Raw genomic sequence first — 72,089 nt, forward strand, 5'->3', positions numbered from 1 at the left:
AGTGTGACTGAAGAAATTTTAGAGAGGAACTGAATTACCTTGACTTTTTGCATTCTATTTTGAAGAAAACAGGTGAACCAGTTTAGGACGGACCCTGAGATCCCCATCCAGTGCTCTAGTAAGCCAAGTAGAAAGTCTTGCTTAACCATGTAAAATGCTGAAGATTGGTCCAGGAGGATTAATAGGCATGATTCCTTTTGATCCAACAGTTTTAGAGCATTGTCCACTATATGTGTACAGGCAGATTCCGTGCTATCCCCGGAGCGGAAGATCAAATAGATGGAATTGCTCAATGTGGTTACAGGGTTGGACACAAACACATTTTTCAAGAAGCTTTGCCAGAGGCGGAATGTTGGAAATGGGACAATAGTTGTTAAGGATGGTTGAATAAGCCTTGGGGTTTTCTAGGGCGAGCAGACCTAAAAAGCATGCGAAGCATGCTTTGTCTGCGAAGACATCTTTTGTTGGCGTGTTCCGATGAATGTGAGACAGGGGATGTGCACGAGATTTCCATCGGCGATTTCACCTCGTGGGCGCGCTCGCCCAGCCGGCGCCGTGCACATCCCCTGCCTCTGATTCTCACCTAAACACGCAGTCAGGCACACACGCAGGCAGGCACACACACAGACGCAGGCACATACAAGCGCACGCACACACAGCCGCACACGCACAAGCACCCCCCCACCCCCACACAGCCACGCACGCACCCACGCCACTCACGGGCGCGCACACACACACACACACAGATACAACCCCCCCTCCCACTCACCGTGCTCTTTCTGCCTCGTCCGTGCCCTTCTCTCCCTCGGCAGCCATTGTGTGTGTCTCGGCGTGGGAGCTCCACAGCGCTGGTGGTCACTCGGGACGGGACCCGGGACTTCAGCTGTCTTAGGGCCGGGGCTCCCTCTCCAGCAAAGAGCGCGCATGCGCGGGCAGCCCCCGCCCTCAGTCGCAGCCCAGTCCTGAGAGCTGCTTTCGGTTTCCTCTGTAATAAAAGCATGCCAACTTGTGACCAATAAACACAGACCTGCCGACTGGTTTATTCAAGCGCATGAGATTAGGTTAGATTCTCCAAATGAGGGTGTATAAAGAGTCTCTAGTCCCGACATTAATTTACTATCAGCATTTCAAATTCTCACTGTGGTTAATTTGATGATGAAAAATGTGTTTTTCCTTCGCCAGCCCACTGACTTGCGTTGAAGTCAGTCAAGACAGTGAATGAGAGAAGGATGCAAAACGTATCAGTCGTTGCAGAGTGCGTTTGGTTTCGTCCTCGTAGCTGGAGTGTTCCTCTCAAATAGGCAGAGTTAGCATGTGTGCCTCATAGTTTTCTTTGCAGTCCCCTCGTGTGTTGTGCTCCATCATGGCATGCTTCTCGTTTCTATATTTCTCAGTGCCATAGTCTTGTCTTGAACCCTTCCCACAACTCCAGTTTCAGCTATTTAACCCTGAACTGAGGCAGAGCCTGTATGCGTGTCCGCTGTTTTCCATCCTGAAGCTTCTTGAATTAAAACAGCAATTTCAATCGGAACTAGTTTAAGTATTATTTTGCAAAGTAGACTGACATAGCTCAACGATGTTCATCAATCACAGACACGATTTCGCCAAGTTCGCCCAGATCAGTATGCATACCATCAGCCATTCGAGCCCATCACACTCGACCTTTTTGGTTTCTTGGGCCATTTGGGTTTTATCCTTCCTTATAGGAATACTTGTGTATGCACAAACCATTTTATAAACAGTAGGTGTCAGGGCTGTCCACTCTCCCCGTTTCAGTTAATCCTTTATGACATTCTCATTCTTGCCCAACAGACACCAATGCCATAAACTGCTAACCATCTGAAAATGTATCCTATGTATACAAATTCATAACTTTTTTACATTACTTATATATAACACCATACTTACCTACTTTGTCAAAATGCCAATGCATATATTAAAAATACTTTTACAACGCAAACCACTTTCTATTGCAATATTATTGACTACACCAACTCTCAAACTTATCTACTGCGAGACCTATTGCATTGCAAATGCTTGTTTTAGGAAAGGGATGACCTGCCCCGATTTTAGGCAATCGGGGATTTTTTCCTGTATAAGTGATGCTTATACAATGTTACTCCAGAGTGGGAGTATAGACATTTTGATCTTGTTGAAGAGGATGGGGAAAGTGGATTGATGACGCGGTTTGAGGGTTTCAAATCTGCTAGAATTTTGAGAATTGCATTTTGGTCAATTGCTTTGAAAAAGAGCTCCAGGAAGTATTGTTTTGGAGGATGTGCTCCGGAAAGTATGTGGGCCCATGTATATGTGTGGGCAGGACTTTAGTGTGTATTGAGTGAGGACAGTGCTCCCGTACTATCGGCAAATAAGTTTTCATGTTGTTTGTCTTTTCAATGAAGAAAGCAGCAAATTCTTCACAGTTGGGTAGTAGATTCGATCCAGCTGGAGAGAGGTTGGGTAGGCCACTAGATTAAAGTTTGATCAACTCAAAACATTTTTTAGGGCAACGTTTGGCTAGGTCCACTTGGTTTCTGAAGAAACTTGCGTTGGCATTTCTAATGCTTTTGTAATAAGTATTCCTATGAGAGCTTAGTTGTTTGAGGCATTTAAGAGATGGAGAGGATCTCCATATTCGTTTGGATAGTCTCAGGGTACGTCTTTCAGTGTTCAGGCTATCATTGTACCAAGGTTGCAAATGTTTGGTGGATAGTCCTATTAGTTGTAGGAGTGCAGTTGTGCCAAGAATATTCTTCAAGAAACTGGTATAGTGGTTAGTGAGATCTTGTACATCTAGCATGTCGTCTAGAGATAGTAGGATGGTATTGCGGAGAGATATCAGTTTAGTGAGAATTATATTTCTTGTATTTCTTTTCCCAAAATTATGGTTTGAGTACTTGTGTGGTAGTAGTTCTCAGGGGTATAGTGATAAGGCATGTGATGCAGTGATGGTCTGACCAGTCACAGGGGAGGATAGATTCCATTTGAATAGAGTTGTCTTTTGCGATGATGAGATCTAAAATCACCCCCTTGTTATATATGGGACTTTCACAGATTTTTATAAAGTTGAGGTCAGTAAGAAATGTTTTTAGGCTGTTAAATATAGGGTCGTTCAGATCATTCCAGTGGAGGTTGAAATCCCCAAGGAAGATTTGAGTGCCATGGTAACTGGTGTTCGTTGTGATGATATCCATAATTTGCTCTACGAAAGAAAAGTTATCACCAGGTGGACGATAGAACGTGTGAAGTTTACAAAGAGGTTTTTTGTTGCAGGCAATGTCCATACATAGATATTCACATAATGATAGAGAAGCGGACTGTGACTGTAAAGCTGTTACAGTGAATACATGCAATGCCTCCACCTGGTCTAGTGGGTCTGTCAAGTCTGAGGATGTAGTAATTAGGAGGGACTAGTAAGTCAAGGATAGGTGCTGAGGAATCATTTAGCCAAGTTTATGTCAGGATAAGGAGGTTACGTTCATAGACTAGGATGAGATCAGCAATGTCCACGGTATATATCTTGTAGCTCATCTACAATTGAGAAGAATACATTTCAGAAAGGAGTTGGAGATACCCGTGGAAGTCTCTTGAGGTTGTGTTTGTTTATAGCTCTATGATTGTGTTTAGATTTTCTGAATGGGTTTGTAGAGATGGATTGGATTTGACCCTGATTGTCTATGCTCTCATGGGGCAGAGACATTCCATTTGGTAAAAGCTGTGGCATTCTATTTGGCGCAAGTAATAAACTGTTTTTAATCAGAGAATAATCTCTGACTGCCTACGGCTCGATTATGCTTATAGAATTCTGTGACTGAGGTTTGTATGTTCAAGAACAATTCATTATGTTAGGGAGGACAGAATGTTTTCATAACCTACAGGACACTGCTGCTGTGGCCAAAAGGCATTCAAAAAAAGAATTACTCACTATGTGGGGAATGAGAAAAGAATCTCAAGAGTTCAATAAGAAGAGAGTGACTGCCTATCACAAGTTAGGTACAACAGACCATACGGAGCCCTACCTTTATTCTTTATCTCATTACCACCAGAGATTTTAAATGCTTCTGTTTAGATTTAATATAGCTCATCTTCTGGTCTCCTATCTAAGAGACACCTACAGTAAATAAGGTCTTAAGCAATGTCCCTGTGATTCCGGGTCAGACCAATCCATGTCAGATTTTTTCTTTTTTTGTAAACTGTATGCTGTGCCAAGGAAACAGTTTTTAATTCCATTGCTCAGATTGTTACACATCAGGAAGTGCAGACCATCTTTACTTTATTTACAACTGTTATAAACTGAATATGTCTGCACTATGGTATATAAATGTACATCAGCGGCAGTACGCCTGAGAAATATGGTGGGAAAGTAATGTTTTAATGGTGATCTATTATTGATTTTGCCTAGTTTTCATATTGTTATTTTCCCTTCCCTTTCATGCATGAGTTACTTTATGTGTCCAATTCTTATAGTAGAGTACGAGTCTGTTACTGGCACATAACCTATTTATTGCACATGCCACGTTATGCATTATCTTATGTACCAGTTTTAACTTTATTTACTCTGATACAATGACTGTATACTGATGGTTTTTATGCTGTGCACTCTTTTATGGTTTTATAAGCTGAATAAAGATAATTGAATTGAGATGGGGATAATAAGGGAATCATAAAGAGTAGGAAATGGATACCAAGATTAACCTTTTGTTGCACATATCACTGTGGCTGAAATCCAGGTGTGAACTCTGGCCATTCAACATGTACTATGTTGTGGGTCTATCAACTTTGGAGTCTTTCTGGTTGTGATGGACGGCCATTCAAGAGGAAAGACGAAAAGGAAAAATGTGTACACTTAAAAAAAAAACAAATCACCAAGCTAAAACTTCAAAGACTCAGACCCTTAATCATATTTGGTGTCTGTAAAAGGACTATAAGACCGGGAGGTTGAGACCCTAAAGTTTGTCATTTGCCAAGCAGCCAGTTGGGCTGTGTGACAAGGGGAAGCACTGCAAGACTTCTGCCTATGACCAGATCTAGGGCAAAGGCCTGCTAGACTCCCTGCTGAGTGAGAGGACATCACCTGCCCTGGAGTCTGGAGCACAAAATCCTGCCTTTTTGCCAAGACCATTGTGCCCTGTGAGGAAGAGGAGAGCATTGGAGAAAGTGAGGTCAAGTGGGGAGCCCTACCGAGCCTGAGCAAGATGTGAGGGAACAGCTGTGCACTGATCGGTTCGTTGCCCATGTGCAGAAGTAGTTGCTGAACCATGTATGCCAGAGAGTGCCTTCATGACCTGAGCTGTTGTAAGTGCCGTGCAAGAAGCGTCAAGCTCATACCACTTCGCTAGGGTGACCCCGTATGCTAGATGGGGATACCATTGAATTATTTGGTACCGGAAGCATCAAGACTTGTTACCACCTTAATCGGCGATCACATATGCCAGGAGGGGCAGCCATTGTAAAGGAGAGCATAGCAGAGAAGTCTGAGACTTAGGGGACTGTATCACAGCAATTCTGTATGCCAGAAGGGGCTGTCAGTACTCACATTTCCAAGAGTTCGGATTGTTACCCGGACGAAAGACTGCAGCTGTGAACGACGAGTCTAGTCTACCCACGAAGGCCTTTACCTGACTGAGTGCCTAAGTACAGTGAAGGACACGCCTGAGATGGCACACCCTCGTTGGGCTCCAGTCGGAAGCTGGAGGAACAAATCTCCCCCTACCATCCCTGCCAAGGGACGGGAAGAGCGACTTACCTCGTCTTCGAGGAGCAGGAGCAACTAAGATCACTGGGACAAGCCAGTAGAGCTGCTCGAGGGGCAGAGCTTGCACCTGCCATTTGCTGCTGCGTGCACTGCAGGAGCCTGACTTCACCGAACAGGACCTGCACTTTTATGTGCTCATGGAGAAGGCACTCGCTGCGCCCCTGAACGCTTCCATACCGCCGGAATGGGTAAGACTAGAATTGGGCCCACTGGGCTCTGGGGAACTCGCTGGTAACTGTGCTGCGGCACCATAGACACTTTTGACTATTTTCTGAAGAGTCAAAGGGGATCTCTTGAGTACGGCCTATTTGTGAGCATTACCTGGATTCAGTCAATAGTGAATTGGGAATAACCTCAACCACGTTATAAAAAAAGACGGTGGAAAAGAGATTTGCCTAACAACTACTATAGCCTGGACCTCAAGGGGATTGTGTTGTTGCTCATGAATGGTGTTATTCCTTTGCATGAGTAGAGTTAGAAATAAAATCTTTTTTTTTCTTGCAAAAGTAAGTAGTGGACTGGATATTGAAGACAAACCGGGAATATGCTGGGAAATAATGTTCCCCTATATTCACCTAGATGGTCGACGTGTTTCTTACCTAATTAGACTAAACAGATCTATGGCAGTTCTTGAGGACGAGATCGACCTAATGACTGGTGGGGTCCTATGGGAAATTCATAAAGTGTCCCCAAACATCGAATCACCCTGATAAGTGAGCACTCAGGTATAGAAATATACCTCTTTAATGTTGTAGGAAAGTTTCATACACTTAACCTGACCTAAAGTATAAACATATAGACAAAATGTCAATAAAAACATCCTTGATACATCTCAATGTCATAATTCTGGAATTCCATATATAAACCAAGTTCTAATGATCAGTGTCAACAACAGTGTAAAAACCAATAAACAGGTAGGACATACACACATATAGACAAAACACCTCTGTGAGCCAAAACAACTGCAGGAACACTCTGTGGATATTGGATATTTGGAGTTAAAAAAACAAGAGATTGGACGAAGGTAACCCCGCTGTTTACCCAATCCCTACTCAAATCGGGTCCCTTGGGACTCATAGGATCTTCAACCACACGTAGATATTTCTAAATATTTAGTCAGTAATTGTAATTCTAAGTCTCCACCATATCCAGTAATTGAAACAGGGCCAATTACTCACCATTTCTAGTTACATCGATTATCTATGGGATTTGCCCGTGACTTATCCCGTTTCCATGGTGCTGGAGTTAACTGCGTAGATCGGGAAACCAGTATTTAAACCAGACTTCTCCGGTCACAAGTCCATGGATCAACGTTGCCACGTGACCACGTCACGATGCTGAGGTCCTATCGAGCACTTTCACAAAACGTTTGGTTCCTTGTTGACGCCTCACATGACCAAAGTCTACAACTCGTTCTCACTAACTAAAGCACTTCCTCCAACAATAAACACACCTATAACTAACTTAATACAAAAGCAGGAAAATGCACTTCTTATCCCCTTTTGCATTATTAAACGAAGATACTAGCGACCCGCCTTGAGAAATCCTTCTGGGCCTTGCACATCTCGGTCAATCCATCTTCATTAAAAACTGCCAGATGCATGATAATCTAAGGAGAGTTGTCCACCTGTTTGAAAAAGCAATACCAGCTTTTCATGGCTACATTAGATGCAAAGAAAGCTTTTGACCAAGTGGACTGGTGTTTTCTTACTAAGGTCCTTGAGACAGCCAGTTTTGGCTCATAATTTTATGACCATGGCCCTGCATTATATCTAAGCATGGGCTGAAAATCCGTTCCGCTCGTGGAATTTGCAAATTTTTGGCAATTTTGCGGTCCGCAAATCACGCAAAATTGTCAAAGAATTCGCAATTCGCGAGTTGGCGGATTTGTTTTGCTTGGTTGTGCTTCAAAAATACAATCTCGCGCGCGCGATGTTGACTTACCATGATTCTGAGTGCCCCGAGTTGTTTTCCTCCCGGTTTGCGTGCGCTGTGCCATTTTCTTTTTTTTAAAACAGATTTTATTGACAGATCACATAGAAATCGCAGAGTTCTGTACCCCAGAGGTATCCGCCAGGCAAAGAGACACATGTGTGGCATCACAGTCCATCATGACTTTTTGCATATATAAGAAGAGAACATAATCAATGCAATGAACAGCCCTCCCCGCTCCCCTTCCCCCGAAATGCCCGCCCCTCACCCCTCCCGGATCCCTCCCCCCCCCCCACGCACGGTTACAAACTTTTCGGCAACCGGTATACACATATCCAACAACACAGCACTCTCACATGTCCAGTATTGGGTCTTGTTCTGGCGGAGGTTCGAGCCACATATCCCTGAAGTCGGCACACCGTTTCCAAATTTTATATTGCTTAGGAGGACATCCCCGGGCAAGAAATATGGGCTTCTCCATCCCCATGCAAAAATCTAGTCCCCTCTTCCACGCTATTAGTGACGGGGTCCTCGGGTCCTTCCACACCCTGGCTATATCTCTTTTGGCCACTGTGAGCCCTAGCAGCAGTAAGGGTCTCTTGTAGAGGTTACCCCCCACCCCATCCATCACATGCAGAAGGTCCAGGCGTGGCGTACGTGGGATCACCCACCAAAGTGGCTCATCCAATCCATTCCATACCCCATTCCAGAACCTGTCTATTTGGCTTCAGCTCCACACTGTGTGCAGGAAGGTTCCCCCCTCCCGACCACATCTGGTACAATCCGGAGATATAATGAGGCCCGCCTGCCACAGCCTCCGCCTAGTGAAGTAAACCCTATGCAGGTATTTAAATTGGATAAGCCTAAGGCGGACAGATATGGCTGCAGCCCTGGGGCTTGCCAGAGCCTCATTCCAATCCTCCTCCTCCATTGTCCCAACATCTTCTTCCCAGGTCTCCCTCAACTTCTGCAATGTGGAGGAGCAGTGTATGATCAGGGACTGGTAGATGCATGATATTTTTGTGTCTCAATATGGCCCATGAAAACCCTAGCTTAGGCTTGAGGGCTAAACTCAGGAAGGGAGGTCAACCCCTCCAGGTGTGGGGCCAGAGCATGGTGGAACTGTAGGTAGCGGAAGAATTGAGTGTGGGGCATATTATATTCTGTACTCAGCTCCGGGAACGTCTTGAGTGGCGTCCCTGACATGACATCTCCCAATTTAGATATCCCAATATCGTCCCACCCCGTAAATCCCTTTAGTGCTGCCAGGCCAGGTAGACGGCCGTTTCGCCATAGGGGAATTTCTTCGGCCAGGGTTTGCCACCACCCCATCCGACGCAGACCTTGCCTCCAAATGCCAAACACTACCTGTGTTACTGGTGGCCACACCTTATGCTTCTGCGCCGCGTATAAAAGAATGTGTAAGGTATGAGGCTCCATCAGAAACCACTCCAGGGCGTAGGATGGGTCACCCCTGTCCCCATACCACCATTCATTCAATACTAAGAGATGCGAAGCTTGGTAGTAGGAGAGTACATCAGAGGTCGCCATGCCCCCACCATACTTTGACCGAAAGCATGTGCCACCCAGACCGAGCCGCCCACCCAAAGAAATTGTCCTAAAATGGAGTCCACTTGTTTGAACCAAGGAGGTGAAATAGGATAGGGATGGTTTTGCAGCTGGTAAAGCAGTCGAGGCAGGGCCACCATTTTTAAAATGGACGATCTGCCATATATGGTCAGGGGCATGCGGGACCATATTTTAATATCCGCCCGGGTCCCTTCCCAGACTGGCACCACGTTTCGCTCCCAGGAGACAGCGGGGATCAAGGATAAAAACACCCCCAGATATTTAATGCCACGACCGCAATCTGAAGTGCTGAGGCCCAGTCCCCCACTGCCGGGCCACTCCCCAACACCCAAAGTGTAGACTTACGTGGGTTCATATATAGTCCCGAGGTCTTGCCAAAGGTTTGCAGGATGCGCAGGAGACGGGGCCCGACCTATTGAGGTCCGTTAAAAAGAACAGGCATCGTCTGCATATAACGCAATTCTATCCGACAGACCGTGCTCCCACTCAAACCCCCTCATATGCGCATCTATACGTACCCATGCAGCCAATGGCTCCATAGCCAAGGTGAACAGGTAAGGCGAGAAGGGGCAGCCCTGCCTGGTACCCCTCCTGATAGCAAAGCTCGAGGATGAGACCCCCGCCACCCTGACCAAAGCCGTCAAGTCTGTGTATAGCAACCTCAAATAGGACATAAAGTGGGGTCCAATATTTAGTCGGGCAGGAGTGAGAACAAGTATGTCCAGCTGAGCAAATCGAACGCCCTGTCCATGTCGGCCAGGAAAAGCGCCGCCTGTACCCCCATAGACCGAACCACCGCTACGTGAGCCTGCCTGATATTATGCTGTGTCGCCCGTTGAGGCATAAAGTGAGTCTGGTCAGGGTGTATGAGATCTGTAATATACGGCAATAACCTATTAGCCAACGCCTTGGCCAATACCTTGGCCTCCACGATTAATAGGGAAATCGGGCGGTACGAGGCATGCTGCTCCGGGGGCCGACCAGGCTTGTGAAACACCACTATCTCAGCATGTCTCCAGTCCGGGGGCAGGCAGCCTCACTCCCTAGCCTCCTCTACCACTGATCTGTAGTGGGCCCCGAATTGCAGGTGACATTTTTTAAAGAATTTGCTGGGGAAGCCATTGGGGCCGGGAGCCTTGCCAGTGTTCAGCTCACCCAGAGCCACCCCCAGCTCTTCCTCCGTCAACGGGAGTTCAAGGTGGTCACGGGCTTCATCTGAAACTGCTCGCGGCGGTAGATCCGCTATGAACTTAACAACTAAATCTGCGGCAATGCATTCATTTGGGGCATATAGGTCAGCGTAGATGGCCGCGAAGCCCTCAGCTAGCTTCTTGGGATCTGTGACTGGGGACCCAGTGTGATCTTGAATCCTCGGGGGGGTCTGAGCCTGAGAGAGGCCCTGACACAGTCTATGGAGCATCGTCCCTGATTTGTCGCCCCATTGGTATACTCTACTACGGGTCGCCAGTTCAACTGCCGCGCCTCATCCAACAATAGTGAGGCATATGACTGCTGTGCCAGCAATAACTGCCCAACTATCTGGTCCTCCCCCTCAACTCTGCTGTGATGCTCAAGGTCCCTGATCTCCACCTCAGCTTGGTCTAAGGCCTCCCTGCACCTCCTCCGAACTGCAGCAAACCAAGCTATATCTATGCCCCGGAGAGTGGGTTTCATTGCCTCCCACAATGTCGTCTTATCCGCCACTGTCTCCACCTTTTCAGACAAATAGCGGGCTATGGCCTCCCTCATGTGCTTTTGATAGTCCACCAGTTGTAGATGCCAGACAGAGAGACGCCAGCGAAATGGCTGTCTCCGCCTATCCAGACATATGGCTACCGCCGTGGGAGAATGATCACGCGGCAGTATGTCTGCGGCCTCCACTCTACCCAGAACCGCCCTAGGAACAAATATGTAATCTAGTCTGGAAAAAGATTTGTGGACTGCGGAGAAAAAGGTATATTCTCGCTGTGTGCCATGCATGTGCCTCCAGGTATCCACCCAATACAGGTTCCTGACCATATCACTCAATTTGGTGGAACTAACTGCCACACTCCCTCCCCCAGGCTGGTACCTATCTCGTGCACTGTCTATGACGTCATTCCAGTCTGCCCATACTGCAAAAATCTTTTCCACGAGTGACCACTGTAAGGGGGTGGAGCATATACACAACCTAGCACAATGGGCTCTTCCCCTAGTGTACCCTGGACAAATATACAGCGGCCCTGCGTATCTACCCAATGAGTGGAATGGATATAAGGGACCCTACGGTGCACCAAGATGGCCACCCCTCTGGAACCTTTGGTAAAACCAGCGTGGAAGACCTTATGATAGCCATATCGTTGGAGGCACAGTGTTTTGACACCAAGGAGGTGTGTTTCCTGCAACATCACTATATCCGTCCCTGCCCTCTTTGCCTGCCTTAAGACCAGCCCCCGTTTTATCTTATCCAGCACTCCCCTCATAGTCCAACTGAGGACACGGACCGAGCCCCCGGGCCCACTGGCCCTACTATCCGAGCATGACATCAAGGACCCCCTGGATCGAAGAGCCACAACACGCGCCATGAAGGTGCACACTCGACCACCTTTGCTACATTGCCAGAACCGTGCATCCCCCCCCAAACCGACATCAAACAACCCACCCCATCCCCAACCCCCTTCCCCACCCCATACCTCAAGAAACAATGAAGTACCTGTCGCGGTGTAGAAGGGTCTCCACCCCCAACACGAGGTCGATGACCCTCCACACCAATGGATCCCCATAGAACTACCCTACCCACCAAAAAACTTTTCAACCACCAAACCGCAACTGGGGGACAACCCCACCAGTGAGTATCCCTCCCCCCACCCCGGCCACCCTTGAAGCACCTACTGAGATATCTAATCACTTCAGCCACATTCCACACCCATTTTATTGGGAGCCCACTATACCCAAGGGCACGACACATCATCATAAAGGGCAATCACAATATACCAACAGTATGTCCCTCGAAACATTCAGGTGCCCTTCATCTGATTCCCGGCAGCTCCTCTCTCCTTCTCAGAGGCAGTGCCCGACGTAGACCGATGCCTGGACCTGACCTCCATTTGTCCTTCCGCCACGCCTCCCGGGGGGGCCGCGCCTGCTTCCCACTATGAGAGGAGTCAGAGTCCAGCCCCGGAGGTGTATGCACTCTCACTGGCACTGTTTCGTCTGTCCAAGCGAACACCTCCTCTGGGGATTCAAAGAAGTGAGTGCGGGACTGAAACACGACCCGGAGGCGGGCTGGATAAAGTAGGGCATATGGTATTTTCAGGCCACGCAGCCGAGCCTTGGCCGCTGTAAAAGACTGCCGTTGTTGTTGTACCATGCGGGTATAATCTGGGAAGATCAGGACACGCTGATTTTCATACATCAATGGTTCCTTCGCTCTGGCCTGTTTTAGGATTATGTCCCTATTGTGGTAGTTTAATAGCCTAGCGATCATTGGCCGCGGATGTGCCCCCACCGGCGTTTTTTGCATTAGGGCCCGATGCGCTCGCTCAATTACAAAGCATAGAGATAAGCTGTCAGGTGGAAGCCAGCTCTCAAGCCACTGTGACAGGAAGCCCTCCATGTTGCCCTTTTCGCAGCCTTTCGGCAGGCCGACAATGCGAGGATGTTGCACCTGGCCCGCCCCTCTGCATCCTCCACGCGGAGCGCCAGGCCCTTCTGAACGGATTCCATGCTGGCCACCTTGCGCTTGAGGGTCGCAATATCATCTTCCGCCCCAGAGATGCGTGTATCGGCCTCCGTAATGCGGGAGACCGCGTTCCGTAGATCCTGGCTTAGTAGTGCGACATTCAATCCCACCGCCCCAATCTTTGCCTCCAACATGTCCCGGGACTGAGTGATGGCTGCCATAAGGGCCGCATTGTCCTGCCCAGCATCATGATGTCCACCCGAGGCCCCCGCACCTCCACTGGGCCCCGTAAACTTATCAATTGGGCCATGCTTGGGGGGCTCCCCTCCACCTGCACTGCGTGTCATGACTGCCTGGATGTTGCCACACAAAGACCTGCCGTCAAGACCCTCAGGAGCATAGCCGGCAACACCACCCCGGGTCCCACCGTGGCCAGGCCCGGCTCCCGAAGCGCCGATCAGGGATCCCCCTCTGCTGTCGCTACGACCAATAGTGTCCCCAGTCTGCTCCTCCCGATCCTAGAGCTTCACACTCTCTACGGGCTGCAGATATGGACCACTCCAAACCGTAGCTCCGCCACCGGCCACCGATGCAAGCGGGGCCAGGGCCACAGCAGCCGGCCCCCGACGACAGCAGCCCCCCCTCCGGTAGTGATTTGGCTCGGGCTGGATCTAATGGCACCAGGGCACCCCACACCGCCACCACACTCTCCGCGGCCCGACCCGGCCGCCGCTCGACTGGTCCCAGGCCCCTTCAAGGACTACTGACCACAGGGTCATCCCACCTCCCCACGTCCTGGGGGCACCGCACACCTCCTTACTGTCTGGGTCGTCTGGCCGACGTCATCCGGGAAGGTCCACCCCCAGGTCTGTAGTCGGATGCCACACCGGGGGAGCGCCCCAATCTCGAGCCCCCACCTCGCTGTCCAGGCCAGGTTGCCCTGCCCTCTCCTCTCACCGGGGCCCGGGCCCGCCGGCCACTCCAAGATCCTAGCTGACTGTGGGGTCCCAGATGTTGTAGCGATGGACGCTCGTGTCCAGCATCGGCCCCTATCAAGTTGGGCACGCCCTGCCCGGGACGAGTCCCCAGCACCGCCCTGCCTCACGATAATCAAGGTCCCCGGCTGCCGGCGGCGGCACAGGCTGCACTCTCTACCGCTGCCTCCATCCAGTCCTCAGAGCACCAAGGCGACAGGGGCCCCACCCGTGATAGGCCCCGCCACCCTCTCTCCTCACCGAGGCCAAGGGCCCGCCTGTCTCCCCAGGGCAGTCGCAGCCAGCGGGGGCCCCAGTCACCACCACCAGGATCATCGGGTCAAGCACGGACTCCCGCCGATGCGGGCCCGCTGCACACTGTCCGTGCCTCCGAGGCCTCCGCTCTCCTCCAGCCGGGACCCACGAAACTCAAGCTCCCAGGCTGCAGCAGGCCGCCCAGGCCGCTCTGCTCGCGTCCGCCGCTGCCAGGCCCCCGGTGCTCCAAAGCAGCCGGAATTTCACCGGTGGGGAGCCGTTAGCGTCTGATACAGGATGCCACCCTCAGGGTCGCTCTAGAGTGGGGAAGGCAGGATCAGTTGACAGATTTCTGGCTGGCGGGCACGGATCTCAGCTAAGCTGCGTCCGCCATGCTGGCTGTCCAAGTCACGCCCCCCCGCTGCGCCATTTTTGATCTTGCTGCGTGATCACGCATAACTTTTCGACCGCGACTACCTCATAGCGTCCCACAATCTTGCACTGCGAGACTTGTTGAACGCGAATACGTCATAAGGGCCCGCGATCACGCACCGCGATAGAAAACAATTGCGAAAGACGTAGATGCGACATGCAGCTGACACCTGGCGGGAGATTTGAACAGCTCCCTTTCCCGAAATTGCACAAATTGCAATTCTGCACAAGAAATCTATCGCTGGCAGCATAAACCTCCAGAAAATGATGATTTGGATCAGAATAACTCCTCAGATTGACATTTGGCAGAATTTTTTTGTGCAAGGAGTCCATTTTTGGGGGGGTGGGAGGGAGGAAGTGCCCCACAGTCTCCAACTTCCTGTTCCTGTCCAACAGGCTCCTCCCAGTGCTTTGTCCATGTCCTGGTCACTTTTCATTTGGATCTGGAGCTGGAAGGATTACTCTTTGTGGCTGCTGCTGGATATTTGTATTTGAGGACTTTTTTGGGTGATCACTTTTGGATTTGAGATTTTACAAGTAAGCTGGTGTTGTTTGTTTGGGGCATTGCAGTTGCTGCAACTACAATTTATAAACTTTTTCACAACTTAAAAAAAATATATTGTGGGTACCCACAGTATCCAGTAGGCCCAGGGTTAGTCATGGGTGCATGACAAACTGTTTCTGTGAGTTTTGTTGAACTTAAATATCATTTATGGCTTGTTATTAAGTAGCTCACTGTTATATGTGGAAGTTTTTTTTTAAGTTTTGGGGTGCGTGTTAAAGCCACACTAGCCAGTTGGCCCAGGGGTAGTCAGTGGTGCATGGGCCAAGTCTATCTAGGGGTCTCTTGAATTTAAACATCATTTAGGGCATGCATGGCATTGGATTGGGGGGATTTTTCTGTGTATTTCGATTTTTGGGGTGTTGTTGGGGCCTGGTCCAGGGCCTGGCCATGTGGGTGGGGACTATTTTGAGGCCTGGTCCAGGACCTGGCCATGCGGGTGGGTGTCTAGGGGCCATTTTGAAGCCAGGCAGTGTGCTTTGTTTCTGCCATAGGCCTGCACCCAGTCTGCCTTGCTTTCATCCATTATGCCCAAGGGTACTCAGTGGTGCATGGCCCATGTCTTTCTGTAGGGTCTCTTGAATTTAAACATCATTTAGGGCATACATTACATTGGATTGGGGTGATTTTTGTCTGTATTTCGATTATTTGGGTGTTGTTGGGGCCTGGTCCAGGGCCTGGCCATGTGGGTGGGGGCCATTTTGATACCTGGTCCAGGGTCTGGCCATGTGGGTGGGGGTCTAGGGGCCATTTTGAAGCCAGGCAGTGTGCTTTGTTTGTGCCATAGGCCTGCACCCAGTCTGCCTTGCTTTCATTCATTATGCCCAGGGCTACTCATTGGTGCATGGGCCATGTCTTTCTGTGGGGTCTCTTGAATGTAAACATCATTTATGGCATAGATGGCATTGGATTGGGGTGATTTTTGTGTGTATTTCGATTTATTGGGTGTTGTTGGGGCCTGGCCCAGGGCCTGGCCATGTGGGTGGGGGCCATTTTGAGGCCTGGTCCAGGGACTGGCCATGCGGGTGGGGGTCTAGGGGCCATTTTGAAGCCAGGCAGTGTGCTTTGTTTGTGCCATAGGCCTGCACCCAGTCTGCCTTGCTTTCATCCATTATGCCCAGGGGTGCTCAGTGGTGCATGGGCCATGTCTTTCTGTGGGGTCTCTTGAATTTAAACATCATTTAGGGCATGAATTACATTGGATTGGGGTGATTTTTGTCTGTATTTTGATTTTTTGGGTGTTGTTGGGGCCTGGTCCAGGGCCTGGCCATGTGGGTAGGGGCCATTTTGAAACCTGGTCCAGGGTCTGGCCATGTGGGTGGGGGTCTAGGGGCCATTTTGAAGCCAGGCAGTGTGCTTTGTTTGTGCCATAGGCCTGCACCCAGTCTGCCTTGCTTTCATTCATTATGCCCAGGGGTACTCATTGGTGCATGGGCCATGTCTTTCTGTGGGGTCTCTTGAATGTAAACATCATTTATGCCATGGATGGCATTGGATTGGGGTGATTTTTGTGTGTATTTAGATGTATTGGTTGTTGTTGGGGCCTGGTCCAGGGCCTGGCCATGTGGGTGGGGGCCATTTTGAGGCCTGATCGAGGGCCTGAGCATGTAGGTGGGGGTCTAGGGGCCATTTTGAAGCCATGCAGTGTGCTTTGTTTGTGCCATAGGCCTGCACCCAGTCTGCCTTGCTTTCATCCATTATACCCAGGGGTGCATGGGCCATGTCTTTCTGTGGGGTCTCTTGAATTTAAACATCATTTAGGGCATGCATGGCATTGGATTGGGGGGATTTTTCTGTGTATTTCGATTTTTGGGGTGTTGTTGGGGCCTGGTCCAGGGCCTGGCCATGTGGGTGGGGACTATTTTGAGGCCTGGTCCAGGACCTGGCCATGCGGGTGGGTGTCTAGGGGCCATTTTGAAGCCAGGCAGTGTGCTTTGTTTGTGCCATAGGCCTGTACCCAGTTTGCCTTGCTTTCATCCATTATGCCCAGGGGTACTTATTGGTGCATGGGCCATGTCTTTCTGTTGGGGCCTGGTCCAGGGCCTGGCCATGTGGGTGGGGGCCATTTTGAGGCCTGGTCCAGGGCCTGGCCATGTGGGTGGGGGTCTAGGGGTCATTTTGACCCAGGTAGTGTGCTTTGTGCCTTAGACCTGCACCCAATCTGCCTTGCTTTCATCTATTATGCCCAGGGGTACTCAGTGGTGCATGAAACAACTCTCTCTGTGTGGTCTCTCTTCTACTAATTTAAACATCCATTTTGGATTAGAATTGCAATTTTTTATTTTGGGTCTTTACGTTTTTGGGTGTGTTGTGTTAATAATAATAAATGCCTAGTTGCAAATATTAATTGAAGCACAACATATGCAACATTTATTTAACTGATGTTCCTCTGGCTTCCTTTTCTTTTAAGTGCACAAAGACTGAGAAGAACCAGGAATCATCCTCATCATCATCACTTGTTGTAGTGCCAGGAAGAAGTCCAGCTGCGGTGTGTGCACAACGTCACGTGTGGCCACAGACAACTCTGCAACTCGTGCAACTGCGTCCTGCTGTTCGGATAATCTGAAGAAGATGGGCCCAAAGAAAGGTGGTTGTAGCTCCTCTACCAAGAAAGTTGCCAGGGCCACTGCCGGTAAGAAGGAGCAGAAGAAGCAAGTGATGCCACTTACCAAGGAGACTGGTGTGCCAACAGACACTTTTTTGGGGAGAAAAAAAACTATGCCTGCAGCAGAGGTGTCCGCCAGGGACCAAGCTGGGAGCAGCACCTCCGCTTCATTGGTCTCAGTGACACCACGCCAATTTAGGCCCAAGCCCATGAGTGTCGCAGAGGCAGCCACTCTAATTGCTCTTTCACCATCGACCAGTGATGTTAGCGTTGACTGATCGCAAAGTAGCATCCAATCAACGCAGGGTGTAACTCATCTGATGAGTGTTCAACCACGGCCGCAATGACAACCACAGGTGCAAAAAGGAGAGGCGCAAGGAGAGGCGCATGGGGAGGCGCAAGTAGAGGCGCAAGTAGATGCGCAAGTAGAGTCGCAAGTAGAGGAGCATGGAGAGGCGCATGGAGAGGCACAACTGCCCACAATGCTTGTTCCTCTAGAAGTAGTGGCACATGGCGAAATCGAGATTCATGCAGAGGTATCAGCCGAGCAAGCCACTCTGAGTCCTGATGATCCATTGTCTTCCAGATCCCCAGCAAGGAAAAGGAGGGCTAGTACAAGTTCTTCTTCAAGCCCCCTTCCTTCTGATGATCTAGATCTTGATTGGCAGCCACCAATTCAGTCTGAGAGGGAGGCACGCCATGAGCAGACAAAGCTAGGTAAAAGGAAGGTTCCTGCAAGGCTTCCACTTATAGGTGATGACGAAGAAGCAGTAGAAGTGGTGTATTCGGCTGCTGATGAAGAGTCTGACGATGACGACCCAGTCATCACAGTCGTCACTCCGGCCCCAGCGGGCATGCAGCAGACAGACATTTTTACCCTATCCCGAAATGCTGCTGTGCTGGATGTGGGCGGCGTGGCACTGGTACCACCACCAACACAGGTAACTACTACACCAACACGACCTACAGCTGCCATATTTTCTTTTCAGAAGGGCCGGCAGGGACTTCCATCCAGCTCGACCTCCGTTACCTCAAGCAGTGGTGCTGTAACTGTAAGTGCACAACAGACTCAAATTCAGCCATGCCCATCCCCCACTTCATCTGGCATTGAAAGTAGCACCTCCACCTCCACCACCACAAGAAATCTCAACTCCCCAGTTTGGGACTTCTTTAGTATTAGCAAAAAGGCGGAAAACCTAGTTATTTGTTTGATTTGTAAACAAGTAGTTAGTCGGGGTAATCTTGGTACCAACTATGGTACCGGAGGCCAGAGAGGTCATCTAAAAAAACACCACATTATCCAGTGGGAGGCACACCTAGGTAAGATCCGGGAAGCCAAAAGTACAACTAATCCAAATGTATCCATTGATATTGCATCTGATGATGACGAGGGGCTAATCGTGCAGGGGGGAGGTGAAGAAGCGACATACATTTTTTCTGGTACACACAGTACCCCTGGCAGCAGCACTGCAGTGGTAGCCCCCACACCCTCTACCCCAGCAACATCTGCTGGGGCTACCACTGCAGTGCTGCTGCCAGGGGTACTGTGTGTACCAGAAAAAATGTATGTCGCTTCTTCACCTCCCCCTGCACGATTAGCCCCTCGTCATCATCAGATGCAATATCAATGGATACATTTGGAGGCACAGTAAGAGTCTGGTAGAGACACCAATGCGAAAAAGTACATCAATGAGCCTAACTGGGTTGAAGAAGTCTGGATCATCATCATCACATATGAAAACGGTCCAGACCACCATTAAAAGAATGTTTTGGTCGGAGGCGTCATTTGAACACAACCACCCAACGGCACATCTGTATAATGCAATGCTGGCTAAAAAGGTAGCGCTGGACCTTCTCCCTTTTTCTTTCGTCAAAGGGGTGGGTTTTCTAGAATTTGTGTCAACAGTCTGCCCTAAATGGAAGGTTCCTAGCGGGTCCTATTTTTCCAGAGTTGCAGTTCCAGCACTACATGAAGATGTGCTGGAAGTGATTGGGCCGGTTGGGCTGTGCAGAAGAGTGCTGTTCACACTATCCACCTGACAACAGACATGTGGACCAGTTGCCAAGCCGTTGATTACATGTGCATCACTGCACACTGGGTCTCTTTTGCGGGGGTTAGAGATAAGATGGCTGCAGGTGTTGGCAGTGTCACATTTTTTCAAGCTACTCGGAGACATGCAACAGTAGCCATGTTTGCCATGGAGAAATCTCATACTGCAGTAAACATTTTGGAGGAGTATGACAGTAAGGTCTTTGAATGGCTGCTGCCAAGAAGGCGCATTATTGGTTATGTTTCTATGGATAATGGCAGTAATATAGTTAAGGCCATGCATGATGGTGGCTATTTCAGAGTGCCGTGTTTGGCGCACAGCATTAACATTGTTGTTCAAGATTTCTTGAAACAAGAAAACACAGTCAGCAAGTTACTGACCACCTGCCGAAGAATCTGCACACATTTCAGCCATTCTTTTAAGGCCCGGAAGCAGCTGAGGATCATTCAACGTAACCGTAGAGTGCCAGTCAGAGGACTCATCCAGGAGGTGGCAACACGTTGGAACTCAACCTTCTACATGCTTGAGCATCTGTTTGAGCAGTACTTGGTAATCGATGAGTATGTCTTTAACGCACGGGCTGCTGCTATGAAAGACATGAGGCTAGAGGTGGAGGAATGGGACCTAGTTAAAAGCCTGACAGACATGCTTCGTCCTTTTGAGGTCTTCACCCGTGAAGTCAGCAGGGAGGACTGTAGTTTGGGCAAAGCTATCCCATTGTTGCGCATGCTAGAGCACCAACTGAAGGCAATGTCTTCAACGTTTCGAGTTGATGCTGAAAAACAAGGCGCATATCTGTTGGCGGAGAGCTTAATAAGCCGCCTAGTTGACAATGAAAGGCTTAAAGCAATACATTCAGAACAACATTACCTTTGTGCCACTATTCTGGATCCACGGTACAAAAAGGCACTGGCCAGCAATGCATTCATTCCTTTTTCTGAAGAAGATGTTTCAAAGTACAAACATTGGCTAGCTCAGTGAGCCACTCGGTTCGAAAAAGAGTGGCAGGAAATTGAAGGAACCAACACAAGTACTACGGAAGCAGCAGGCCATCCGGCGTCAAGGTCCACTTCTGTGGCTGAAGGCAGTCACTTTCCCTCAGAGCCATTAAAGACACCAGCAACCGAATCATCACCTGCACCAGGCTCAGCCATAATATTGTCGGAAGCGGATTGGATAACTCATCAAGGGTTTGCTCGTTCCAGTGTTGATGCAAAGGCAATAGATGGTACGCAAAGTGGAGCACCCCTGGACGACCTTGAGCGGATGGTGCAGGCCTATCTGGATGACCCAACAGAGGTCTTCATTGATCATAACCCATTGGCGTATTGGTATGGGAAAAGGCCTCAATGGCCACTGATCACCAGGCTGGCTATAAATTATTTGGCTTGCCCACTCGAAAACGTGACTTCTGAACGTGTTTTCAGTGCTGCTGGTACCATTGTCACTTCAAAAAGGACCCGCCTCTCGCCCAAAAATGTGCAGAGGTTAACAATGATCAAGATGAATCAGCACTTCATACCACCAGATTACAAAATATGTGAATCCACGCAGGAAAAAGAGGACACCGACTTAGGTGACGGAAGTTCTTCTCTGTTAGCTGACCTACTCCATGTTCAACTCACAGAGTTTGAGGACGAGCTCTACTTCCCTGACAACTAGGTTTGAAATACTTACTTATTTTTTTCTTCCGTCCTTATTGACTTTTATTTCTGTGTGTCTTTCTTTGATTTGCAACTTTTTGCACAACAAAACTTTAATCACAACAAATCCATCAGCAGCACTGTCTTTGTCTTATTTCCATATTGAAGGTGCCGCTGTCTGCATTCCTGAAGTTCACAAGTTCACAACTCAGTCATGCTGCTCTATCCTCCTCCTCCAGACTCCCCCTATCCATTTCCCTCAAGGCAGATGGCCGGATTACGCAGAATCAAGAAACTGTCGCTTCGTAGACGAGTCCCCTCAAAAGAAGTGGGACTGGAATGACTGACTATGCTGACTGTTACTTCTGAAATTGACACGAGAGGCTGCCCTGTGGCCCTTCACTTAAGAATAAGATGCTGACAAGTGGGACAGGTAATGAATGATGAGATGGCATGCAGTGGACAACACTGGCTGTCTGGCTCTGATGAAAGCAATTGTTGTTTGTTTGTTGTGCATGAAGTGAATCCTATCTATGTGTTCTGTTATTATTATTTAATCTTTTACCCACTAAATGTAACTCAAGTGGACTCTGTTTACCTTGTTTAATACAAATTGTACTTCTACTTCAGGGGCCACTTTGCATTTTTCAATATGGAAAATGGCCTTGGACTCACTGTGTGTAGACTGTGACTGCATGAACAACATTGAGTTTGCCAACACCATGATGATGATGATGAGTCATGATGACCAAAGTTACATAATATCTTTACAGTCACTCACGGGATGGATGGATCATCATCGTCGGTTTGCGGAAGAACTATGCCCATTTTGTGAGTGGCAAACAGGTAAACAAGTCAACAACATCCACAGCAGAACTACATGTCTGTCTAGTCATAGTTTGGAGTGGTCGAGCCAGTGTAGTAGTGTTATGCCAGAGTCCAGACAGCAGTTGATGTAAAATTGCGGCTATGTATCTTGCTGTATAAAATTAGATCTGCTTTGTCTGTGTCAAAGAGGTATGCTACATGGAGGTTGGTTCAATCAGTGGTGCCAGCCTTGACTGTCTGCATGGCCCTGCCCCTGGCCTGCTGTGTGCTATAATTATCCTGGAAACAGAGACTCCGAGTTTAGAAATGATGCATGTATGTAATACTCTCGCCTCTGAAAGTGAAAGTGTTATTTTTGCACTACACACCGTACCTTATATTTTTCCTCCGTGGTGTTTTAATATCCCTTTCTGTTTTTCCATCAACAATTACAGGCCATCACTTACCCTGTGTGATGGGAAAAACATTAACCCAGGCTTACCATAGTAATTCCGCATCCGCAAGGCAGGCAGTGGACAGTGTGGTCACCAAGGTTGATCGACGGAGCGCCCGATGGAATGGAGGAGTACCGCGAATAAGAGGAAGAGCTGGATGCATGCAACTTCCCAATTTGACCTGGACAACTACAACATACAGTTACAGTATCCACTTCACTTGTCCTTATCTTTTAAATAATGTTATTGTTGTGAACTTGTATGAGGCTTGTATCCAAAGATTTGTTTGTCTTCATTTGTTGTTTGCCCATGCTGTGTTTTTGTTTTTCTCTCTCCAAAAAACTTTCCCAAAAAACCCCATTCCCATCCATTTTTCAAACCCTAACCCCCTTCCCCCGGACTGTGTGGTTTTCACTGAGGTGTGTGAGTAAATGACACCAATAATTCCACACGCTTGCTGGGGAGGATAAGGTCAAAGCAACAGAAAATCAATTTAAAGGCAGGTCAAGGAATCTGCGTATATATTCCTATTCTGCATGACACACACCCATGAGTATTTGCAAATCATTTCAGAATTTCATGTCCGCCATCGAGTGGTTTCATCAACAACAACATCTACTACAAGTGCTGAAAGCTTACGCTGCTGTGTCCTTCAGTACTAGTTCTTGTAGTAGCCATAATCCAAGCAACTACTAGTTGACTTTTGATTGAATACTTTAGCATTGCTTAGGCTACAATTTAATTTATGGCACTGTTCTTGTGTACTGTACTATCGTACTGCTCTAATGCTCCTCTCAGGCCACTCAATGTCTCATTTCCTTTTTTAGGGCTCGCCTATCCCATTCCGCAAGGAATGGATAGGGGAGAATGTTAGTGAGCAAAAACGTTCTCAGACCATTGGACGGATTTCCGAAAGTTCACGTGAACACAAGCACGCGCTTTTCCCTCGGAGAGGTTCTCTTCAAAGGGCTCCCCCGCCCACTGTTTCACACTTCACGGCTGCCAGGCCGTGTCTCCTATTTCTCCTCCCCCCACCCACTGCTTCACACTTCACGGCCGCCAGGCCGTGTCTCCCATTTCTCGTCCCCCCCTCCCCACAGCAATGCCAAGAGCTTGGTTTAACCCTGCATTTTGCTGATTTACTACTGCTGCCTATAGTGTTGGCATTTATAAATGAGTTGTTGATAGTCACTGTAAAATTGAGTGTACAAGAATATATATATATTTTTAATCCATTTCACGCCCGGACAGTCTATTCTGGCTGTGCTGGATCGTAAGGCCTGCGCCGTCCCTTGAACCGATCCCCTGCAAGGCCACTCCATGACTCGAAGAGATGGGTTTAAAACCCCTCTGCAGACCGCGTCCCTCCACTCTTGTCAAAATGTAAACATATTTTTACCGCTGCGGGGGCCTTTGTTACGCCGCCTTCTCCTCCTGATAGCACGGCAGTGTGCTCGCAGAAAGCAGCAGAAGCCTTAGCGAGTCTTCGACGTCTTCTCAGGGAGCTGAGACTTTTACATCACGCAGTCTTTGACCGTCTGAGGTTGGCATTATGACCCCTCTCCCCCGGTTCCTTTTCAGTATATTCAGAGTGCAGAGTGCAGATTCAGAGTGCAGAGGGCAGATTCAGAGTGCAGAGTGCAGATTCAGAGTGCAGATTCAGAGTGCAGAGTTAGAGTGCAGAGCGCAGATTTAGAGTGCAGATTGTGAGTGCAGAGTGCAGATTGTGAGTGCAGAGTGCAGATTCAGAGTGCAGAGTGCAGATTCAGAGTGCAGAGTGCAGATTCAGATTGCAGATTCAGATTGCAGAGTGCAGATTCAGAGTGCAGAGTGCAGATTCAGAGTGCAGGTGGAGAGTGCAGATTCAGAGTGCAGATTCAGAGTGCAGAGTGCAGATTCAGAGTGCAGAGTGCCGATTCAGAGTGCAGAGTGCAGATTCACAGTGCAGAGTGCAGATTCAGAGTGCAGATTCAGAGTTCAGAGTGCAGATGCAGAGTGCAGAGTGCAGATGCAGAGTGCAGATTCAGAGTGCAGAGTGCAGATTCAGAGTGCAGAGTGCAGATTCAGAGTGCAGAGTGAAGATTCAGAGAGCAGATTCAGAGTGCAGATTCAGAGTGCAGTGTGCAGATTCAGAGTGCAGATTCAGATTCAGAGTGCAGATTGCAGATTCAGAGTGCAGATTCAGAGTGCAGAGTGCAGAGTGCAGATTCAGAGTGCAGAGTGCAGATTCAGAGTGCAGATTCAGAGTGCAGAGTGCAGATTCAGAGTGCAGATTCAGAGTTCAGAGTGCAGATGCAGTGTGCAGATTCAGAGTGCAGATTCAGAGTGCAGAGTGCAGATTCAGAGTGCAGAGTGCAGATTCAGAGTGCAGATTCAGAGTTCAGAGTGCAGATGCAGTGTGCAGATTCAGAGTGCAGATTCAGAGTGCAGAGTGCAGATTCAGAGTGCAGATTCAGAGTTCAGAGTGCAGATTCAGAGTGCAGATTCAGAGTTCAGAGTGCAGATGCAGAGTGCAGATTCAGAGTGCAGATTCAGAGTGCAGAGTGCAGATTCAGAGTGCAGAGTGCAGATTCAGAGTGCAGATTCAGAGTTCAGAGTGCAGATGCAGTGTGCAGATTCAGAGTGCAGATTCAGAGTGCAGAGTGCAGATTCAGAGTGCAGATTCAGAGTTCAGAGTGCAGATTCAGAGTGCAGATTCAGAGTTCAGAGTGCAGATTCAGAGTGCAGATTCAGAGTGCAGAGTGCACATTCAGAGTGCAGATTCAGAGTGCAGAGTGCAGATTCAGAATGCAGATTCAGAGTGCAGATTCAGAGTGCAGATTGTGAGTGCAGAGTGCAGATTCAGAGTGCAGAGTGCCGATTGTGAGTGCAGATTGTGAGTGCAGAGTGCAGATTCAGAGTGCAGATTGTGAGTGCAGATTCAGAGTGCAGATTCAGAGTGCAGAGTGCAGATTCAGAGTGCAGATTCAGAGTGCAGAGTGCAGATTCAGCATGCAGAGTGCAGATTCAGAGTGGAGAGTGCAGATTCAGAGTGCAGATTCAGAGTGAAGAGTGCAGATTCAGAGTGCAGAGTGCAGATTCAGAGTGCAGAGTGCAGATTCAGAGTGAAGAGTGCAGATTCAGAGTGAAGAGTGCAGATTCAGAGTGCAGAGTGCAGATTCAGAGTGCAGAGTGCAGATTCAGTGTGCAGAGTGTAGATTCAGAGTGCAGATTGCGGGTGCAGAGTGCAGATTCAGAGTGCAGATTGTGGGTACAGAGTGCAGAGTGCAGATTGTGGGTGCAGAGTGCAGTTGCAGAGTGCAGAGGGCAGATTGTGGGTGCAGAGTGCAGTTGCAGAGTGCAGTTGCAGAGTGCACTCAGCACCACCACAGCATCACTCAGCACCACCACAGCATCACACAGCACCACCACAGCATCACTCAGCACCACCACAGCATTACTCAGCACCACCACAGCATCACTCAGCGCCACTCCAGCACCACTCAGCGCCACCCCAGCACCACTCAGCGCCACCCCAGCACCAATCCGCGCCATCACAACATCACTCCGCGACATCACAGCATCAATCTGTGCACCCATTCAACAACAACTGGTTCAATTATGTTCTCTCAATATTTCAAGCTTTATTACAAATGTCACAAAAAGATGTTATTTCACTTCTGTTCTTGGATTTTCATCACAATAAAATACACTGAACATAGTCTTCACAAACGTTATTTACAAAAGTTTAAGCTATTGCCATTATAAATTACAATCACTTTTATTTAAGTATTGATTATTTTACAAAATTAAAAGTCGTTGTTATTTGTAACATCAATACATCTAAGTCACGTAAATACAAAACATGTTGCATTACAAATGCTATAGGTGTCACATTTGCGAAAGTTATAACTATTGGCATTGAAAATGACAAAGCTATTAATTTAGCTATTTTCAAAACCAACACATAAATAAACAAATTGTCATTTTCAAGACCAATAGCTCAAACTTTCATAATGCGAGACCTATTGCATTGCAAAAGCTTGTTTCATATGCTGCTACTGCCAGTGTGTACCACTACAATTACCACCACAACGATGATATTTCATCTGTCCAGGATTCCATAGCCAACCTTAATCGCCATTTGCCATGCAGCCAGCCCTGTGCCTAGCCCTATTCTCAAACATGAATCACAGGTAAGATAAGCATTTTGGGGAAGGAGAGGAGACACTGACGGTAGTACTAGTAAAGTAGTAGGACAATTGAATTCACTAACTCTGTCAGTGGCACTTTTGTACAAATTTGGGCGATTACTTAGACAATTTGAATCAAGCAGCCAGTTAAGTTTCAGGAAAACAAACGTACAGTTAACCCTCCCCCCCGCCTCCCCCACAAAACAGTAAAAACGTGTATGCTATGTTTAAGTAGAAAATAAATAATTATTTTGATCCCTAACAAAATAAACTATCCCGCAAGACCCGACTCACCCCCCTCCCTAACCCCAACCAATGTCCATGAAATCAAATGTCCCAAAAGTCCAAAAACCCCAACCCCCCCAAAAGTCTTTAAAAAAGGGGCAAGGGACAGTCTCTCTACTTTCGCCGGCGGTGTCCTCCTGTGGCCAGGTGGTCACGCAGCTCTCTCCGGAGGTCCTTGAGCAGGGCTTTCTGCCTCGCCACCTCCTGCTCAAGGTAGGCAGCTCGCAGGGTTAGTCGGTGGATGCGAGCCTTGCTGGTACTGTGGGGGGCAGCTGTTGGTTTCGCTGCTTGGCGGCGGCGGGTGGCTGCCGGACCACGGCGCCGTACCACTGGAGGATTGCGCTGACTGTATGACCCAGGGGCAGCGGAGGAGGATGCAGCTGTCGTGGATGTTGTTGACTGCGACTGCGAGTCATCCTCCTCCTCCTGAGCCACCAGCCGCCGATATTCGGCAACAATTGCCTCCAGCTTCCTTTGCCGGGCCCAGATAGCCAACTCCTTCCTTGTTAGTTTAGAAGGAGTATCTACATGAAGAAAGAAAAACATACTGTAACCAATGCTCTTTAAGATTAACACAAAATATTTCAACAGAAAGTTGTGTCACAGTAGCACTAGCAACTTGCAAGCACAGTACATAACATTTGTGGCATTCATCTATCTAACCTCCCACTTCATCGGCCTCTGCTCTAACATTAGTGTGAGTTTCAGTAATTCTAGTAGCACTATATGGACTCACTACATTAGACTCAGACAGTACACCAGTCTTCTTCTTCTCTCTTGTTTAGCGAAATTTGTACGTAAACTTGTGGAAGCCGGCATAATGCCAGCACAGTTGGCTTGCACCCAAGAAAAACAGACGCAAGCAATGATGACGCAGACTTGCGTTACTGTTACCAGTCCAGTACATGCAGGTGGTGATTGATGAAGCTCTTACTTTTCTATTACGGGTGGCACTGGCCATACTCTGTTACAAGGGCTACTGCTCAATTAATTTAACTTTCACCCTGTCCTGTCCCTGACTACTACAAAAGGAAAATGAAGAAGATAATATGATCATCTATCCCTTCACAGGATATTTGCTTATATAAGGGATGACTTTAGGTGCTTTGTTTTTATTGATTGAGTGAACACCGATAGGCCACACATGAATGACAGAGTTGAAAAAAAATTATTAACAGAGGTAGTGAGTGGTCCCGTAACAGAGGTAGTGAGTGGTCCCCGTAATCGCCGGAGGAAGGCACTTGTGAGTTGTAACTTGACTTGATAACGTGAACTATACAATAGATACACAATATATGCTGTGCTTGCAAACTACTGTCAGTCAAGGGAGTATTCTGAAAAATTACAACTTCTACTTTCCTCGGTTTTGCTACTCTGGCACGGACGTGCGGTGTTACATGCTCTTCAAAGTAACACTCTTCATCCAGTGACCGTCTACTCTGTCTACTCTATGTACACCTATGCTATCTATGAGGAAGATACCATCCAGACATCCATCCATTCAAAGTAAATGTCAATCATTCTTCTTAATGTCTCAACTGGACAAACCTTACTTTTTCTCACCGAAAAACACTTTTTATTTTTTTTGTAAACCGCCAGCCATGCATCCGTGCTTGACTTGCATTTGAGTTTGAACCAAAGGATATATTGCGCACACATACAGTTTCTTTTTCACCCACCCAGGCAGTCCTCTTTTGTTTCTCCTTCCACCCATCCTTGCTTCAGCCTTCAACCAGCCATGCATCAGATTCCCAGCCAACTGTGCCTGCATTCAAAAACACGTATCATTCTTTGACAGTCATTAATTTAACTCGCTCGTCCTTCCTTACACCTTTCATTCCCTTTTTGTTCATCCCATCCATCAAGTTCATCTTTGATCTGGCTTGGCTTCTCGATAAAACTTTCACAACTGAGTTGAAGTCAAATTTAGAGGAGGCCATTGGTTACTCGTCAACTCCTGCCGCTAATGCTATTGCTAATGCGAAGTCAAGGGTGACTGTCTTCTACCTGGTTGACAAAAACTTAATTCTAAATTTGGAAGCTTTCTTAACAGTGAAGTGTACTTACTTGTACTGTACAACATATACACCCCTGCAGCGAGCCTACTCTGCAATCTCAATAAGGAGGGAATATAATAGCTTAAGCTTACCACTGCCCGCCACCATCGTGGCATCCCCCACAGCAGTTCCTGCTGACACCGCATCCGCCCCTGGAGTGACCGCCTCCGCGCTGGCCCCGGCACTGGTGGTGGGCTGTGCCAATGGTGTTACGCCTAGAAAATACATATAATATTTTTAGATGCCATATACATCACTCCCTATTTGGTCTAGGAATTAAAAAATAATATGTTACTACATAAACAAATTTAATTATTTGTGACTCTCTAGTTTAAACTAAAAATTCCCCTTTCGGAAGGGGAGGGTTGTTTTTATTTATGCTTAGCCATAACATGCTACACTTTTTGGCACAACTGATGAATGCTTTTCTTTTTAACACACACCATTTTTCTCATAACAGACAGAAGCTTCCCTTCTACGAACAAGAGCAAGATGTTACTCGGAGTCGTCATCATCACCACCAGTACTTTAAGTTCCAACCAGGTGAGGGGTCTTCTACAATTAATGTGTAAAATCAGCCACTGTTCAGTTTTCAAGAGTTTACCGTTTCTCTTCTATGAAGTTGATTTTAATAAATGTTTTTATATAATGCACAAATGAAAATTAATACAGAGTACACACAGAGCTAGTTGTTTTACTTTTAATAAAGCTTTAAAACTTACATAGACTCTGTGGTTTTTGGTCATGAGTGAGTGAGCGAAAGGGTTTGCAATTTGCAAGCATGAGTCCGTGACTCTGAGAGGTTGGGACTCTGACTCCGTAGTCTTATGTTCTGGGTTGTATTATAATCATTGGGGATCATTGCTGCATTCGGGAGCTAAATAATGACTCTGACACACTAGCTAGTCAGTAAGGAGATTGGGGGTTCAACTTCTGTTATGACTGAGGTATGTAAGTCTAACTGCGCCTATTATCACCAATGCAATATTTCTTGTCCATAGTTCTGTATGTGCAGAATAGTCCCTGCAACAGTAGTAGTATGTCCTCCGATCCAATCAAAAAGTAAACTAGTATCTTATTCTTGGTGGCCATTGACATTTTATTGTTGGGAATTGTCAAAGCATAAACATTAAGAAGTCTCCAATAGACATTATGGACAACCCAGAGGACAGGTTTAACACCTTTTGCCAACTGTGCAAGCTTAGCTAGCTACACAGGCAGACTAATAATATAGTAGTAGCACAGAGAGTCATAGAAGAGACAGGATAAGAATTTAGAAACAGTCTACAAGAAGATCAAAGACGATGTAGGAAAAAATAGAATTATGATGAACGTGTGGAATAAATAGGTGCTGTAAAAGTTAGGGAAGTATTATTATCAATATTAACAGGAAAACTTACTGGGGCCAGCAGAGGAGCCCTCGGCGGACCGATCCTGGCCTTCCTGCTCTGCCGCCGCCACCACTGCCACCTCTGTCCTCTTGCCCCTGGGGGGGTGCTGATGTACATGAAAGAAAGACACAAACATGGATGATTGTTGTCAACCAAATCAAATATTTCAAAACAACAATAACAAATTATTTCGGGGTAATAGACAACAATTGAACTAAATTTATTGACCTATCTGATGTGGTCTACTAGGATATAAGTATTGCTGAATTCGCGGGCCGTCTCATTGGAAAGTGATGTAACCATCTAAACCAACTACAAAAAGGTTCTACTAGGACTGGCAGGCAGCACTCCGCAGCTTGCGAAGTGACAGACACAGTCCGCCATGATTGCAGACCACTAAAAAGTTTCCTACTAAATAATTAGTCATAATATACTCAAACTATCAATCCACCACCACTATCTCTTCTTAGTGGCAGGAGTACAAGGAAGGACTGGACTTGAGTCTCTAGTGTCTAGCATTACGCAGTTCTGTAAAGTACACTCATACAAAATCACTCAGGCCAAATGAGCACAAAATTGATAACAAGTAAGCATAGTGGCACCGCCAGGGAGCAGGCGAGCACCTGCAATCCCAGTAGCTTTTGAAACATAATTTATCTGCAATGTAATCGGCAGCATTCTTGCTCTTCGGAAAAAATATATATTTGCAATAGCATACCAGAAGGCAACAAAGTAGTGATTAAATAGCTACTAGTAATCACCAAGCCCATGGATCTCCACGCCAAACAGGTCGAGCAGGTCGTGTTCCCGGTCCAGTATGTCTGACCACCGGTGCGTCACCTGGTTGTAGGTGTGCGCCGGACCCCAGACTCCTGATACATGGTCCAGCACACCTTACACCATAGCTGGCGACGATCCCGGAGGCTGTACCCGGTAACAGGCCTGCCGCCTGCCGCAACAGTCTTGGGTAGGTGGCGCTGCACGAAGAAGACCAGTGCGGCCACCTCCACCGCGCTGAAGATCTCCCGGGCATTTACTGCCTCCCCCCTTAAGCGCACGCAAAGGAGCCGGCTACGGGGTGCGGAACCCTTCCCCTTCAGGTTTTTGACGGCTCCCTTTGCCATGGTCCTGGACAGTTAAAGGAAAATAAAATAGGAAAGAATGGGGAAAAAGTAAATAAAATAAAAGAGGGGGGCGTGGCCGACAGCCGAGCATGGCGGCTGCTTGAAACGGGAGCTCCCTGAGGTATAACGGCCAGTACCACAATCCGCACATAAATCCGTCATATCGCCCGCTTGAAGGAGCGACATCGGCTCGAGAACTAAAGCGGCGTTCACTGACCCGCCCCCGGTAACAATCGAGCGCTGGGAAGTGCTCCTTTCAACGGCGGACTTCTGGGGCCTCTACCAACGCGGCGGCACCGTCCTGGCGTGAGTGTGGAATCCGGGCGGAAGTCCGACCTGACCGGCTGTGAGGCGGCGGCATCACCCGGCCCCTACTGTACTCCGGTGAGACAAAGTGCTCCGTGGCTCCACGTACCAGTGTGGGCCACGGCAAAAGGGAAGAAGACTGCCGCTTGAGGAGCAGGCTGCATGCTCACTCGAGTGCGGACTAAACAACATTGAAGGCGGGGACTTCCCTATACAGTAGCGACGCCATGCTGGATTGCGCAAAGGGTCAGACGCGCTACTCCCGCTGCGGGGACAGATAGACTGCGCTGGGGATCCTGCTGCCCACCCATAGCACAGTAACTCGGACTCACTCCCCGACCACCCATAAAGGTGACCGCAAACCCCTGCTTTGAAGCGCGCTGAAGCTATCCTGCTGGGACGTACGTGGTGGGGGCTGCCCTGCTGGGAAGAGCTGCGACTGACCGAGTGATTCCTACGCGGGACGCTGCCTGCGGGGTGCCTCCTACCCGGGGACCGCTGGAGACACGATATAGCGGCGCAGTGAGGCGTATTCCAACGATACCGAGGGGGCACAACCTGACCACTGAAACTGGTCTCCTGACAGTTGCAGCCCCCGAGTGTTACTGGGGCCATATGAGTGCCAGAGTCAGCCCCTGAAATCACCTGCCTGATCACGTACGGCCTGAGGACGAGGAGACCACGCGGTCCAAGGCCGAATAGCGCCGGAATCACTGCGGAAGGAGGGCTGCACGTTCACGAGCACATCACCATGGCTGGCAAAGGCGCTAAAAACACGGCGACGCAATCGAAACTTGACAAATTTGCTTACAATCAACGTGGACAATCTCAGGGGAACGGACGCCAATCCACTGGTGCAACTCTAGATGTAGAAGGGCCCGGAAAGGTAACCCTGGAGGACATAATGAAAACCCTCACTGAGGTTCAAGCGACGGTTGGTACTATTTCATCTGAAGTTAATCTGCTAAGAGCGGACTTTAAAAAGATGTCAGAGCGGGTGTCGCAAGTGGAAGTGGTCACAAAATCACTCATCGAAGACACGTCGGACCTACAGGTGGCGATGGAGCGAGTGGAAAAAATCACGAAGCAACTGCAGGACAAGCTGGATGACCAGGAAGGGCGCTCCCGGAGGAACAACGTCCGCATCCTAGGTATTCCGGAGACGGAGGGGAAAGGTGCCATGGATCTATACATTGAGGACCTTATCAAGACCAAGTTACAACCTAAAGGCCTGTCCAACTTTTTCTCTGTTGAAAGGGCACACCGGGTCCCTGGAGGGACAGCCAAACCAGGTGCTACACCACGGCCTGTGCTGGCCAGGCTGTTTAACTTTAGAGATCGAGACGCCATTTTACAAGCAGCAAGGGTTGCACCACCTGTAAAAATTTTGAACTCGACTCTGGCATTCTTTCCGGACTACACGGCAGAGGTGGCCAGACGCCGGAAATCCTTCACTGAAGTAAAAAAGTCACTACGTGACAAGGGCCTGCCTTACTCAATGCTGTTCCCCGCAAAATTGCGGATTGTGGCCGAGGGAAAAACATGGTTTTTTGATTCGCCGGAGGTGGCGCGAGAATGGCTTGATGGATGGCGTCAGGTGGGCCAACCCCAACGCCAACACAGGGACCGCAGGAACCAACGCGACGGAGGGCCGACGGAACATCGGTCTACTAGCCCCACAATCGAAGAAGGAGCCGCAGGACTGGACTCTGATCTTGAGAGGGATCCACTCGACTCAGGTCAGCCTGTTGGGGTCTGATTAATCTGACAAATGAGTAGCCGCTGGGACTTCGAAGCTGGTGGAGCTGAGTAGGGCGGGCATTGGCCGGTGCCTGTAGGGGACTCACCAACCCCACGAGCAAGTAAGATAGATAGGGATGGGTATAAGCACTCTGCCAAGTTGGGGATGCGGGCGGGAATTCGTCCGTGGAGCAGGGGAGCAGGGAGGGGGTGGGGGGTACGAGTTGAAATGTTACAGTTACTTTTGTTAGTCATCACTACTACTTTGCGAGACACAGCCGCGCTGCTAGCCATCCACTCACGGTACACCGGCGCACGCCATTGCCTAAAGGGTACACCACACTGCCACACCTCAGTCTTATTGGTCATGACTCCAGATGGCACAGCACGAGCAAACTGCACCCACTGAGGGCGCCACTGCAATGGCACCGGTACCCCCATTAAAATTGCTTACATGGAACGTCAGAGGATTGGGGGATAAAATTAAAAGGGGTTTAGTACTGCAGACCATCAAACGTCACAAGCCTGAACTGGTCCTGCTTCAGGAAACACACCTAGTAGGGGCTACATGCAAGGCTCTAGATAGACGCGGGTACTCCATGGCAGTACACGCTGAATTCACTACGGGGTCCAGGGGCACTGGGATACTCCTTAAAAAACACTCCTCCTTTCTAGTCAACACGAAAAAAGTAGACGATCAGGGCCGCTTCGCGGCGCTATCTGGCCAATGGGAGGGAAAAACCCTTAATGTGGTATCTGTATACATCCCCCCGGCGTTACACAGTACCGCATTGCCGGCACTTGGACAATTTCTCATTGATCTCCCGGAGGGTGATGTGATCATTGGGGGGGACTTCAACGCCATAATGGACCCCTTGCTGGATACCTTTCCCGTACGAGACCGCCCGAGGGGAGCGGCTGTACTTCCTGGCTTCCTGAACGCTCTGGGCCTCACAGATGTCTGGCGCCAGCTGAACCCCGAGGCATCTCAGTACACGCACTACTCCTCCACTCATAACTGCCTCTCACGTATTGACTTCTTCTTCTTTATAGGGGTGGGACTGGGCTCTGTAGATAAGCTGGAAATTTTACCCCGTGGCATATCTGACCACTCCCCTATAGCCCTCCATCTTACCACCAGGGAGAAGAAGCGCGCCAGACTATACCCAATATACCCTAATCACTTGCAGATCCCGGGAGTCCGAAAGAAACTCAAACTGGCCACAACACACTACTTTAATGAGAATGTGGGAACAGTCTCTTCGCCGTCGGTGCTTTGGGAGGCATACAAGACAGTCCTACGTGGCGCAGCAATAGCGGCGATCACAGGGCACAAAAGAGACTCCAGGAAAGAACTCGCAGACTTAGAATTGGCACTTCATTCTGCACACACCGCCCACATGTCAGACCCCACCCCAGAAACCACACATGCACTACACCTCCGACAGCAGCAACATCAGGCCCATCTCACAACGATTACTAAGGGACACTTAGCGAACACCGCACATAGAATATATGACGTGGGAGATAAGGCAGGGAGAATGCTGGCCTGGTTGGACAAGCGGGGCGGTAGTAGCAAGGGGATACAGAGATTATACGATCATGAGGGCCGATTACAGACACACCCTGACCGCATAGTGCACACCCTAGCACGCCACTATCAAGAGGTATATACCCCAGTGCAAACGGTCACGGAACAGGAAGCATTGGCTTCTCTGGAGCACATTACTATCCCCGTACTTTCACAGGAATCACAGCAGGAACTAGAAAAAGACTTAACAGGGGAGGAAATCCAGTTGGCGATACAGGCGTTGCAATCCGGCAAAGCATTGGGGCCCAATGGGATACCGGTAGAATGGTACAAGGCAACAGCCACTGTGCTATCCAAACCTCTGTTGGATATGTACACAGAGAGTGTGGAGAGGGCGATGCTCCCACTCGACCAGCGCACTGCCACGATCGTGGCCATCCCTAAACCAGCCAAGCCGCCGACTGAATGCACCTCCTACCGACCCATTTCCTTGCTCAACATAGAGGCGAAGATTTTGGCGAAACTCCTGGCCAGTCGCCTGACCCAGCACCTACACACCCTGATACACCCCGATCAGTCGGGTTTCATGCCCCACAGGAGCACAGCAATGAACCTAAGAAGGGTACATGGGGTGATGGCGCGGGCACACCTACTTTCGACCCAAGCTGTGATTCTATCCCTAGACGCCAAAATGGCGTTCGACCTGGTGGAGTGGGAGTACCTGTTCGCTGTACTAACCCGGATGGGCTTCGGCCCGAACTATCTTGCATGGGTGCGATTGCTTTACGCATCACCGGTAGCCCAGGTAGTTGCAAATGGTCACATTTCGCCGACTTTCCCACTGGGGCGCGGCACTAGACAAGGGTGCCCACTATCGCCCCTTCTCTTTGCACTGGTGCTTGAACCATTAGCAATCCTGCTTAGAGCAACACCATTGTTTCGAGGCATCACCTGGGAGGAGGGTTGGGAGGATAAGGTCTCCCTATATGCAGACGACATGCTGATATACATGGTCGACCCAGACGAGGGGATCCCTGCCCTATTAACTCTGTGTGATGGGCATGGCAAGGCGTCAGGGTACACCCTGAACTGGTCCAAGTCAATAATATACGTCCTCAAGGGCCCGGACCCACTGTTACAGGACGACTGTCCCCTACAGATAGTAACCACCTCTTTTAAATATCTGGGACTTTACATTACTACTGATGCCACGGAATTTCATGCCCAAAACTTACTGCCACCCCTGGCGCGCCTACGTGCAGACGTCAAATACTGGGCTACGCTGCCGCTGACCCTGCTTGGGCGGGCAGCGCTGTTTAAAATGATGGCTCTCCCGAGGTTTCTATATGTACTTGAGAATTCCCCGTATTTGGTAAGTCCGCGATATTTTAAACAGATCGCAGCACTACTGTCCAGCCTGTTGTGGAGCAACGGCCCGGCCCGAATAGCACATGATAAGTTAGTGAAAAGCTGGTATGAGGGGGGGATTGCATTACCCAATCTCAAATTATATTACTGGGCGTCCCAACTTAAAATAATTAATCACTGGATCCACATCCCACGGGAGGACCCCGCATACAAGGCGGACTGGTCACAGCTGGGGACGGATGGAATGCTCTCAGTGCTGTATAACTACCCAAAAGTTAAGACCCTACTTGGTCCGACGTTTCACACGGCGTCGATATGGCACACCGCACAGTCTCGGATGGGCTGGAAGGGGAAAATCACCAGGTTAACGCCATTATGGGACACTAGAGCACTGGGCAACTTACGGTCCTGCAAGGGATTCGCACAATGGGACGCAATAGGAATTTCGGTGGTTGGGGACCTTTGGGACAAGGATACAGTAGTTGCATTTGCACAACTCCAGCAACAATATGGTATGGGCCCCACTGAAACATTCAGATATGTGCAAATCCGGCATGCCCTGTTGAAGGCAATTCCACCCGACACCACACTCCCGGAATCGTCCCCACTGGAGGACAGATTACTGACAGACTTTATGGAGCAAAAGGCAACCTCTCTCACGTATAAAAAATTGGTGAACAACCTGCCAGACCCCACACAGAAACTGAAAGGGAAATGGGTTGAAGAACTAGGCGACATGGACGATACAGAATGGAATGAGGCACTGGCATCCCCAAGAGAGGTAGGCATATCGGCCAGGTTCCGATTAGTGCAGCTCAAGATTTTACACCGCACTTATTACACAAGGACACTGCTTCATAAAATACAGAGGGCACCACATCCATACTGCCTCAGGGGATGCGGGGAGGAGGGGACTCTGCTGCACACGCTGTGGGACTGCCCCCGAATCCAGGATGTTTGGAAGCAAATTATGCGCACAGTCTCCCAGGCCCTTGAAATGTCGGTCCTGCCTGAACCCCGTAAATGCCTGTTGAACATTTGGGACCCTACTGACCTGGACAGGTACAGCCAGCTATGGGTGACGTTGGCTGTGACAGTGGCCAAGCGGGACATTGCACAGAAGTGGGGTGCACCGGACCTACCTACGGTGGCTGGGTGGATCAGAAATATGGATCTCCTAATGGTTAAAGAGAGGGCGGTGTACGTGCTACGGGCATGCCCCCGTAAATGGAATAAAGTGTGGACGCCCTGGAACAAGTATAGGGGAGAACCATGTGACCCCTTACCAGAAGGCGAGGGCTCGGACTCGGAGGAGGACGAGGACTACTAAATGTGGGGTTGCATGTCGAAATCTAGAGTATGTCAAAGGGATGTAGGAATAAAAAACCTCTTTAATGTGGTGCTGAAGGTGTACATTGGCTGGCGAATGACTGTACCAAGGGCGAAATCCGATGATACGTGATGACACTAGTTGGTTTTATGTTTACATGTTAATGAGACCTGAGTTTATTTAGAAGTACAAGGTATACCGTTAAGGAGCTGCTCACGGGGTAACGAATGGGACTGTTATGAGAAGGCGACATAAGCTATGTAAGATACTTGCTCCTAATTGTTACATGTCTAAATTAAGGAAACGAGTGCCATAGGAGAAAAAGCAAAAAATGCTCTATTCATCTATATCACTGCCAAAACTATGGTACACGACTGCGATATACATGTGTATATGTACTTCTTTATCTTGTTATCCTGACAATAAAGTTTTATAAAAAAAAAAAAATAAAATAAAAGAGAGTTAAAAAAAAGTAGTTTTAAAGTAACGAAAAGTAGAAAAAAACACAAAATATAGATGTACAAAAATAGAGTGATGGATAATGAGTAAAAACGATGTTAAAAAAGTTCAAAGAAACAAAGGATTACAAAGATGGAAGGAGGATTGAAAAAGCATGCCCAGAACCATAGCAATGAATGAAAAACAAGATGGCCGCGCTCATTGCGACCACGTGGGTAAGTTCATGCGATATTTCCCCCACGAGCACGCAAAAACTGACTCAAACACGCAATCGCGCCCCGCAAGTAGGAAATGCACAACGCGAGCATGCAACTAGCGACCGGAAACGGAAATACGCAACGCAAACAAGATGGCTTCTGCGCCCATAGAAGACCTCATGGGTAAGTTTGCAGTAGCCGCACTGGAAAAAATCCTGCGAACACGCAAAAATAAAAAAATCCGCAAGTCCGCAAAAATGTGTGGATTTTGCGGACCGCGAGTACGCTTTTGTGTGAATTCGCGTACCGCAAATTCGCAAAATTCGCCCATACTCAATTATAATAATAGTAACACCTGCACTATACTCCAAATGAAAAGAGGCACTAGTCAGTGGGAACCCCTGTTGAACTATCTAATAGAAGACCATCCTTCACGGTCATGCCCACCTAGGCATAAGGCTTTATACTTATTTTGAAAACTTTACCCATAGGGATGACAATCAAATAAAATCTACATTGCACATCACTGGCATTCTCTTTTTCCAATGGTGGTACAGTGTTTGTAATGCTAATTCTAGCTCCCCTGTCTTTGCTCACCTGATGTGGACATTAATCCTTAAGCAAGAAGGTGTTCCCTATTATACTGGGTGGGGGAAGTACTTTGTCGGATAGGGAGAATTTTGGGGGGGAAGCTTGTTTTTTTTTCTTGGTTCCTCTTCTTCTCCTAGTCTTACTGTTTTACTTTATAGTTTTAACAAAGTGCAAGAGTTGCTACGGATCGAGACAACAAAGTGAATAGCACACATATTTTGAATTTGTTAATATATGGAATGTGTTCTGCTTTGATAACTTAATAACGTTGTTTGGTTCAAAAAAAGCTTTTCATCATATGGGCCCTTCTTACTTGAGCACCAGATTTAACCCATTCCATCCTTCTCATTCCTTGAGACGGGGACCTGCCATACTTCTTTAAATTCTGTCATTTAAAAAGAAAGTCGACTAAACTGCAGATCCTTTTCGATTGCTTCAAAAGTAAACAAATAGAAAAAAAAGCACATTTATTTTCTATTTCTTCACTTTTCAAGCAATCGTCGCACCCGTGCTTAAGCTTAAGATGTTTAAAGCTAAAACGCGGGTGCCGCCATTGTAACCAAAGTTAATTAACTGAAAAAAAGGCATAAGGCCGCTTCGGCGATCGCAATGAACAAGAAATAAATGAAAGGCGCAGCCGCCATTGAGGTGTGGCCCAATGGTTAAATTTAAAAAAAGTTGCTGTAGAGCCTGTCCTGCCAGCAACAAAAGGCAGGAGAAAGGCAAATAAAAGAAAGGCGCAGCTACTATTGATGCATGTCTCACTGGTTAATTTTTTTTAAAGGTGGTGGGACAGCCTGTCCTGCTTGCAACAGTAGGCAGGAGAAAGGCATTTAAAAATAGTGCTCTGGGGGCTTGGCCAAGATGGCGAGGTGAGCGGTCGCACTCTCCACGAGCTCCCACGAACCTAGGCCCTTGAACCGCTAATCATTGCAGATCTCCCCCCGACCTGCTAGAGATTTGCATCGGAGGTTGGGGAGCACTCAGCGACACTGCCCGGAGCACTGGGCGATCCCGGAGCCCGCAGCAGCGGAGCCCCAGCAGAGCGGCTGGAGGAAGGAGCGGCACAGAAGGAGGGCCGAGAACTGAGGCACGCGAAAAACGCGGAGACACAGAACCCAGGCCGGAAGCGACTCAAGGCAGTGCGGTCCACCCAGCAGTGGATGTCGGATCCTGCCCGAATCCCCAGTGGGGCCCAGCGGTGAAGGAACGCCCGGTGTCTGGAAACGGGGGAGCCGGAGCAGGTGCCTCGGCGTGGCGCCGCTACGCAAGGCTGGGGACGCGGCCTATCAGCGCGCCCCCGGCTCAGCGGAACCATTCCTAGCCTGCTGATGATCAGCGTCAAGGGTGCAGGAACACCCAACAAATCGCGCAGGTACGCCGGGTGACCCCCGAACCCGCAGTGGAGGAGCTTTGGGAGAGCAGCTGAGGGCAGTGACGGTGTGGAGGAGAGGTCGAGATCCGAGACCAGCGCACCCGCCGGGGATCACAAGTCAGGGCCTGGGGTGGAGCAGATCACCTTGCAGCGGGAACAAGGCCCTGCCGTGTTCCCCACTGGACCCAGCCGAGGACAGGAACCGGCCGGACCAGAACACGTGACCCGACATTGGACCTATACGCAAGGCCGGGGATGCGGCCTATAAGCGGCACGGCTTCGACCCCGGCGTGAAGCAGGGCTGCGGCGAACCTCGCTGAGGGTGAAGGAGGAGGCACACGGCCGGGACGAGTAGGACTACAGAGGACAGTTGGGTCCCTGGAATAGCGCCGGTACGCCACCGTGAAGACGCAGCGGGCCCGGATCGACTTTGCTGGGTGAACATGGCCCTTCAACATACGGCACGGGGACGATCGGTCTCCACAGCAATGAGCCGGGGTGTGGACCAGGCCACTCCATAGCCGACTAAGCGACCCTGGTAGAGGTAGGGCGCGGAGCGGTCTACCGACAGTGCCTGAGGCCTGGGTGAAGAGCACTACGGACATCGGCAGCGGTGGAGCGGCGGTCCAAGCCGGACCGAGAGGCCTATGGGTCTGCTGCGGCAGAGACGGCCGGAGAGTGACCGTGGGTGGGGCGAGGAGTCCTTTGGAGCCTGAGACGGGTCTGACCCGACAGTAGTGAGCGCCTGGTGTACCAGGTACCCGACGACACAGCGCAGCCGGCACGAGTTGGGAGGACGGTGGTGGGGCACAGGCGCGCACACTGGAAGAGGCCTGCTGCGGCCGCCCTGGGGCTGGTACTTGCCGCTGCCCTACGACTAGGAACCGGGAGCAAACAGAGGGCCCAAAGGCGGAGGTGAACGGACCACTGGGCCGTCGAGAGAAGTACTGACCAAGGCAGCTGGCCGACGGCGCGATAAGACCCTAGACAGGAGGCCCCAGCTTCTAGAAAGGCTGGCAACAGATGGGGCAAGAAAGGAGAACGGACATTGCCGGAAATGCTGCAGAGGGGCCCCGTGAAACAGGATAAGGGACAGCACTCTCCAGGCCCTTCGAGAAGCTCACATGAGGCGGACGGAGGGGAGCCACCGGTCACCAGATCCTTCCTGAAATCTCTTTTCAGTTCTCTTCGGGACGATTTCCAGACGCTGAAGCATGAGGTAGCCGGAGAAGTTCGGGAGGTACGGAGAGAAGTCGATAGCCTTGGTGAAAGGGTGGCAACCGTGGAAGGAGCGGGGCACACAAGGGATGAGGAGATCACACAGCTGCAACAGGAGGTGCTACGATTGAGGGATTAACAACTGGACCTTCAAGTGCACAATGAAGACCTCGAGAACCGGTCCCGGCGGTACAACATCCGGGTCCGGGGAGTTCCTTCTAAAGAAGAAGGTGAGGACGCTGCTGGGTACCTGAGAGAACTGTTCAGGGAGATATTAGGTGAACAGGAGGATTTCCCTATCAGAATAGACAGAGCGCATAGAGTGGGCCTGACGCGTCGGGCCTCAGCACCACCTCCTGATATCCTGGCCTTCCTTCCTGACTTTCCGTTGAAGGAACGGATCCTCCGTGAAGCACGAAAGAAGCAGTCACTACGCTTCCAGGGGCAGCAGGTTGCTCTCTTCCAGGATCTGTCGGCAATCACGCTCCAGAAACGCAAGGCATTCAAAATAGCGACAGACTTTTTGAGAGAACACGGAACGCAATACTCTTGGGGCCACGCTTTGCATCTCATCTTCCGATGGAACGGAACCCTGCACCAGCTTCGCTCCCTCCAAGACACTTGCGGGGTACTAGGACTCACTGCCACGGATGAAGATGCACCCACCCCTCGCCAAAGACGCACCACCAGAGACGGCTGGGAGACAGTCCCTGAGCGGCGATCTTCCGCATCTTCCGCACGACCAGACTCACCCACTATTAGAGCCGAAATGGACAGCGCAGTGCAGGAGGTGGCCAGGGACACAGCCTCTGGTGATGTTGCGATGACAGCCTGAGAGTACTCTGGGGGGAGATCGGCACAGCCTTCTCAACAATGCAGGTTCGGGGGTCCTGGGGGAGAAGGGATGGCGGGCGGGTGCGTAGTGGCTGGACGTCCACTTAAGTAACTTACCACAGACTTGTCCACTGAGGACTGGACTGGGACAATGGGGCTCTGGAATCAGTTGGGGGGACGGGGTGAAGGGGAGGGGGGCAGTTGGGGTGGTTCTGAGTTGGGGTTGGGGGGGGAACAGGGGGGAAGCTCGGGGGAGTTCTGGTAGTTGGGAACGAGGGAACCTGGGAGGGGAGGGTAGGTCGTCCAGTGCATGACACAAGGCTCCATCGTCCGAAGAGAGCTCATATACCCTGTCCTGCTCAGGCAGGAACTCTACACATTCATTTTCATCGTCCCACATGCCGCCCACGACCCTTAAGATTGTAACCCTTAACGTCAGGGGTCTGAATAATCCGATCAAGAGACGGGCAGTGTTGTCCTTACTAGAGAGCACCCAGGCAGATATTTGTCTCCTTCAGGAAACCCATTTACTGCCCAGCGACTGCCATACACTTCGCTCACACAAATTTCCGACACAATTTTTCTCTTCCAGCAACACTAAGACCCCCGGAGTAGCGATCCTGGTGGCCCGACACTTTAGGGGAGAGGTCCTCCACAAACATGCGGAACACAAAGGCAGGCTACTGGCTTATGGGTTTAGGATTGGAGGTATTACCTTTACGATTGGGACCCTGTATAGCCCTAATGAACAGCAGGAACGCTTCTTACGATCGGCACTGGTAGACATCACAGCCACGCAAGACAGGCATGTTGTCATTGGTGGCGACTTTAACATGGTCTTTGGCTCGTCCCTCGACAGGTCCGCACAACGTTTCCTGCAAGCCGGAGAGTCTTCGTCCGGATGTAAGGCACAGATGGCAGAGGTGGACCTCCATGATCTTTGGAGGTGCGAACATCCCACTGAAAGGGAGTATTCGTACTACTCCCACGCACACAAAACGTACGCGAGGCTAGACCATCTCTTGGTCACGGCCCCAGTACGAGCTCTGGCCTCGACAACGGAGATGGGAGTAATCTCCCTGTCGGACCATGCCCCGGTGTCCAACACGCTCTGTTTGCCGTCGGTGTCCCACCCTCCCAGGGTTTGGCGCCACAGAGATACCTTATTGCACAGGAAAGCAGTGGTGAAACACATCACGGACACTATTAAGGACTATCTGTCCCACAATGATAACTCTGACACCTCTCTGTCGACACAATGGGCGGCCCTGAAGGCTGTGCTTAGGGGGGAGTTTCTGTCCATCTCCTCGGCTGAAAATAAAGAACGGCAGAGCAAGAGGGACGAACTTACCCAACGGGTCCGCAAACTTGAACACATACACTGCAGGACGGGAGCTCCTCGAATATGGAGGCAACTCACGGCAGCGAGGAAACTCCTGACGGCCCTGGATATGGACCGCGCGGAGTATGCCGCGCTGCGACTTCGCCATACCTACTATACTGGTGGGGGACCGTTGTGGTTGGTTGTTGGCGAGTCAACTCAGGGTGACACACCAACGACAGATGGTGCAGGGGGTCACCGACCCCACGGGGACGATGGCCACGGAGGATGTCCGAATTGCTGAGACCTTTCGCAAGTTCAAATCTTTACGCTGGGGATCCCCCGGACGAGCAGGCGACAGAAGCGTATCTGCCTCGGTCGCCCTTCCCTCCTTGGCCCCCTCGCAGGCAGAACACCTGGACAGAGGTATCCGGATCGAGGAGGTGATTTCCGCCATTGCCAAGCTCAAGCACGGTAAGGCCCCGGGACCGGACGGATACACATCTCTTTTCTATAAAACATTGTGCACGTCATTGGCCCCACTCCTCACCCGTCTGTTTAACTCGTTCGCGGACCCCGGTGCCATTCCACCGGACCTCCTGCGAGCCTCTCCTACGGTTATTCCTAAACCCGGGAAGGATCCAACGTTATGCGGCTCGTACAGGCCGATATCTCTTTTGAATGTAGATCTTAAGCTATACACGGGATTCTTGCAGCCCGACTGGCCCCCCATCTGCCGGGCCTTATAGAACCAGATCAGGCGGGATTCGTCCCCGGGCGGCAGACGGTAGATAACACAAAGAGGATAATTCATCTCATTGAGAAGGCCTCCCGTATCCCCGGAGAGAGATTGATGTTGGCGGTAGATGCCGAAAAGGCGTTTGACCGAGTACACTGGCCCTATCTAGAACAGGTCTTGCAGAAAGTAGGTATAGGTGAGAAATTCCGCTCCATGATTTTTAATTGCTATAAATTCCCGACGGTGACAGTACGACGAGTGAACGGATACAGCTCACGGAGTTTTGACATCGAAAGGGGCACTAGGCAGGGATGCCCACTCTCGCCCCTGTTATTCGCCCTTTATATGGAGCCCTTTGCCCAGGGGATACGTACCAATACGACGGCCACGGGGGTGAGGCTTGGGGGCTTCACACACACCATAAGCCTTTATGCGGACAACGTTATTCTGTCGCTGGATAGCCCCTGGACTTCCCTCCCGGCATGCATGGAGGAGATGGAATCCTTTGCGGCGGTAGCAGGCTTCAAGATGAATGTGGGGAAGTCTGTGGCCTTGGACTTCTCGCTTACGCCGGCCACTAGATCTTATCTGCAGGGCCTGTTCCTGATGCTTTGGTCATCGGATCTGGTACCCTATTTGGGGATCCAACTGGCCCCCACCCTACCGGCCATGGTGGCAGCTAATTACACCACCTTGAGCACCAAGATCCGAGAGGAACTGGGACAGTGGACACGCAGCACTATTTCGTGGCTGGGCAGAATAGCTGCAATCAAAATGACGGTCTTACCCCAGATTTTGTACCTATTCCGGCCTTACCGCTCCAGCCACCCACGGGGTGGATCCAATAGACGCAAGCAGATCTTGCGCGTTTTGCCTGGCAGAGCAAAAAAACCAGAATGAAAAGGACGCTCTCCATGCTGGCCCCAGAGGATGGGGGCCTGGGGATACCAGACCTCCGTAAGTACTTCCAAGCGGCACAGCTGCGCTATCTGGTGGAGTGGAGTAGGTGGGAGTTGAACAAACACTGGCTTCCAGGACCAGGCGGTGGCGGGCCGGCCCCTGCAGGAGGTGCCATTCCTGCGCCGAGCTCATCGTCTCGCGAATGTATATGCTTCCTTCGTCACCAGGGTGCCCCTAAGGGTTTGGGATGTCACCAACATAGTTCATAATATTACCACATTCCCATCACCACTCACGCTGCTGGTCGACAACCCTGACTTCACCCCGGGGATGGAGAGAGGGGCCTTTGCCCACTGGCGAGATGCCGCGTGCCGAGCACTGTGCCATATGTACGACACGGAGGGTGTCATTCCCTTCACACGCTTTAGACAGGAGTATTTACTCCCGGAAACTGAAAGGCTCCGGTACATGCAGGTTCGCCACTGGGCGCTGCACCCACAGATGCGGGAGGCAGCTGACAGACGATTGCTCCCTTATGAGAAGTGGCTCTTATCCCGCACGTCGGATGCGAAACTAATTACGGATCTCTATAAGCTATTACAACTGCCTTCTTCACACTTCTACAATCCTGGGAGGGAGCGTTGGGAGAGGGAGCTAGGCAGGACACTGAGCCACAAGGAATGGGAGCAGATATCATATAGGGCAAGGCATTCAGCATACCACATGGGACTCACTGAAACAATGACCAAGGTTTTAACCTACTGGTATTATACCCCGGAGTGAGTACATGAAATGGACCACCATAAGGATAGCACTTGCTGGCGGGGATGTGGTCAAGTGGGCACACTGACACATATTTTATGGGACTGTCCACTCTTAGAATCCTGCTGGAAAGAAGTAATAGATGACATTGACTCACATTTCGACACCGAACTACCACGCTTCCCAGCATACATACAACTAGGACTCCCGAATGGGCTGAGATACACCCTTAGGTCTCGCAGAGGCAGACAGATAGCCATTGCATTAGGCTCCGCAATACAGAATATTCTTCTACACTGGCGCACCACCACGCTTCCCGCTGTCACTGGGTGGCTCCACAGACTGTGGCATGTTTTAGGAATGGAGAAAATGTCACTTACAGTGGCAGGGGATATAGAACAATTCGATGATCTCTGGCAACCGTTCCGGTCCCTGCTGCTCACTGAATTCAGGGAAATCACCTGCCCAAGATACCTCCGCCTCCTGAGGCTTACGACACCTGAAGATACGATTTCTTGATGAACACTGCGCTACACCCCTACATTACAGAGTGGCCGAGGGAGATGGCAAGGGACTACCCTACGCACTGGACGATGGGAAGGGAGGGGGGAGGGGATGGGGGTTGGGGAGTTGAGGGGGGAAGGTTGAAGGGGGGGACTGTAATATTGATTGCAACACTGCTTATCACTATATGTCGCTGCGGTCTAGTCCTCAGCTGAGACACCATGTGAAGAAACTAACGCAAGATGTGCGGTGCTAGCCGCGGTGACATGACCTTTTATTTGCTATGGATGCTTGTCTCCTTTCTTTTTGTGTTGTACCAATAAAATGCTTTAAACCTAAAAATAGTGCTCTGAATCTATAATTAAAAGGTAGTGGGTAGCAATGCATGTACAGGGTGTGTCCTCATGAGAGATTACAAGAAGAGAAAAGGTGGGCCTAAGGAGGGAACTCTAAGCCTGTTGACCAATGAAAAGCCATCATTTATAAAGGACAGTGACAGGAGAGAATTGTAAAGATGGACGGAATGTGGACGGAGCTTCATGCCTATATCCTGAATATACTTTAGAGGCCCAGCCCCTCAAGGGCGACTGGGACAACAACATGCAACAACAAGAAGTATTTAGGCAATGAAACGTTCAATTCATTTTATCATTTGTTCATTCAAATAAACTTTTTATATTTCCACAAAGTTCATAGAAGAATTTTACATAAACAATATTTTTCAAATAATTTCATATATTACAATCAGCATTACAATGTACATTATTAACTTCACGCCCAATGCATTTCGAGACCTGAGTCTCTTCTTCAGGGGTATAGCTGCAAAAGAAAATGTATGAAATGAGACCAATTCATTATAAAAAATTAAAAGAATATACTCTATGCTAATCAGTGAGTCAAGCCCAATCACCAACACCTGTGTGACAAGCCTTCTAAGCCAAACTTACTTGAAGTTCTCAATGTAATCCTACAAAGAAATTGAAAGAACAGACAAACTCAATCAAAGTCCAACACAATTTCTACCTTAGTTTGAACTCATAAGACAAATAACATGCCAAAACCTGTGTACCTTAAATATCTTGTAATAAATCCTAATGCTGATGGGAAAGTCAATGACTTCTTCTGCAGATCTGGCACTGCAAAATTATATGAATAGGGGTCAGAGTCATATGTTCAAAAAAACAGTGACACAACTATAAATGTATAAGTAGCCAAGGTGTTACCTAAAAATATAGAGACAGTCGTATAGTAGCCAAATGATCTGTAAAAAGATCGAAAGCATAATAAACTCTTAGTTTTAAACTGCTTCAACGAACCAAGAGACACACTACTAAGAAACCAGCTCGCTGACGGCTCCTACCTTACAGGTAAAGATTAGCTCTTATCACCATCGGATCTGTTCGCAAGCGATCAGCGCCATAATGCTCTTCAAGCCACAGTGCATGAAGTAAATCTTCCGTGTCACGTGATCGCGGAGTTCCGATAATGGAAATAGCAGACGGACTAATGTAAACACGGAGCTCCGTGTTAAAGAAATCAGCATAAGTGGTTACTTTATGTAATTATCAATGAAAAAATAGAAACGGGACGACTCTAGATCTTCAATATAAGCGAATGAAGTAAAAAATGAAACGTGATAGAAGAAGTTATGATGATCGAAAATTCGCTAAATGATCGTACTACAATGGTTTCTGATATCCCCAATAAATTATGATAATAATTCTGAAACTCGAAATTGCAAATTCAATAGATCAGCCAGCAGAGAACACCATCAGACAGCAACCACAGACACACTCACAACTCACCCATCACACAACCTTCACACCATTATCACCTCTCCAAAAGCACTCTCACATACACCCAGCAAAAGTGACACTCACCCACCCTTACTTGCACCCTCACACACACATCACTGCCCACCACCCATCACCATGCCCCCAAAGAAGAATCCAAAGTTCACAGATAGTGAGTTAGAAGTCCTGGTAGATGAAATCCTCAGAGTAGAGCCACAGTTGTTTGGTACATTGGTACAAAGGACCCCCATGTCACAGAAAACAAAGATGTGGGCGAGGATTGTTGACAAGGTCAACGCACAAGCACCAATTTTGCGCACAAAGGATGACAATCAGAACAGCTGGTATGATGTGCGCAGGAGGGTCAAGAAGATCCTCAAGAAGGAACACGCCTTGAGTCAGCGCACTGGCAGTGGCCCTCCTGCCAAACTAGTATACTTCAGGTCCTGGGAGGAGAAGGTGCGGGACATCCTACGTCCATGGTCTATCAGACATACCAGAGCCTGGTGAGTACACAACCAATATACTCAATATTGTGTGGCAATACACACACATCACTGTTAAGGGGACAGTGTAACCATGCCCTGTTAGCAAAGCCACAGTAACCAAAAGATAATCATCCCAAGATGTGTATGCTAGTCAGACAAACAAAATACCTGCCATCTCATAGTGATATGTAACTGGGTCATGACATGTACAAATTTCCAACAAATAGAGCAAGGCAGTGGCATAAATCTAAATAAACACTGTCAGACGTTTTGCCACCACAAACACACTACCTCACAGTGAACCTGATTGACAGGAAGGAATAGTCGTCATCTACTAAGTAAGTCGGTGTTACACTGCCAAGTCAATATCGCAGTCTCCCCTATGTGACACCCGCACGTGACACGAACGCCTCGTTTACTAATGATGTTTCACCCTCCTCGTTTCAGCCTCATTTTGCATTGAACTTCCTGAAGTCCTCAAGTAAGTTCATGTACTTGCATGGTGTTTCATTTACGATTCACTGCTCTTTCACTTTTTCGATCACCCTGGTTTTGCGCGTTTCACATATGTGTACGCATGAACTCACCTGGTCTTGCGCGCTTATGTCTGTTAAAATAGTGATTTTGTACATGTTAGTGATTGGCTATATCTCATCTTTTGATTTCGTAGAGCTCCTGGATAAAGGGCTGTGTAGCCCGAAATGCATTGGAGCATGCATAAAACGTTGATGGATTTCATTGCATAAATACACTGCGTTATGAACTTTGATCCTTGTTGATATGACTTATAATATCCAATGAACGTTATTGAAAAATAAAAGACAGTTATACAAAGAATAATTGTCTGGGAGTCTTGTACACAGAACCCAAGGAGTGCCCTAATTGCAGGGATGTATTCATAATTTATGTATGCACACACCTAGCAGCAAATCCTTAACGTGACGGATGGACACGGTACCTGCAGGAGCTCCCAACCCGCCAAAACGCCGACAACCTCACGAAGTGGATCAGCAACTGCGCAGACGACCTCGCCCCACTGAGGACCCCGCCTAGCAGACCCGGCAGCAAGAAGGCCCCATGGTTCACCGACGAACTCAAGAGCTCCAAGAAGAACTGCCGAGCCCTCGAGAAAGCCTGGAGAAGGAAGCCTACACCGGACAACATGACCACCCTCAAGCTCGCCACCCGGAAGCACCATCAACTGATCCGCGCCACCAAGAAAACAGCATTCAAGGACCGACTGGACAACAACGCACACAACTGCAAGGAACTCTTCAACATTGTGAAAGAGCTCTCCAACCCCAGCGCCGGAAACAACGACATCACCCCGTCGCAAGACCTCTGCAACTCCCTCGCCTCCTTCTTCCACAACAAGATCGCTGACATACACAACAGCTTCAGCCCACAAACAACGCTCCCCACGACCGCTCCAACGCCCCCCACCACCACCCTCTGCGCCTGGACCCAGATCAACACAGAAGACACCATCTGCACGATGAACTCTATCCACTCCGGATCTCCGACCGACCCCTGCCCCCACCACGTCTTCAACAAGGCCGACGCTGTCATCGCACCTCACCTGCGGGACATCATAAACACCTCCTTCGACACCGCCACCTTCCCGGAGAGCTGGAAGCACGCCGAACTCAGCGCTCTACTAAAGAAACGAACAGCGGACCCCACCGAACTCAAGAATTACCGCCCCATCTCGCTCCTCCCGTTCCCAGCCAAAGTCATCGAGAAGACCGTCAACAAGCAGCTGGCCGCCTTCCTCGAGACGAATGGATCCCTCGACCCCTCACAGTCTCCCTTCTGAGCCAACCACAGCACCGAGACCGCCCTCATCGCTGCCACCGATGACATCTGAGCCCTGCTTGACAACGGTGAAACAGCGGCCCTCATCCTCCTTGACCTCTCCGCGGCGTTCAACACTGTTTGCCACCGCACCCTAGTGCAGCGCCTCAGCAACATCGGAATCCAGGAGAAGGCACTGGAGTGGATCATCTCCTTCCTCGCCGGAAGGACACAGAGAGTCCGCCTACCACCGTTCAGATCAGCAGCCACGGAAGTCATCTGCGGCGTTCCTCAGGGCTCCTCGCTCAGCCCCACCCTCTTCAACGTCTACCTGAGCCCCCTTGCGGCCATCGCACGCCAGCACAACCTCAACATCATCTCCTACGCCGACGACACCCAGCTGATCCTCTCCCTGACCAACGACCCCGCCGCCGCCAGAACCAACCTCCACGAAGGGATGAAAGACGTAGCCGAGTGGATGACGACCAGCCGCCTGAAACTGAACTCAGACAAGACGGAAGTCCTCATCCTGGGCTCCTCGCCCTCCGCCTGGGACGACTCCTGGTGGCCCCCCGCCCTGGGCACCGCACCCAAACCGACAGACCACGCACGCAACCTGGGCTTCATCCTGGACTCCTCCCTCTCCTTGACCAGACAAGTCAACGCCGTCTCCGCATCCTGCTTCAACATCCTGTGCATGCTACGGAAGATCTTCCGGTGGATCCCCACCGAGACCAGGAAGACGGTCACCCAGGCCCTTGTCCCCAGCCGACTAGACTATGGCAACGCCCTCTACGCCGGAACCACCGCCAAGCTCCAGAAGAGACTCCAACGGATCCAGAACGCCTCAGCCAGACTCATCCTCGACATCTTCCGACGCAGCCACATCTCGGGACATCTGAGAGACCTGCACTGGCTCCCCGTCAACAAAAGAATCACCTTCCGTCTCCTCACCCACGCACACAAAGCCCTACACGACCAAGGCCCGAGCTACCTCAACAACCGCCTCAACTTCTACGCTCCCAAACGTCACCTCCGATCGACCAACTACGCTCTCGCCACCGTCCCCCGCATCCGAAGAGCGACAACAGGAGGAAGGTCCTTCTCCTACCTGGCCGCCAAGACCTGGAACACCCTCCCTACCGACCTCCGCCTGACCCAAGACCACCTCTCCTTCAGGAAGAAGCTCAAGACCTGGCTGTTCGAGCAGTAGCGGCACCTCCCCCCTCCCCCCCCCCCCCCCCCCCCCCCCCCCCATCCCCTAGCGCCTTGAGACCCTCTGGGTAAGTAGTGCGCTCTATAAATGCCTTGATTGATTGATTGATTGACCTTACTCAACAAACACAAGTTGCGAGAAAGTTTTCAATTAATTTGCTGTGCACCTTGCCCATTATTTGGAATTCATAACCACCTCCCAATTGGCCCATCAAGACCTCTCTGAACCATACTCACATCACAGGGAGTGGAAAAGAACTGACAAGATGGCTGACACTGGGTTCTGCTGTGGGGAGCACAAGGCCCTGATAGGGGATGTCATCAAATCAAACGCAGGACACCACTGCCTGACATCCTGAAAGCCAACTTGCACGCCCTGCAACGTAAGTACGTTTCATGGTCGGATGTCTGGCTGGGTGGGAAGGAGGACTGACAGCTCTGACCATACTTACCAGCATATTTCATCACACACACACATCTCAACACAAACTCCACACAGCTCACCTGGGATAATGCATTGCCTCACACTCTATTGAAATATCACACAAAGATCTACCACACTGGGCTCTGCTGTGTTAAGCACAGGGGCTCTTTTTGGACTTGTAGCCAAACAAACACCAGGACTGCACTGTCAGCCATCTTGTCAGCACAGGCACACTACCTCACAGGGAAGCAGAGTCAAAGGGAAGGAAGTATGGGCATGCTGGGAAGGGAGGTGTAGCCAAGAGCATGATGGGAGTTGTACATTCACAGACAATACTCACCCACCTACATGACCCAGCAAGCTCACACTGATCCATGCGCACCTCACAGGGAGTGGAAATGGACTGACAAGATGTCTGAAACTGGGCACTGTTGTAGGGAGCACAAGGGCCTGCTGGGAACTGTGCACCAACAAACAACAGGACAATACTGTCAGTCATCTTGCCATTGCTGTCACACTCACTCACAGGGAAGCAGAGTCAAAAGGAAGGAAGTATTGGCATGATGGAAAGGGGGGTGTAGCCAAGAGCATGATGGAAGTTACAGTCACAGCCAAAAGCACTCATGCCGCATGGCCCATCAAGCTGACACTGAACCATTGTGGTAAATAAAATTACCGAACTATTTTTCCATGCATTAAATATCAATAAGAATAGCTCAATCAAATGAGAGGCAGAGTCCGTGGTATCTGAGTCATACGGGCTTTAATTATGCTCCTCGAGGAACAGGACATCATGTTCCATCACCACTAAGGTTCAGGAAGGGATATTCAACATTTTATTAACATCACACATTATATATAGTAAAACTGTACAGTTGAAATGAATATAGTAGGCGTAACAGGTGAAAAGAGAGAGATAAGAACACATGTGCGTAACAGGAGGCGTGTAAAAAGGCGTACACGGAGGTGTGTGCTAGAAAACGTCACAAGAAGTGTCATAAGTGGGTGGATGCATAGGAGGATTCTGCAGGGTCAGCAGAAACTTTTAGCCTAGATGCGTGCGCAACTGAGTATGACGTGTAACTGGGGAGAACTGGGGGCTTTGACTTTAGCACTAGTAGAGGAGACTGGTGTCTGGGATGTCAGAACGACCTGTACCTATGGCATATCTGGTATCTCATGTTTGGAGGATGTAGTGTCTGAAGTAAAAGGTTTCTCGGACAGAGGCCGTTCAATACTGAATGCTAGTGCGTGCATACGTGTCTTGGTGTAATGCGCGGGGCCATGGGCCTACCATGGTAACGGGTACTGTAAATCACTTGCAAGGAGGACAGGAAGGCCGGGCCCTTTGCTCTGCAGCCGGGAATATGTTTACCTATTTCACTAGACTGGAATGTGTTTTCGAGGAGGCTGAGCTGATAACTGTAGGCAAAATACTGTTTTGGCAGGCAGGCCAGGCTGAGCCGGGCACCGCTTCACTGGGCAGGAAGTAAGGCAGGGGTCAGGGATGCATACCTAAACTATAGCTTTCAGAGACAGAAGAGACTCGGAGTCTCGATTAAGGGCCTAGCTCGACGGAGCCAGGAAACATGGAGAAAACGTGTGCGAGATTCAAAAGTGTACCATGTAAAGACGTTGGCACCATAGGCCTAGAAGCCTAATTAACGTGATTTTCTTGGAGAATTATATAGCTGACATGTTAACGTTGGACGCAAATGCATATGCGTCTTTCTAGCATGTACGGGAAGGAAGTTACATGACATACAAGGAACATGGGTGCATGGATGGGGTGCGAGTGGGGGACACATTGGCTACCTAAAAATTTCTATTACCTCATTCCCTCCTTGGCCCCTACTACACCCTTTAGGATATATCTATGTTCATGAGACCATCTATCTGTTCATATAGCATCATTTGTTCATCTTTCTTTATTCGGGAACGAGAACGTGTACTTGGACGGGGAATACAAGCTGTGGCGCACAAGCCGCAAATCGCTGGCCCACATTGCAGACAGAGACAACAACTGAATACTATGAGCAGTATTATTCCTAGGAATGATAATACTTTCCATCCCCAAGCGGATATCACACTCCAGAGCCAACCGGACCAAGTCCAGGTGCCTGGATTCTGGTGCATCTGATGAGCTATCTCATGAAGCCTTGTAATCGCTTTATACACAGATGGCGCGTTATTAGGAATGAAAATGCAACAACTGGATCCGATGACTCTACAAGCCCCGCCCCTATCGGCCAGGATGACTTCAAGGACAAGGCGATTTTGAAGAACAACAAGTCTCATAGCAGACTGCTCCTCGGTCAGGTTACCTAGAGCAGAAGTAGTCTCATTCACTACTGCTTCCAAAGTTCTGGTTAATCTTCGTATTACCTTACTATTTTGGACAGGACCTATGAACCAGAAGTACCCTTTGATATAATCCTTATACTGATCCCATGCTGACTCAGAATAATCAATAACGGGAGGAAGGTCTCTCTTATGTCTTACATGTACAAGATGTGGATTTCGATGATAATCAGGCGGGGCTAGGAAAACAGGTGGCAATTGGAACGCGATATAACACGTCCCATCCCAATCTAATGGCAGACGTACATAAGCTGTCTGACCACATATAAAATAAGAATGGCGGGAGGCTTTGAAAGTAGACTTTCCTTTATCACTGAATTCGACCACAGTATTACAATCACTGTGTCCTAGATGTACTGAACCATTCTTTCTGACGCATAATTCGCCTTTCACTGGCAAAACTGTAATAAACGGCAAGTCCGAATTAGTCTCAGACTGCGCATTCAGAATCATAAAGTTAAGTGTAAAATTACCTAATCCATACACTTCATTTTCTAGATCGGTCCCTGTCCGTTGGGGAAGACCTTCCTTGTCTGGGAAACATATTTTATTCATAACGGTATTCAGGTTCCCCCAAATCCAATTGCCTTGGGAAACTTTGGACTTACTATCTAAGGAGGACATTAAAGTAAACCATGCACCACACGAACCATTATGTGTAAACGGATAAGGAAAGAGGGGCAGAGCTCCCTTGTATTTCTGATAAGGAGGGAGTCGGCCACATACCCAGCAATTGGTGGCATTGCTGGTCTGGTGAGAATGATGTAACATACGAATGAATGTATTGTTGCGCATTGCTAATCGATAGGATAACTCGTGTGGGGGTAGGTCACTGAAAGTGTGCTCTACAGTATCATTAGAGGAAGTATGTACATGAGAATCAAGAGGAAAGAAAACATGTAGCATTAAACTTATGCATATAATCGTAAGACTCAGAAGAAACATAAAAATTAATGCGATAACGCATCGACTGTGCAAATTTTTACAAAATGTTTCTCTCTTTTTAATTCGCCTATCTCTCTGACTACTTGGGTCTATCTTATACATGTCAGAAACCTGTCTAACCGCTTCACCCGAGGGGGACTTAAACAATTAAACGCTGTCTGACTTACTAGACCTCAACTTGGCTCGGTACTCCTGTTGCGGAGTTTTCTCTAACAGGGGGAGTTTAGAGCCAGTGTCTGAAAGGGGGCAGTCCTTTATCGTAGTCTCTGGACACAATCCATGAAATCTCTTGACGTGGCTGGAGTGTAACCATCCCTTCCGGCCTTCTAGTTTCACTGCGGTCCTCGTCGTCAACAAAAACCAACTTTGGCTGCTTCCACCTCGGCTCCAGAGGGCTCGATCGGTCGAAGTTTCGGACGTAGACCAGGTCTCCTGGAACGCTTTCATGCGGTTTTACTTGGGTGTTGTCCGGGAAGGCAGCCGCGACCTGTGAACGACAAGATAGTAGTGCAGACATCAAGGAAGCTAGGTAATCTGTCAGCATAGTACTTTCAACATCGGTTATTATTCGGGACATAGGCGTACCCCACATGTTTGGGGGACGTCCAAAAATTATTTCATACGGGGACAATCCAGTTCTAGAATGGGCTACCATTCGCATGTAAAAGAGGGCAACTGGCAGGGCTACTATCCAATCTACACCTTTTTCTGCACAGACCTTCGCTAATCGTGTTTTCAGGGTTTGATTATGTCTCTCAACGAGACCAGCGGCTTCAGGGTGTCGTACGCAGTGGAATTTCCACTGGTAACCTAACAGGAGTGATACCTGTTTCATGAGCTCGGACGAGAATGGCTGACCATTATCAGAGTACACGACACGGGGCAAGCCGTATCGCGGGAAAAATTCACGGACTAACTGTTTGGCAGTGGTTACAGCAGTGTAATCTGGGACTGGATATGCTTCTGTCCATCGGGAAAGGGCACATACGACTACGAGGACATACTTGAATCATCGGCATCTGTCCATCTGGATATAATCCATCTGAAGGACTTCAAAAGGATGGTCAGGAGGATGAAATCCACCTTGTTCCACGGGAATACCTTTGCCTGGATTGAACTGACAACAGATCATGCAGGTACGCACTTTCTGTTTCGCTGCTGCACGTAAATGCTTGTTGAACCATAGATTCTGTAAACTGTCTAACATGGCTTTCTCTCCTAAGTGTGCTGGACTATGTGCTGTATTAATGATAACTTGAACCATAGAGTCGGGGAGGAACCATGTGGCTCTTCCCTTCGTCATCCATCCCTGATCTGTCTGGATGTCATGACACTGTCTTTCCAAGCCCATGACAAGCTTAGAACACCCTTCAAGAAAACCCACCCCTATCCCGTGCAACCTGCACTCCTGTACCTAAAAGGGAAGAAAGGGGGTTAGTATGTAAGGAAAACTGGTTACTGTGAACTATGTCACTATGGTCATCGATATTTCATTAGTAAAGGTTCACTGTTCACTGTCATATGCATGTTCAAACTAAAGCTCTTATACGTTTTTTATGATTGGTTTGCAATGTTCATGTGGTATTCCGTGTTGTCAATCAAAGAAAAAAAGACGCGCTTTTAAAACAACACGCATCTTTTTGGTGCGCGATGCAGAATGATTCGGCGCTCCGTTCTCGGAGTGCTCGGCGGATTTGGGCGTGGCACGCAGCCGTTCCCCGACGTCCCAGGGTGTGGCTAGACTATAAAAGCCACACCCAGGGTTCCAGAAGACGCTTGGTCTTCGGAGCATCCTGGAGGCAGCACCTGCATCGGAAGAGCTCGCGTACATCATCGAGGCCCAAGGACTGAGTCAGCCATCTGCTATTAATCATCGGACAGCCCAGAAACTAAAGCTAAGTACAATTTCTCGTCAAGGCGCCCAACGCTAGGATCCTAAAGACTTTTTGGACATTTGGTAAAATGATACTTGATGGATATGTCTAATTAACCTTTTGTGAACCGAGTCAAAGACTAATTCAGACATGAGTGTTTCTAATGTTTGAAATATTTGTAATGCTTTTTACTTTGATGTATAGAAAGTAATTAGTCCTCACAGAATTTTCTGAAGTTTCAGCCAGGATAACAAAGGCTTTAGTAGTGAACTGAAACTACTAATCCTTAATGGAGAAGTCGTGATTAAACCTACAAGCTGGGAAAAGAAGTGAGTAGGATTAATTCAAAGTTGTTTTACAGGGAAAGAGAGTTTTAAGAAAAAGTGCAAACAAGTGTTGTTTCTTCCATAGAATCTTTAAAAAACCAAATCTGGGGGCAGACAAGTCAACCACCTTCAACTGAAAACATCTCAACCCTTGAGCACACATCACGACGACGACTTCCTGGACGCGAAGACCTATCGAGTAGTTCGCAGGTAGGAGACTGCTTTCGAAAAGTCTAGAAAAGAGTTAGAGAAGTAGGATAGGAGGTTAGAATACATTAGGACATCTGCTTAAAACAACTCTCTGGTATATTTTCAGGTCGACTACTAAACAACAAGTAGCGTCAGATCCGGCCTCTCTCCCTGACTGCTACCCAACATCCTAGTGTATTAATAAGGATCACTGGCTGAAAAGGTAGGGTTTTGGGGGATTGGTCCATAGCGTCTCTGCAAAACCGACCAAGCACCTTACAGGTAAGGTTGGAGCTCAGCTCAGGTAAGAGTGCTTGATCATATCTGACAGAAGACCAAGCCCACGGTGAAGTTTTGCCCAGGCGCTATGGATGAATCCCAGCAATTCACGTTGCAGGATTTAGCTGCAGTACTATTAGAAATGAGGGCAGAAAACGCAGAATTAAGGAAGGATTTAACTGCAGTTCAGAATAGATTACAAGCACCAAGTCCTCAGACCTGGACTTTTACTTCAGATAAAAAATCTTTTTTAAAACCACCAACCTTTCAACCCACTATGCATACTCTGTATAGTGGAGATACTACATCTAATGCGTCAGGTAGTCCTCAAATTCAGGTGGTTACTCCTGTGTCAGTACCTTTAGCACCACCCGAGAGGTTTTATGGGGATAGCAACAAGTTCACTATCTTTTTAAACCAGTGTCAATTGCATTTTGTGGCGAAACCTACAGCATTTCCCGATGACTCTTCTAAGGTGGCATTTATCTTGTCACATCTGGGAGGAGATGCTGCCTTATGGTCTGTACCCTATGTAGAAAGGAATGACCCCATGTTAACTGATTTTAGGAGATTCAAAAGGGCAATGAAGAAACTGTTTGCCAAACATGTATTTGTGCAATCTGCAGATCATGAGTTGCTAAATTTAAGGCAAGGGTCTTCAGATCTTCTGCATTATATTTCAATCTTTAACCGGCTGGTTATTGAAGCAGAGTGGCCTGAGGAGAAACGTGTATCACTGTTTTATCGTGGTTTACGCGATGATCTAAAAGATATGGTAACACACATTTTAGATCCACCTACAGATTGTGAGGAGTTCATAGATCTGGTTGTAAAATTAAATCACAGGATTTCAGAAAGAAAAGGTGAGAGGGGGAAATCAGATTTTAGAATGATGGTCTTCAAAGAAAAAGGGAATGTAAGAACTGAATCTTCTTCTTCTAAACTAGATCCAGTAGAGCCAATGCAAATAGGCACAATTAGAGGACCCCTCACTAAAGATGAGAGAGAGAAGCGCCGAAAACTGAACCAGTGTATGTACTGTGGGAAAACCGGGCATTTTATAAAAGATTGTCCAACACGTCCTGTAAGGCCTAAAACCAGGAATTCTGAAGTTGCTACTATGCAACAGTCGGAAAACTAGCTCTCTCGGTAGATACAGAGGTCGATCTATTGAGTCCATCCATCACTTTGGCCTCCTTAACTCCAACTGCTTCTCATTGTCACCTCAGTATGCGTATTCTTCTTCAGTCTCAACTGAATAAAGAACGATCTTGGTCCATAGATGCCTTAATTGATTCCGGGGCAACTGGAAATTTTATTGACACAAAATTATTTCAGAAGTTAGGTCTAGAACAAATAGTCAAGGACTCACCAGAAGTAGTCAGGGCAGTGGACGGAAAGGAACTCACTTCAGGACTCATACAGTACCATACCGAAATTCTAAAAATGACTTGTGCAGAAAAACACATAGAAGAAATAACTTTCGACATAATTGATGCTCCTCAATTTGGTTTGATTTTGGGGATTCCTTGGCTAGTTTTACACAATCCATATATAGATTGGACTAACAGGAGCATTTTATTTAAATCCGATTACTGTCATGCTAAGTGTTTCAAACAATTCCCAGGTTCGGAATTGTTAATCCAAGGTTATGACTTTCCTAAAAAATCCAAAAGTGTTCTAGTGGTTGCTGGGGTCCCAGAAGAATATCAGGATTTGGTGGATGTTTTTGACAAGAAAAAGGCAGAAACTTTACCTCCGCACAGAGACTTTGATTGTCAGATAGATCTAGTCCCCGGGGCTTCCTTGCCCTGTAGTCGAATTTACGCTCTAACTGAGAAAGAAAATGAACACCTACGCAATTATCTGGATGAATACTTGGCCAATGGGTTTATCCGACATTCTAAGTCTCCGGTCTCTTCTCCTCTCTTCTTTATCCCGAAGAAGGGAGGAGAATTGCGTCCCTGCATCGACTATCGTGCCATTAACAATGTGACAGTTAAGAATCGATATCCCTTACCTTTGATTCCGACTTTACTCGATCAGATCAAAGATGCCACCATTTATACTAAACTGGATCTACGAGGAGCATACCATTTGGTGCGAGTTCGAGAGGGCGACGAATGGAAAACAGCCTTCAGAACTAAATTCGGTTTATATGAATACCAGGTAATGCCCTTCGGACTTTGCAATGCTCCAGCAGCATTCCAGTTTTTTATAAATGAAGTGTTGAGAGATTTTTTGGATATTTGTTGTATTGTGTACATTGATGACATCCTAATTTACTCAAAAAACCATTCTGAGCATGTAAAGCAAGTACAAGCCATTCTTCAACAGCTTTTACAAAATTCTTTATTTGTCAAACTTGAAAAAAGTTTGTTCCATGTGACCACAGTGGACTTCCTGGGGTATATCCTTAGTCCGGCTGGAATTGAAATGGACCCAAAGAAAGTCAAGGCAATAATTGAATGGCCCAGTCCCTCTTCAGTAAAGCAGATACAGAGTTTTCTGGGTTTTGCGAATTTCTATAGGCGTTTTATTAAGGACTTTTCTCAAAAAGTTACGCCTATTACAAAATTGCTACGCAAGAACACAAAATTTGAATGGACTTCAGAAAGTGAACAAGCTTTTCAAGATCTAAAAGACCAATTTGTGACAGCCCCAGTGTTAAAGCACCCTGACCCCTCCCAGCCGTTCATAGTAGAAGCTGATGCTTCACAATTTGCCATAGGAGGGATTTTATCTCAGAGAAGTATTAAAACTGGACAATTGCACCCCATTGCATACTATTCTAGAAAGTTAACCCCTCCTGAACAGAATTATGCAATTGCAGACCGTGAGTTATTGGCCATAAAAGCTGTGTTCAAAGAATGGCGGCACTACTTGCTAGGGGCTCGACATCCGGTAACCATATATACAGATCACAGGAATCTACAAACACTTAGATCCGCTAAAGCTTTGACTCCTCGCCAACTGCGTTGGACTTTGTTTTTTAATGATTATGATTTCATCATAACTTATCGACCAGGAAAAGAAAACAACAAAGCCGATGCTTTGTCTAGAATCGGTTTAAGTGATGACCTAAATCTACAAAAGGAAAAGTTACACCCTATAATTTCAGAGGATAGGTTTCAGATTGGTCTTGTTAACTCAGACGTTTTGCCTGATATTGAAAAAGCCTTACAAGATCATACAAATGCAGAATGGAATAAGCTTTTCCCTTTGTTGCAATGGAAAGATAATTTACTGTTTATGAATGACCAAGTTTTTGTTCCCAATGCAAATTTACAAGAAAAAGTGATGCAGAATTATCATGATTCTATGCTGTCAATTCACCCAGGGGTTACCAAAATGTATCAACTCATAAAAAGACACTTTTGGTGGCAGAGCATGTTAAAAGACATTCAGAAATATGTACAAACATGCACTGTCTGTAGCAGGAATAAGGCGGTTCATAAATCTCCATCTGGACTACTTATGCCTTTGCCAGTTCCTCCTCAGCCTTGGCATACGGTATCTTTAGATTTCATTGTAGAATTGCCTCGCACCACTTCAGGGTTTACCACCATTCTTACAATAGTGGACCACTTTTCTAGATATGCTCATTTCATTCCTTTAAAAAAGCTTCCTTCTGCCTTGGAGTTAGCACACATTTTCGTCACACAGATTGTTAGGTTACATGGAATTCCATCTGTGGTTTTATCAGATAGGGGTTCACAGTTTGTGTCACATTTTTGGCAAGGTCTAGGGAAATCACTAAGGATGGAAATGCGCATGTCGTCCAGTTATCATCCGCAAACTGATGGACTAACAGAACGCACAAATCAGACAGTGGAACAGATTCTACGCTGTTTGCTAACCACCCATGATCAGGAATGGTCAGATATTATTTGGGCCGCTGAATTCGCTTATAATAATTCAAACAATTCTTCAACTGGTATGTCACCCTTTTTCTGTGTCCATGGTTTTCATCCTAAAGATATGCTAGGTATAGATAAAAAGGTTTCTGATTTGCCAGCAGTCACTGATTTTGTAAATAATCTGGTCTCTATTCAACAAGAAGCTCAACAGCAGCTAGTACATGCAAAAGACGTACAAAAGAAATTTGCTGATAAACATCGGTCTAAGCAGCCCGAATATTCAGTGGGTGACGATGTATGGCTAGCCACAAAAAATTTAAAACTGAAAAATCATAAGACATTTCGTCCTCGATTCTTAGGACCTTTTCCGATAGAAAAGATTGTTAATCCAGTCAGCATGAAGCTGAAACTACCTGATTCCTATCGAGTCCACCCAGTTTTTCACGTCTCACTACTGAAACCTTATGATCCTGACACCCGGAAGCTTATTCAGCCACCTGCAATCGAAGTGGAGGGTGATTTAGAATACGAGGTAAAGGCAGTTTTAGATTCCAAAAGAAGGAAAGGTAAATTGTTTTACTTGGTGGACTGGAAGGGCTATGGTCCAGAGGATCGCTCTTGGGAGCCCCTAGAAAACTTAAAAAACTCTCCCAAAGTCTTAAAGACTTTCCATAATCGTTTCCCAGACAAACCAAAGCCAATTCCAATGGTATTAGGGGGGATTCTACGGGGAGGGTACTGTCATGACACTGTCTTTCCAAGCCCATGACAAGCTTAGAACACCCTTCAAGAAAACCCACCCCTATCCCGTGCAACCTGCACTCCTGTACCTAAAAGGGAAGAAAGGGGGTTAGTATGTAAGGAAAACTGGTTACTGTGAACTATGTCACTATGGTCATCGATATTTCATTAGTAAAGGTTCACTGTTCACTGTCATATGCATGTTCAAACTAAAGCTCTTATACGTTTTTTATGATTGGTTTGCAATGTTCATGTGGTATTCCGTGTTGTCAATCAAAGAAAAAAAGACGCGCTTTTAAAACAACACGCATCTTTTTGGTGCGCGATGCAGAATGATTCGGCGCTCCGTTCTCGGAGTGCTCGGCGGATTTGGGCGTGGCACGCAGCCGTTCCCCGACGTCCCAAGGTGTGGCTAGACTATAAAAGCCACACCCAGGGTTCCAGAAGACGCTTGGTCTTCGGAGCATCCTGGAGGCAGCACCTGCATCGGAAGAGCTCGCGTACATCATCGAGGCCCAAGGACTGAGTCAGCCATCTGCTATTAATCATCGGACAGCCCAGAAACTAAAGCTAAGTACAATTTCTCGTCAAGGCGCCCAACGCTAGGATCCTAAAGACTTTTTGGACATTTGGTAAAATGATACTTGATGGATATTTCTAATTAACCTTTTGTGAACCGAGTCAAAGACTAATTCAGACATGAGTGTTTCTAATGTTTGAAATATTTGTAATGCTTTTTACTTTGATGTATAGAAAGTAATTAGTCCTCACAGAATTTTCTGAAGTTTCAGCCAGGATAACAAAGGCTTTAGTAGTGAACTGAAACTACTAATCCTTAATGGAGAAGTCGTGATTAAACCTACAAGCTGGGAAAAGAAGTGAGTAGGATTAATTCAAAGTTGTTTTACAGGGAAAGAGAGTTTTAAGAAAAAGTGCAAATAAGTGTTGTTTCTTCCATAGAATCTTTAAAAAACCAAATCTGGGGGCGGACAAGTCAACCACCTTCAACTGAAAACATCTCAACCCTTGAGCACACATCACGACGACGACTTCCTGGATGCGAAGACCTATCGAGTAGTTCGCAGGTAGGAGACTGCTTTCGAAAAGTCTAGAAAAGAGTTAGAGAAGTAGGATAGGAGGTTAGAATACATTAGGACATCTGCTTAAAACAACTCTCTGGTGAATTTTCAGGTCGACTACTAAACAACAAGTAGCGTCAGATCCGGCCTCTCTCCCTGACTGCTACCCAACATCCTAGTGTATTAATAAGGATCACTGGCTGAAAAGGTAGGGTTTTGGGGGATTGGTCCATAGCGTCTCTGCAAAACCGACCAAGCACCTTACAGGTAAGGTTGGAGCTCAGCTCAGGTAAGAGTGCTTGATCATATCTGACACTGGATCCCTCCTTGTTCAGTCCATTTCTTGATTTCATCTGGAGTCGCATGTGTCTGTATGTCGAGTACATCTAGTGTGGGATCCTTAACTGTCATGCAATGTGTCAGTGAAGTTACTTCAGTCTTTGTCGGATCAGTCTGTATGTCTGTTTGGGTCTGAGCTGTGAGTTTGGCTGTTCGATCTGCCAGGTCGTTACCCTGGGAAATAGTGTCGGTGACTTTAGTATGTGCTTTGCACTTCATGATGGCTATGGCTGTAGGCAAATGTATTGCTTCCAATAGGGCTTGAATGAGGGGACCGTGTTGTATCTTGGCACTGTGAGAAGTAAAAAAACCTCTTTCTTCCCAGAGAACACCGAAGTCGTGAACGACTCCGAATGCATACTGTGAGTCTGTGTATATGTTTACTTTCTTGTTCTTGGCTAGTCTACAGGCTTGGGTCAGAGCGATGAGCTCTGCTGCTTGGGCAGATAATGTGTCAATACGATGTGTTTCTATGACTTCAGTTTCAGTGGTCACTGAATATGCGGCTATGTAAATGTAAATGTAAATGTATTTGAGCTTATATAGCGCACAGCTACCCACAAAGGGTTTCCCGGCGCTTGCTTAGGGAACCCGTCCTGGTATTTCCCTGTGAGATAACCCCGGCAGGGTATCCACAAGGTGAAAGCCAGGCATCCCGCCGCGAGGGGCCGTTGTGGAGATTAAGCAAGCTATTGCCCAGAGTCGCAGAGTGTGAACCCGTGAGTTGAGAAGGCACCGGAGCGAGAATTATCGAGTCCGTGGAATTTTTTGAGCCCAAGCCCCGCCGAGGCGGGGAATTGAACCCTGGTCCAGGGCCGATCTCAGCTTCCGGGTCTAACTCTCCTGTGCTTGTTCTCATACATGAACCATCCACATAAAGTGTCAGGTCTGGGTCGGGCAATGCAATGTCTGTCAAGTCTTGTCGGGGCTTTGTCACTGTATTAATCACTTCTACACAGTCATGTGGTGCCGGATCTGCTGTAATGGAGGGTAACAATGTGGCAGGGTTGTGTATGTTGCAACGTCTGATTTCTATGTGTGGTTGGAACAGTGTCAGTTCATAACCTGTCAGTCGTGCTATGGTCAAGTGTTGAGTCTGGGTTCGGTTCAGGAGAACTTCCACGGAATGTGGAACTTGTACTGTCAAGGGATGTCCTAAAACTATTGAGTCGCTTTGTCTGATAGCTAGAGCTGTTGCTGCAACTGATTTTAGGCACGCAGGCAAAGCCTGGGCTACTGGATCCAATGTACTAGAAAAATAAGCACAAGGCTTGTGGTGTCCTGCTTGATCTTGTGTGAGAACAGATAATGCTGTGCCATCGCGTTCTGTGATAAAAAGTGTAAAAGGTTTGCTGTAACATGGTGTCGCTAAAACTGGTGCTTGACATAGGGCTTTCTTAAGTTCATCAAAAGCTTGTGTATGTTCCTGAGTCCAAGGGAGGACAGTCGAAGTTGCTGCCTCCTGTGTTGTCAACTGTATGAGTGGCTTGGCTAGATATGTATACTGGGGAATCCATTGTCTGCAGTAAGAAGTGAGGCCAATAAAGGCCCGTACTTCCTTTTGTGTCTTGGGCTGTGGCAGATGTGCAATTAACTGAATGCGATCTGGTGTTAACTGTCTACCCCTCTTGGACAGCAAGTGTCCAAGGTATACCACTTGCTGGGCACAGAATTGTAGCTTCGAAGGGGACACTTTATGCCCCTTTTCGGCCAGAAAATACAAGACTGTCAGTGATGCGCGTTCGCAGTCACGTTCGGTCCGTGCTGTGATTAACAAGTCATCAACATATTGCAGCAGTGCAGTGTCAGTAGGCATGTGAATACTGTCTAGTTGTCGTTTCAGAGCTTGACTGTAAATACTAGGACTTTCTGTGAACCCTTGAGGTGCACGTGCAAATTTGAAGCTTCGGCCATTTAAACAGAATCCGAAAAGGTACTGGCTTTCCGGATGAATGGGGACACTAAAGAAGGCGTTCTTGAGATCGATTACAGTAAAGAACGCAGCTTCGGAATCAATGGCAGTCAATAGTGAAGAAATATCTGGGACTACTGGGTACTGTGGTATTATGCATTTATTAAGTTCACGAAGGTCGATCACCAGTCTGTAGACTGGAGGTGCATTTGGGTCAGTTCGTTTAAGAATCGGAATGATTGGAGAATTACACACATTGGAGTCAGTTTCTACAACTACTCCTTGAGCAATGAGCTCGTCAATAATTTTCAGTAAGGCTGCTACAGCCTCGGGGGGTAATTTGTATTGTCGGATTCGGGGCAGTACAACACCTTGCTTAAGAGTGACACGATAGGGAGTAATGTGCATACAACCTACATCAGTTGGACCTTGTGCCCATAAATGCTGTGGTACATTTTGCAATCTTGGATCAAAATCTCTCAACACATAATGACCTTTAAAGTCACGTAAAAACAATCTCACTCCTTCCGGAGAACAACATATCACTGCTCCTAGTGCTTTCAATGTTTTAATACCAAGCAAGTTTTCAGGACATGATTTCGTAAGTAACAAATCTGTAGTACGAGACAATGGACCAACTGCAAGGGGAACTGGCTTTGATACTTCGTTAACAATAGGCTTTCCTGAAAATCCAAGGGAAACATTCTGTGAGCCTGAGACGGGTGCCCCTGGAACTTCGTCGTGACTGATGGTAGTTCTGCTCGCCCCTGTGTCAATCAAAAATTTTCTGTCTTTCCCTAATACCTGACTATGTACGTAGGGACCCTCTTGATGTACAGGAACCTCGATAAGGGGCAAGCCAACCTCCCTCTCTAGGCTATTTCATGTATACTGCTGATAATCGGGGTACTCTGACTGTGCATACTGGTACATTTGCTGTGTGACATGTTGCGTGGCAGCAATGGGTTAGGGCTGGGGTACAGCTACTGTCTTTGTTGTGCATTCTGTGGAGGTTGCGTATTCTGTGGAATATTCTGTGGAACGTGTTCTGGTCTAGGTGGACGCGGTCTTTCTTTCGTCCTGCCTGTAGCAATATTGTGTTTCAGAACCAGACATTCGTTTATATAGTGACCTGGCTGTTTACAGTAGTTGCAATTCCCTTTACCAGAGTGACTAGTCTGTGTGGTACCTCTCTTCTGACCATCTGCTGGGACGGACTGGGCAACTAGAACTTTCATTTTTGTATCTTTCATACGTCTCTGTTCATGTTCGTGTTCTTCTCTAATTCGGTTCTGGTGGTACTGTAACATTTGTAACATTTGGGAAGGAGTATTAGCTTGCCAGGTACTCTCGACTTTCAATACTCTGTTTTTAACCTATGGTAAGGAATTCTCGACTAATTTGGTCACAAAAAGATGTGGATAAGATTCACTACTTGTTTTCAGGCCGCTATTAATAATAAAACATTTCTCGAATCTGGAATAAAAATCACTAGTGTCTTCGTCTTGTTTCTGTTTACAGGCTGAGATGGCATCCCAGTCTTCCTTTTTAATTGTCAATAACCTAGGCAAAACTTGTACTAATAATCCTGGTAATGCTTTGGCTTTGCCCCCAAGACCTGTACCTGGGACTCGCCTATTTTCTTCGTCTTCTAATTCAGTCCAAACAATCTTTTTATCTCCCACCTCCCATTCTTTCTCTTTAAGTTTTTCGTAAATGCCAGCCGGCAACAATACCTTTAACATTTTAAGAATGTCGGGATACGTATAATCCCCCATGAGTAACATGTCTTTTAATTCACGGTGGAATCCTGCTGGATCTTTATCATGACAGGGCACTAATTTCTTCATTTCCAATAGTTCCATTTTGGTCAGGGGAGTGTATACGAATACTCGCTGGAGCGCACCCCCTGTGGTCTGGACGGGATGAACTTCTCGTAAGGGATTCTGTCTGTCTATGTAAAATGGTTGTCTTACTGGGGGTGGAACAGGAACGAAATGTGGAGTCAGGAAAGTTCTGTATTTGTGGCGTTGTTCTAGAATGATATTAATTAAATCGGTACCCAGGCCTCTCCATCTTTTTAGCAGTAATTCTTCCAGTACATTATATAGGGGACCTGGATCAGAATGTTGACTTTCATATAGTGTAATGAGATGCTGGATCATGTACATACCAACTAATCGCTGCTCGTCTGGGGTAAGACTCAAAAATGTTTGCGCTACTGAATCATCTTTATATATACTAGTATTTCCAGCCCATTGTACTGCTGACCGTGCTAATTCCTGATCATGCATGGTACTAAGTTCACTGTAACCTATTCTTTCTTTCAGTATTTTATCGGTGGCTTGGAATACATGTTCTGGTATGGGAGAAAGAAAACGTTGCTTGTTTTCTAGGCGTATGGGTCTGTCAAAAGGATTCTGTTTAGGAAGTCTCGCTCTTCCTACGTACGCTATTCTGCCTCGTGTTCCGTCTTGTGTTCCTGTGTCTATATCATCGTCCTCAGTGACGTCACTATCTGCTTTCTCATCTTCTCTCGCTGCTTTGTCTCTTTCGTGTATGTCTAGAATTTCTTTACGAATCTTTCTGTACATGGCTTCTATACAACTTTGTTTATCATGTCTACCATCAGCTATATTATTACTCCAATTTATCAGGGCATTCATCTCTTCTTTGCTTGTACTTGGCCGATCTCGTTCCCTTATCAAACAATTTATCAAAAACTGTAAGATCATTTTTTGTGTCTCAACCTTGTGATGTGCCATGGCCTCGTGAATACATTCTGTTTTTTCCCCTGTTCTAATAAAATGATATATGTTGTCTAAATGGTCATTCATTTCTGGTAAAAGAACCAAATAGTTTGTAACACGTCGTAAACGTAATGAAAATATCATCATATCTTCTACACCTGGTACTGGATCATATCTACAATCTGTAATGTACTGTCTAAGGGATGCGAAAGTCGCAGCTCTGGGTGTACGTTGTAATGCTACTTCTCTAAGCGTCATTCGTTTTACTTGAGGCAGGGTGACAGGACGACCTCCTACGGCGCCTCCTGAAGCGGAAGCGTAACCATCAACTAGCTGTGATGTTGCTGCTGGTGTCATAACTTGAAAAGCAGGTGCAGGTAATGTAGGCAGACTCTGGGTTGTCGGTGTAGCGAAAGGATTGGTAGGACCGACAGCAGGAGGGACAGTAGTAGTAGTGACAGGAATAGTTGTGACAGGGACAGTTGTGACAGGATGGGAAATGACAACGGATGGGGAAGTCGAGTCTTGAGGGAGTGGTGGTAACGTGTCTGGAACAGGCTGAGTAGGCTGTTGTACATTATTAGCAGGTGGTACGCGTACATTAGTATATGCTGGAGCTACATCATCTAAATAGGAAGAAAGGAAAATGTCCGCTGCGGTCTGTTTATGACGGAATTTAGTCGGGACCAATGGTGGTGGCAAGTTACAGGGTACTTCCGGGGTTGCCTTAGGCAGGCCCTCGGCAAGAACAGGATACATGCCTGTAATAAGGGCATTTCTTTGTCGGTCTAATTGTTCTATTCTGACTCGTTCTCCTTCTTCTAGTAACTCTCTTTCTCTGGCTTTTTCAGATTCTTCTCTACTTTTCTCTGCTTTTCTGATTTCTTTTTCTGTTCTTCTATGCGCTTCTTTACGCCACAATTCTATGGCATCTTTCTGGGATTGTCTGGCTTTCTTCTTCCATAATGCTTCTTCTACTCTCATGATGCATTCAGCATCCCATGTCCCTGAGACAGGCCATCTATACTTCTCTTCCAGATCTTTAGTATAATCCACCCACAAATCTAGATACAGTATGGCATCTAAGCCGTGCTTGTGGTACATAAAATGTCCAGGAGTGTCCCTAGGCGGGACGGGAACTGCTTCTTCGAGTATCCCTTTCCTAGTTCCTATCTGACGTAATTTTGAGAACAGTGGCATATTTGGACTGACTTGAACGTGAACACAGTAAACACAGTAATGACTAGCAAACAATCATTCATACCACGACATTAAACACATTGAAACATGTCAGACTGATACCTGGTACATAGAAAACACGAATTCTGAAACAATACTAGAATACTGGATTACTAGATGCACTGCTAAAACAGTACAGACAATACCGGTCCCATAAAGAGACACGTCATACTGCGTTCACCTAAGTGAACACGTCTGGACCAGGTCTGTGTACCCAGACCTGTCTTGACCGGGCACAAATTAATGAACCCGTCTAGATGCGTTCCCAACAACGGTACTCACCGGGAAGCAGAAACTGAAGGCCTCGGAAACTGGACTGGACTGGACTGCTACGTCGGGCTACGATTTCTCCTACGCATGCGCTTCGGAACAGATGGGCCTCCGGATACCTCGGACCTTGCTCTCTCGACTCGGGGCTCTGGTCGGGATCCTCCGCATTCCTCACCGCCTCGTCTGGATGCCGGACCGCAGTCTCCGTCTCCTCCATGGGCCTGAGGGAGATAGCAGGAAAACCCGCAGGTGTGCACTGGTTCCTTCACGGCTGTAGAAGGGGTCAAGGCCTGCGTAACATCGCCGGCGAGTGGGGAAGGGGGGGTCCCTATTCGGGCGCCAGAATTATGTGGTAAATAAAATTACCGAACTATTTTTCCATGCATTAAATATCAATAAGGATAGCTCAATCAAATGAGAGGCAGAGTCCGTAGTATCTGAGTCATACGGGCTTTATTTATGCTCCTCGAGGAACAGGACATCATGTTCCATCACCACTAAGGTTCAGGAAGGGATATTCAACATTTTATTAACATCACACATTATATATAGTAAAACTGTACAGTTGAAATGGATACGGTAGGCGTAACAGGTGAAAAGAGAGAGATAAGAACACATGTGCGTAACAGGAGGCGTGTAAAAAGGCGTACACGGAGGTGTGTGCTAGAAAACGTCACAAGAAGTGTCATAAGTGGGTGGATGCATAGGAGGATTCTGCAGGGTCAGCAGAAACTTTTAGCCTAGATGCGTGCGCAACTGAGTATGACGTGTAACTGGGGAGAACTGGGGGCTTTGACTTTAGCACTAGTAGAGGAGACTGGTGTCTGGGATGTCAGAACGACCTGTACCTATGGCATATCTGGTATCTCATGTTTGGAGGATGTAGTGTCTGAAGTAAAAGGTTTCTCGGACAGAGGCCGTTCAATACTGAATGCTAGTGCGTGCATACGTGTCTTGGTGTAATGCGCGGGGCCATGGGCCTACCATGGTAACGGGTACTGTAAATCACTTGCAAGGAGGACAGGAAGGCCGGGCCCTTTGCTCTGCAGCCGGGAATATGTTTACCTATTTCACTAGACTGGAATGTGTTTTCGAGGAGGCTGAGCTGATAACTGTAGGCAAAATACTGTTTTGGCAGGCAGGCCAGGCTGAGCCGGGCACCGCTTCACTGGGCAGGAAGTAAGGCAGGGGTCAGGGATGCATACCTAAACTATAGCTTTCAGAGACAGAAGAGACTCGGAGTCTCGATTAAGGGCCTAGCTCGACGGAGCCAGGAAACATGGAG

The sequence above is a fragment of the Lissotriton vulgaris genome, chromosome 7 (genome assembly GCF_964263255.1).
Source record: "Lissotriton vulgaris chromosome 7, aLisVul1.2, whole genome shotgun sequence".
Lineage (NCBI taxonomy): Eukaryota > Metazoa > Chordata > Amphibia > Caudata > Salamandridae > Lissotriton > Lissotriton vulgaris.